The sequence below is a fragment of the Podarcis pityusensis genome, assembly GCF_964106645.2.
Source record: "Podarcis pityusensis genome assembly, chromosome: W".
In the NCBI taxonomy this organism is placed as follows: Eukaryota; Metazoa; Chordata; class Lepidosauria; order Squamata; family Lacertidae; genus Podarcis; species Podarcis pityusensis.
In genome coordinates this window covers 22862612-22934700 of record NC_138045.1, presented here as the reverse complement: position 1 = coordinate 22934700, position 72089 = coordinate 22862612, and the positions used below count along the sequence as shown (strand labels likewise).

Genomic DNA, 72089 nt, shown 5'->3' with positions numbered 1-72089 from the left:
CTCTTTGCCAATTTTTAAAAATTGCTGCCCCTTTGATCACTGGAATTGTTTGAAATAAGAATAACATCTTCGGTAGCACATTCATTTTAATTGTTGCATTCCGTCCCCAAAATGACAATTTCATTCTTCCCCACACCTCTAGGTCCCTTTTAATCTTATTCCAAGTTGGAACATAATTATTCTGAAACAAATCAATACTCCTGGGAGTTAACCATACTCCTAAGTATTTAACTTTCTTGACCACTTCTATTTCCGTTTGTTGCTGTAGTCTATTAATTACCTCTTGATCTATATTTTTGGTGATTGCTTTAGTTTCTTTCTTATTCAAAATAAATCCTGCCAGCTGACCAGACTGATCAATTTCTTTCAGCACTTCTGTTACCGTATTCAAGGGGTCTTCCAGAGTTAATACTAAATCATCTGCAAAAGCTTTAACCTTATATTCTTTTTGACCCACCGTTACCCCTTTTATTTGATCATTACTTCTAATTGCCCTTAAAAAGACTTCCAGGACCACGATAAATAACAGTGGTGATAGAGGACAACCTTGTCTTGTACCCTTAGTTATTTTTATGTTTTCTGTCAACACATTATTGACTATTAATTTAGCTTTTTGATCCATATATATTGCCTTAATACCATTTGAAAACATTTGTCCCATCTCCATCATTTCAAAATTTTTTAACATAAAATCCCAAGAAATATTATCAAAGGCCTTCTCTGCATCCACAAATATTAACATAGCTTGTTTATCATTCCTGGCAGTCAAGTATTCCATAACATTAATTACATTCCTAATATTATCTTTCATTTGTCTGCCTGGAAGAAAACTAGCCTGGTCTTTATGTAATAACTCCTTCAAAACTTTTTTCAACCTGTTTGCTAATATGTTTGCAAATAACTTATAATCATTATTCAAAAGTGAGATCGGCCTAAAGTTTTTAACTTGCGTTAAATCAGAATCCTGCTTGGGTATCAAAGTAATATATGCTTCTTTCCACGTTTCTGGTATTTCTTTCTTTGTTAAGATGTTATTCATAACTTCTTTCAACGGTACAAGTAGGATGTCCTTCATTTCTTTATAAAATCTTGTGCTAAATCCGTCCGGTCCTGGAGTCTTTCCACTTTTTAATTCTTTAATTGCAGTTCTTATTTCCTCTAATTCTATCATCTTATTTAGTTTACATTTTTCTTTTGTCGGAATCTTCTGCACCCCTTTCTCTTTTAGATACTCTTCTATTTTTTTTAATATTACCTCTTTCTTTTCTCTTGTATAGTTGTCTATAGAAGTCCACAAATCCTTTTCTTATCCCCTTCGGATCATCAATCTCTCTATCTTCTACAATTATTTTATGTATGGTATTTTGCTCTTTCCTTTTTTTTATCTGCCAAGCTAACAATTTTCCAGATTTGTTTGCAAATTCGAAGTTCCTTTGTCTCATTCTTTTAATATTCCATTCTACTTCTCTGTTTATTATCATTGCAAATTGTGCTTGTAATGCTTTGATGTTCAATTTGATTTTTTTTATCTTCAGGTCTGGTAACCAATTTCTTCTCATTTTCCATTATTTGTTTTAAGATTTCTTTTTTCCCTTTTTCTCTAAGTTTATTTTTGATTGAATTCTGTTGAATAAAGAAATCTCTCATTACCGCCTTACCAGCATCCCAAACAGTACTTATTTTAATTCCTTGATTCATATTATTTAGAAAATAGTCCTTTAAGCACTTTTGTGCTTCTTCTGTAACTTTTTGATCATCAAAGAGATTTTCATTTAGTCTCCACCGGAAAGATTTTTCTTCATATCCTTTAAAATACATTTTATTGGGTTATGATCCGAGAGTACCTTTGGTTGAATTTTGATCTTTGTAATTCTTGTTGTAAGCTCATTAGTTATCCATATTTGATCGATTCTTGACATTGATTGATTTGCCTCTGACTGATAAGTAAATTGTTTTTCTAATGGGTGTTTTAGTCTCCAAATATCAATTAAATTGCAGTTCTCTACCATTGAAAAGAATGTCTTTGGTAGTTTCCCTTCTTTAGATTTGCCTGTTACTCTTAGTCTATCCATCTCCATTGACACAACTGCATTCATATCACCCATTATTATCTTTTGGTCTATATATTCAAATAATCTTTCCTCTAATTCTTTAAAAAAGTGTATTTTGTTTTCATTTGGTGCATATACTCCGACAATTATTATTTTTTCTCCTTGCCATTTAACTTGTACTGCCACAATTCTATCCTCCTCATCTTTAAATATTTGTTGTGCTTCTAATTTATTTTTGATGTATAATACCACTCCTCTCTTTTTAGTTTTATCCGATGAAATAAATTCATTTCCCAGTTTTTTGTTTATTAAAATTTTTCTGTTTCCTCATCACATGAGTCTCTTGTAAACAAATGATATCCAAGTTTTGCTTTTTCAAATATTGTTGAATTTTATTTCTCTTTTTTTCCTCATTCATCCCATTAATATTCCATGACCAAATTTTCAACGCCGTATTGATTTCTAATTAATTTAAATTATAGTCTTAAAATCTTATTTCTCCTCTTCTTCCTCCCCTTCTTCTCCTTCCTCTTCTGAGTCTTGTGGGCCTCCTCCTCCAGCTCCTGCCTCCGCCATCACTGCCTCTTCATCTTCTCCTCCCAGTTCTTTGTATCTTCTCAAAAATGTGTCCATTTCATCCAACCTTGTTAATTTGTGTCTTTTCCCTTTGTAAGCAAACGATAATCCTTCTGGGAATTCCCATCTGAATTCAATTTTGTTTTTCCTCAGCGCTTGCACCAGCTGTTGATATTGGTTCCATTTTTTCAACCACTGAAGTGGGACGTCTTTAAAAACAATTATATAATTCCCATCATTAATTCCCATCAATGTTCAATCTTTTCTCCCTGTTCTTTTGTAAAATTAAATTTTTCATTTCTCTGTCTTTAAATATAACCAAACAATCTCCTGGGAGTTTTTTTTCTTTTGTTGATCTTACTTTAATTCTAAAAGCATTTTGTATTGTATTTGTGATGTCCTCTTGCATCTCTAACCACATAGCAATTTCTTTGATCAATTTCTCCTTTATTTCTTCTCCTTGGGCCTCCGGGACCATTCTAAATCTCAAATTGTTTTCCTTCTGCCTCAGTTCATTCATCGCAGTTGCATCCCACAGTTCCTCTTGTGTCTTATTAATCTCTACTACTTCTGCTTTTTCTCTTCTTGCTTTCTAATCTCTTTAACTTCCGTTTTAATCTTTTTCGCCCCTTCTTCCAAATTTTGTGTTCTTTTTGTCATATCCTTCATCTGCCCCTTTATTTCATTAACTGTTTCATCAATTTTTTTCACAGTCACATCTATTTTTTTATCCATCTGCTCCAATTTTGTCTCAATATTTTTTTCACTTTTTTGTATTTCTTCTTTAAGATCAGATTTGAGTTCTGTAAACATCTTTACTAAGTCTCCTTTAATATCAGATTCTTGTCTAGAACTCTTTCTTTCTGCTGGTGTCCCTCCTTCTCCTTTCTTCTGCGAATGAGTCATCTTGTATATTAAAAATTAGTGCACCAATAATATTATCCACCAGGGGGCAGTGCAAACTTAAAATCAATTTCAGTTCTGTAAATGCTATATTTATATGGTTATCCACTAGAGGGCGTTCTTTATCTATTTAGCCAGCTGTTGTCCAAAAGCAGACAAAAACAACAACAACAACAACAACAACAACAACAACAACAAAAAGTAGAAATCCAATACTTCTTCTCGCCACTTGGATGGCCAAATCCAATTCTGTTTAAAATTCTAAACCACTCTGCCAACAAACATAAAAATTCCCAATTTAAAATCTTTTAAATTTTTAAGTCCCGATTAAAAAAAAACCCAAGGAGGAAAAACAATCCTATAAAACTCTTCCACAAAAAAACCAAAAAACAAAGAAATAACCACCAGAGGAGTAAAGTCAATCCAAGTTCAGAAAGGGAGGTTAAAAAGGGGGGAAAGACATAAATCCAGACATAAATCCAAACTTCTCCAAGTATCCACCGATAAATTAAAATGGCGTTTCCTTTCTTCCTCTTAAACAAAGGGGATATTAAGGAGGGGGGTAGGCTTTCCCCCACTGTCCAAACTTTAGCAGATAATCAAACTGAATGTCCCAAAATAACTAAATCCCATCTCTTAAACAGATACCGCAGAAAAAAGAAAGCTGTAATTCTTATCTTCCCTATAAACGGTGCCACAAAAGCGAGGGTAAAAATAACCAGTTAAAAATGGGAGCTTCACAGTTCATTGCGCAGTTCGTTAAAATCAAAAGTAAAGTAATCCAGTCTTGAATCCTTTCCCGACATCTTAATCTTCCACAAAACCGAAAAAAGAAAATTGTCCCCTCTATCTCCTAAATCTTCTTCCCCCCACCGTTAGTTTCTTTTCATGTAAGTCCATTAAAAATACCCAAAATAAAAAGCAAAGAAATGAGATAGCTCTTCTTGCCAAACAGCCTCCGTTTGTTTTTTACTCACAGTTACGCTCCGCACTGATAATAGTCCCAGTGTAAAGTTGACCTCCTGTTTACCCTTTGTCTGCGTCGAATTAGGTCCAAATCAGCAATTTTAGTCAATTCCGGCGTTCCCCAATCGATTCCTTTTAATTTGGAAAGCCGATCGCTCTAGTGGGCAGGCTCGGGGCTTCGCTCCTAGAAGCAGGCAATGGCGTCCCGCTGCTAGCCCTTCTACCCTGCCGCTCTTGTCTCCTCTGTAAAAGAGGATACCTGGCGGCCGGGGGAATCGCTTCTTCTCAGCGCTGGGATCCCGACCCCTGAATATCCTTTCAGTGGGGTTGGGGGGGCTACGGCGCCCTTTTAGCACCCCCTTTTTCCTTCTAGGAGTTAGCTCCCCTGTCCCGAGGGAAAACTCGCTTTCTTCCACCTCGCGATCAGACCGGAAGTCCCAAGGCATAACTGCGTTTCTTAAAGTCAATGTGTGAGTTTTTCAATGGGACCAAACGTTTATTGTATGCCCGGGACTCTGATGGTTTATATAGACTGTATTTTCGCACCTACTCCCAATCGCCTATAAATTGCAGAGCAGCACAGTCAAGCCAGGGGTTGAGGAATGTAAGGCCACATTCTGGGTGTGTCCATGAGGCACACCGACTTCTAGGACATCTGAATTTTGCTGATGTAATTAAGACAAAGAAAATTGTTAATGGCCTCAACTTAAAACCATGTAAATTCTTTATGCAATGTCTATCCTGTTGCAAGAATAAGATTAAGGTTGCACGCAAGGGTAGGTGCTCAGATAGGAAAGTAACTGAGCCATTTGAGCGTGCACATTGTGATTTAGTTGGGCCACTCCCACCATCATTAGGAGGTTCTAAGTACTGGCTTACCCTGATAGACCAGTATAGTAGATATTGTTGGACTTATGCAATAGCTGAGAAGTCCCAAGCATTTGAGAAGTACAGGGTTTTTTGCAACTGGGTAAAAACACACTTTAACAAACCTATTAAGAACCTGTTTTCTGACCAGGGCGGGGAATTTGTTTCTGAGGATTTTGAGAATTTCCTGGAAGTGCAGGGGACTACTCTTACCCCCGAAGTCCCTGGCAAAATGGGCTTGTTGAAGTTGTGCAGTGTGACTTGCAGGCAGGGGTTAAAACATATCTGCACGATGCTAATCTGCCCAAAGATTTTTGGGCTGAAGTGCTCAATGCTTTTTGCTATGTTAAAAATCAGAGTTATCATTCTGGTTTAGATGTCACCCCCTATGAGAAGCTGTTTAAAAAACGCCCTAATCTGAAATACCTACGCATTTGGGGTTCAGATGTAATTATGCATTATCCCGCTAATCAGAAATTGGGTGAGCATAGTGTTCAGGGAAAATTAATGGGCTACCAGCAGGGGGCATACAGAATTTACATACCAGCAACTGGCAAACTTCATATTACCAGAAGCATGATACAAACTGTAAATTGGAATGTCGTTGCTGTTTTCCAAGATTGTTGTTGTTGTTGTTTAGTCGTTTAGTCGTGTCCGACTCTTCGTGACCCCATGGACCAGAGCACGCCAGGCACTCCTGTCTTCCACTGCCTCCCGCAGTTTGGTCAGACTCATGTTTGTAGCTTCGAGAACACTGTCCAACCATCTCGTCCTCTGTCGTCCCCTTCTCCTTGTGCCCTCCATCTTTCCCAGCATCAGGGTCTTTTCCAGGGAGTCTTCTCTTCTCATGAGGTGGCCAAAGTATTGGAGCCTCAGCTTTCCAAGATACTAACGGTATAAATGATACTGAGGAAGAAGAGGAAGAAGCAGCAGCAGGAAATGGTGCTTCTGAATTAATGGAAAAAGACGAAAAGCCTGTTGAATCTGATAATTTGCTTGATGATTTAAAGTCACAGGCACCCGAGTGGAGGTTAGATTCTCTTGAGTTTTCTGACCATGAGCTTAGCCTACAGGCATCTCTTCAGTCTGACAATGATGATTTACAACCTGAAACTAGTAGTTCACTTAGTCCCATTAAGTCTGAGGAGTCTGACTCTCCTTCCAGACTGAGACGTTCAGATAGAAAGAGGCAGAAGCCACGTTTTCCAGATGAACATTTTAATACTGTGTATGCCAATAAGGCGGTTTTTGAGCCAAAAAGCTACAATGATGTTCAGAATTTACCAAAGCACCAAGCTGTAAATTGGTATAAAGGTATGAACTCTGAGATAGCTTCTTTAGAAGAGCATAACACTTGGTCTCTTGTACCACAAACCCCAGATATGAGACTTACTGATTCAAAATGGGTTTATAGAATAGACTACATGGAACTGGCTGAAATGACTGGCAGAATCCGTGACCTGGGAGAAGAGAGGATTGAGGAGGACTGGAAGAAATTTAAGAACTATTTACAAAAGTATTGTAATTTGAGTGAATGCTAAATAAGATGCTAGATTAAAATAACTGAGCACCACTAAATTTAGAAGTTTTCAAGAAAATAAGTAAGACTGTGAAAATTTAGCTCCTTTTGAGAATTATAAGATTATGAAATATAGAAGGGATACAAGAATTTAAATAAATAAGATGATAAATTGCTGACAAAATGTTACAACGATGAAAGTGGGAGCGGGAGATGTGAGGAAGTCCAAAGAAAATGTGAAAATATGTTAAGATAAATGTTATATTGTTTATTATGTTTACTTTTATTGTAAAACCCAATAAATTGCTTTAAAAAAACAAAAAACAAAATGGGTTTATAGAGTTAAAATGAATGACAAAAATGAAGTTGTAAGGTACAAGGCTAGATTAGTTGCTAGGGGTTTTCAACAAATTCCAGGCGAAGATTATGATTTGTGTTATTCACCAAGTGTAAAATATGAAACAGTTAAGCTTTTGTTAAAAGATGCTTCACAACGTGGATATTCTGTTTATCATTTGGATATAAAAACTGCATATTTGTTTGCAGATTTAAAAGAACAATTTTTTATGTGTGTCCCTGAAGGCATAGACGCCGCTGAAGGTTTGGTATGCAAATTAAATAAATCCCTTTATGGTCTGCACCAAAGTGGAAGGAACTGGCACCAAACTTTAGCAAAAGAATTGCTGGATATTGGTTTTTCACAGGGAAAGGCAGACAATTGTGTATTTATAAAGGAAAGGTCAAACTGTAACAAAAATATGTGTGTATGTAGATGACGTGTTAATTTCTACAAAAACTAAACAGGAATATGAACAGGTAGTATCACAGTTACAGAAGAAATTTGATGTGGTGGAATTAGGCATAGCTAAAAATTACTTATCCATGCAAATTGAGAAAGGCAAAAATGGATCTTTTCTGGTTCATCAAACCGCAAAAACTGATGATCTAGTTGAAATGCTATGTTTAGAAAATGCAAATTGGAAGGAAACACCTATGGTGTGTGGTTTCACCTTTACAGGTGAAGATAAGCCATTTCCTAACAAAACTTTGTATCATTCTGCTATAGGCAAGCTAAATTTCATTCAAAGAATCTCAAGACCAGATATAACTTATGCTTTTCACTTTCTGCAAAATTTGTGGAAAAGCCCACTACGCAATGTTTCTCTGCTCTTAAGAGAGTGGTAATGTACCTTAAACATACCAAACATTATAGGTTGCAGTTTACAACAAGTATTGACAAAGGTTTTGAAATTTTCTGCATCTCATGCAGTGGAACAAAATAATTGCAGGGGTGTGTCTGTTATGGTGTTTGGTTATAATGGTTGTCCATTTGAATGGAAGTCCCAGACACAAACCATTATTTGTTTCTCCACAACAGAGAGTGAATTATGTGCATGCGTTCAGGCCACTCGTGATGTAGAATGGTATCTGCAAGTATTTGCAGACCTCTACAGATGCAAGTAACACTACCAGTAAAAGTTTACCTTGATTCCCAGAGTGGACTTGCTATCCTATGTTCAGAAACCAATACGCAGCGCACTAGAGTCTTAAGATTACGTTTACAGTTTGTAAAGAAACTAATTGCTGATGAAATGATTGTATTTCAATATGTTCCAGGTGACAATCAAATTGCAGACATTTTTACTAAAGCACCTCCAAAGGTTACACATGAAAGACATGTACAAAATATGCTTTATGTTTTTGTTCCACAATAATGAACCGCAGGGGAAATGTTGAATGGTCACTTTAAAATGTGAAGGTTCATTATTGTTTCACAAGTTGTGTATGTCTTTAAGGGCCAGTTTTTGTTGTTAAAACCTTGTTTAAGTTATTTTTGAGTCCCTTTTTAATGCATGGTCTCCCCAACAAGCTCTCTGCAGTGCTGCTAAACTGCAAATAGCCAACAGAAACGTGCTAAAAGGAAGGCACGCCTGGCAAATCCACACCGTGATCAACTCCCGCCCGGAAACCAATGTCCAAACTGTGGAAGGACGTGTGGATCCAGAATTGGCCTCCACAGTCACTTACAGAGTCATTGTTAAAACCATGTTTATGGAAGACAATATTACTCGGCTACAAGTGATCGCCAAAGAAAGAACAACACTGGTCATTAATAAATAAAACAAATAAAGCAACATAATCTTTTTCTCTTTTAGCCACCCAGCCAGAGACCTAATGGTGACTCATTCAGATGCTCATTTACACTAACCCAGATTTAGTTGATCACATGCCCTAATAAGGACACCTGTTGCTGGGGAAATTTTCTGTTGCCTAGCAACTTGTTCAATACCATTTTTCAAGTTTCTTCTAGAATATTCCAACACCATTATGGGGTGAAGCATGGTGCTATAGATTGGGGGGGAAACCCCTAAACCCTAGAAATCAATAAATGGTAGGATTTTGATTATTTTGAATATTGAAGGGAAGATTTGAGGTCATCTGTTTACAAAGCTATTTTCTGAGTCTTATTTACAACTTCAAGAGAAATTATATGGAAGACAAACTGGTTAAGAAAAAATTAACAGCTGCTTAAAGCTACAAATATTAGCAAAAAGTATAATTTTTGTGTTTTTTCAGAGTTTGTAAATGGGTTAAAACTTCTAGAGTGGGAGGAGGACATTGTCACTTTTTATTATTATTCACATTGTCTATGTAGCTAAAAATGCAGATTAAGAGACCCAATTATGAACCAGCCAACATGATTTCACATATTTTCAACCCAATATTACATTTCACTGGTTTTCTTGAAATATATTAAGTTGCACACTAAAACTGTCTAGCTATCAGTACTGCAGAGTCTTTTAAGAATTCACCTAAAATACTTCACTGCATGCTTTGCATCTTGGTGGACATAAGATATGGACTTCAAATGGATAACGGTACCCCATTACCATGGAACCATGATGCAACAATGCACAATTAGATGCTGCTGCCATATTTGAAACTAATCTGCTAGTCTCTAACGCATTGGCAGTACATCTAGGGCAAAATCCAAGGTAGACAAAAGCTGCTTCAACACAATACATTTCGCCTTATGGGTAAGCAATCCCCGGCCATTTTATGGGTTCTGTGTATTAATGTGGACTGAAACAAGTGAACTGGGTGGCCACAGGAAGCCAGCAGCAGATTGTCCAATCAAGCAGTATTTTGTCAGCTGCTACAATCACAGTGGGTACTGAGTTTGGGTAGAAAAAGAGCTATCTAAAGAGGCATCCCTATGTCAAATTTCCCCCCTCAGTAGTGTATATACATAGTGTGCAATGATGTGCTGTATTTTACATTGTGGCCGATGATGTGGAGGCAAATGCATAATGTGATGATGCATCAACTTATAGTAGATATTACATGGTGTGCATGTGGGTGGGCAGGATAGGGGTTTGTGTTGGGGGAGGTGCATATACCGGGGTGGGTGAGAACACCTTTTATTTGCTTGTTAAATTTGTATCTCACCTTTCCAGCAAATGGTGCTCAAGTTGGCGTGTGAACTGCCTTTAGGCATTCAAAATTCATAGAAACAGCTGGAAGATATGCAAGTTAACTCTTCCAGATTAGATCTCTACAGCTGTCTACATGTCCTATGAAGCTCTTGAACTTTACTGCTATATTATGGCTTGAGAATTCTTAACACTGGTAGGCAGTAGGAAGAGAAAATAACATACCAGCCATGTTTTCATGAAACTATAAACCATGGCTTAGCACTTTGTGCACAACATACATCAGTCCTCACGCCCTCTGGTTTGAAGTTGCCTTCTTTAGAAACTGACCAGAGCTTATTTTAAACCACCGTCTGTGATTCTGTGAACGTTAAGCTAAATGCTGCATAAGTCCACCCAGCTGAATGGGAATCAAAGAGGGAAAAGCATAGGAGCTTTTCTACTCTTGGATTTTCTTATTTTAATAGACTTGCAGCGGAGTTTCCTTTTTAATTGAGAATCTTTATTATTTACAAAAAATTATACTGGTTGAATACAAATAAAATAACATAATCCTTTCAGCTTCCAGCCATCTGGCCATATACCAAATGCTGACTCACGCTCATTTACACACTGACACTTTACATGCTCTGACCCTTGTTGGTCACATGACCTTTATAAAGTCTCCTGATGCTGGGCAGACTTTTCTGTTGCCTAGCAACCTGTTCAAGACCAATTCTCAAATTCTTTCTAGAATATTCCAACAGAGCTGAAGACTTTGTTTGCACTTGCTGCAGCTCATCTGCACAACACTAAACTGTGGCCATCAACATAGGACAGTGTATACGGAACTCTAAAATCTCTTAAAGTGAGGTTATCAGGCGACTGATAATTCCTAGGCTTTTAACAGTCTCAAAGCAACATTTTAAACCTAAAAACTGTAAAATCAATAACATGATTTTGGATAAATCAGACTTTGGATAAACCAGCTGAACCAAGTTTACAGATTTAAAAACTATATTAAAAAAAACTTTTCCCCCTGACTTTTTATTCTGTGTCAAAGTGAACTGCCTTTCCCCTCTTTCCTAAACTCACACTACTATAGTGTAAGCCCAAGTGGCTTAAAAGGCACCTGTCAAAGACATGGCACCCCAGAGTGACGATGGGGAGGATTAAGGGGATAGTGGACTAGAGATCTACAGAGACAGGAATCTTCAGAGAGGCAGCAAGATAGGAGGTGGCAGAGAGGTAGTTCTTCCTTCCTTCACAGCAGTTTGAATCCAGCCCCCCTCAATCCCCCTCTTTTTCTTCTGTCAGAGAAGAGGAGACAGTTTCTCAGGGAAGTGAGCCAGGGCTGGTGGGGAGTCCAGACACTGAGGTATCGGGTAGCAACCAGGAGAGAGGAGGATTCATCAATCAAAGAAGCGTAAGGGGGGCTCCTGAAGGATATCCTGTTGGCGGAGAGAGCGTAGTTGAGATGCCTCAATGTCTTGAAAGGAGCTGTGTAGGAATAACGGAAACGACAGGAGGTTGGATGTACTTGAGCTGTGCAGAGGCACGCTGGCAAGCATGTTCCAAGCAAGCTGCCAGCTAGTTCTTCGGAGGCTCCTTTTATTAGTAGAAGTCAACAACTGGAAACAGTAGTGAAACCACCCTGAACTTAATGTATTTCCATCTAAGCACATTTCCAGCATTAGCAAATACACGTGTCAGCAGGTGTTTCCCTCAGATGTTCCCCCCAATACTTGATTACGTCTGCGTCCCCGGTCATGCTCCAGCCAAGCAATATGTCTAACAAATAAATTGTGAAAGGACAAGGTCAGGGGGAGAACCCTGTTTTCTAGCCAAGAAGGCAAAAGGTCAGGGAAAGCAGGTGCAACGCTCCTTGACATACTGTTGCTTGTGTTAGGATATTTCCGTTCCACCTTAAAAGGGAGCAGGCTTTGTGAGTCAGAGTCTGCGTATTTCCTGTTCACAGGATGTTTATGTTTTCTGTTGCTTTCGTTTTCTCTCTGTGTCGTAGACACTAAAAGCAGGCAGTCATGTTTTTCTGTGTTCTGATCAACGCTGAATAAACTTGTAAATAATGCTCTCCTGAGTGCAACTTTTGGCTGTGCATTATCTGCTGATAGAGCGTGCATGAGCTCTGGAATGTGGCAAGATATTTTCTAGAAACTCATGTCGCTGCGTGCCTACGGGAGGTCGATGGATCGTCCGGCAGACGGCTTGGGGGCCTTGATGGACTTTATCTCCCTGGCAGTATCCCAACAACAGGTTTCGGGCCCAGATTCACAGCACTTACAGGAGAGTAAGACTGCGACAGACTGCTGAAAGGTATGTGGAGGAAAAGCGAAAGTAAGGCTTTTCTGTTTGCCGCGGCAAGAGCTTTTCATGTCCGGCAGGCCTAATTGGTCTGGGCGTCAAGCCCAGCAGGCCTCAAGATTTATGGCTGCCGAGATAAGACGTTTTTGAAGGCATAAAGGCTCACGGCTCAAGTAGAAACCTGGAATGGAGTTTTTCCAAGCTTCTGAGGCTGCTGAGTGCCCAAAGCTAAATCGGCACAATTATGGGACCTGGGCTGTGTGGTGTGAGAGTTTGCTGCATCAGTTTGGAGTGTGGCATACTGTGTGTGAAGCCCCTCCAGTTCCTCTGACGGATAGATGGAAGGCCGAAAATTCGAAGGCGATAGACATAATAGTCTTGTCCGTCTCTCTAGAGGAAATAAAAACGCTTGCTGGCAACACCACTGCACGTAAGATGTGGCATGCTTTGAAGATAGCCCATCTGCCAGTCATCCCAGCCCAGAGTTTGACTGCATCGGAGGTCCTGGCTGTTTCCCAGAATGCGAGTGAATGCAGGGATGCCGAGGGCACCGGTTGCAAGCTGCAGGGGGAGCTGACTGTCACGTCATCCCAGGCAGCATTCCAGCCTCCAGGGGGAGCCAAGGAGTCGGCAGCTGAAGGCTCTGTTTCTCATGGGAGCCAAGGTCATCGCCTTTGCAGAGGCCGGAAGGGCAAAGGTAAACAGAGGCAGACGCCTGCAGATGGCCAGAAGCAGAGGGAGGGTGAAGAGCCCACGCCAGAGGAAAACAAGGCTTTGTTTGCTGGCACAGATTCACCAAAGGCTAAAGGCAAGTCTGATGGCCAGGAGCAGGGGGGCAAGCTGCAAAAGCCCACGCCGGTGGAAAACAAGGTTTTGCTTGCTGCAAAGGCTGCTCCAAAGGCCAAAGCCAGGTTTGTTGTTGATTCAGGCTGTACCCGCCATGTCTCAAAAGACCGCCATCTCTTTATCTCCTTCAAACCTCAAGAAGGTGAGATCCACCTGGCTGATGGAAAGACATTGCGGATTGCAGGAGAAGGGACTGTGAAACTGGCAAGTCTGCACACGACCATCAAAGATGTACTGTATGTTCCAGGCGCTGCAGACAATTTGCTGTGTCCCACAGCTGACTGGGCGTGGTTTTGAGATTTCCTTCAAGAGGAGCGTCTGTGTCATCAGAAAAGGCAAAGAGGACATTTTGCATGCAAAGTTTATGGATGGCTTGTTCTGTATAACTTATGACGACAATGCTGCTGTTGTGTCTAATGTTGATTCTTGTTGTGTTGCACAAACTAACAAAGTTCTTCATGCAGGATGCATTCACGATGCACACAGATGGTTTTGTCACCTCTCTTGGAAGGCACTGGCCAAGATGCCAGAGATGGTTGAGGGTTTGAACATCAAACCCTGTAAGTTTCACATGAAATGTGTATCTTGTGCAGAGAACAAGGTGAAGGTTGCTCCAAAAGGCAAGGAGTCTAGCAGGCAGGCTTCCAAACCCTACCAGCTAGTGCACGCAGACCTGGTTGGTCCACTTGCGCCCTCTTTGGGTGGAGCAAGGTACTTCATGGTTCTAATTGATTCTTTTTCCAGGTACATTCATGTGTTTATGCTCGAGCAGAAATCGCAAGCGTTTCCGAAGTTCAAGGCATTCTGTGCTTGGTTGGAGAATGTTCACGGTAAACGTATTGGCTGTCTGTTTACTGATCGAGGCGGGGAGTTCACTTCTCAGCAGTTTGAAGCTTTCCTGACTGAGAAGGGAATCCAGCATAGCCTCTCAAGTCCTGGATCTCCATGGGAGATTTGTGAGCAAGCAAAGCAAACGTTGCTGCAAGGACTGAAAACATTGTTGCATGATGCCAATCTCCCTGAGAAGTTTTGGGGGGAGTCTTTGAACTCGTTTGTTTACACTTATAATCGCAGATTGTCATCACCTATTGGTTGTACCCCCTATGAGAAGATGTTTGCTAAGAAACCCAACATCAAGCACATGAGAATCTTTGGTTCTGACATGTGGGTACACACCCCACAGAGCAACAAGCTTGGGAAGCGTGGGGCACATGGTTTGTTCATGGGGTACGAAAAAGGTGCATACAGGGTGTGGATGACCAACTCTAAGTCCATTAAGTTCACAAAGAGTGTTGAGTACAATCCTAAGTGGGGGGAAAATGTGGGAATTTTCCAGAGTTACCCAGAGGAGGATGAAGGTGATGTGAAAAAAGCAGATGATGTTGAGGAAGCTGAGGGAGCTGAGGATGATGATGATCAGAGTTCGGATTCCAGTTCAGTGGGCGGCGCTGCTGCTGGTGTCAGTGACAGTGGTGACACAGCAGACTACAAGAGCGCAAAGGCCTCAGTCAGACCATCTGATGCGTCTGACAATGAACTGGAAGAACCACTGTTCACCATTGGTCGCTTTTCTCCTAAGAAAGAGGAGATGAGTCCAGAAGACTTGCGTCTAGTACGCAGATCTGAAAGAGCCACAAAGGGCAGACCTCCAAAGAGATTTGCTGATGAGTTTGCTAAGACGGCAACTGCTGTTCTTAGTAGCTCAGAGAAGGTGTGGGAACCTTCAAGCTTCAAAGAGGTTCAGGAGTTAACCTCTAAAGATGCTGAGCCTTGGCTAAATGCCATGAAGGCTGAAGTTGATTCCTTGAATAGGAACCAAACTTGGGAACTGGTACCGGTAGTCCCAGGGATGAGACTGGTTGGCAGCAAATGGGTCTTCAAGGCCAAGACAGACCAGAATGGCAAGGGTGTCAGACACAAAGCCAGATTGGTTGCCAGAGGTTTTTCACAGCTACCAGGACAGGATTACCACGAGACCTACTCACCCACCGTCAAATATGAGAGCATTCGGCTGATGCTCAAGATAGCTGCAGAGGAGAAACTGCATGTTTCCCATCATGACATTAATACAGCTTTTTTGTACAGGATTCTGGGGGAGGAGCTGTTTATGCTTCCACCAGACGGGATGCAGATACAGAAGGGAATGGTCTGTAAACTGCGGAAATCCTTATATGGTCTCAAGCAGAGTGCCAGGTGTTGGAACACAAAGCTCACTGAGACATTGCTTTCTCTAGGTTTTCACCAGGGCAAGGCTGATCCATGTGTGTTTGTCAAGGAGGAGGGGCAAAACAAACTGTATTGTTTATGTTTTGTTGATGATCTTCTGATGTTTTGGAAGAATCAGGCTTTGTACCAAAGCACCCTAGCTCAGCTGAAGGAGCACTTTGACATGAAGGATCTTGGTGAGGTATCCAACTATCTTTCTCTGCAGGTAGAGAGGGACCAAGCAGGTAATTTTCTGGTACACCAAACACAGAAAATTGCTGATGTATTAACCAGGTTGAATTTGGTTGATGCAAACCCAGCAGACACACCGATGGTGACAGGTTACCAGGTAGATAGTACTGCTGAAGCGTTTTCTGACACAACGCTGTACAGATGCATTCTAGGCAAGTTGAATTTCATTGCTAGATGCTCAAGACCTGACATAGCTGTAAGCTGTAACCTGCTTAGCAGACATGCTAACAATCCTACTGTTCAGGATTGGAAAGCTCTGAAGCGCATAGCCCGCTATCTGAAAGGGACTATGCACTACAGGCTGAGGTTCACCAGTCAGAAGACTGGAGGTCTTGAAATCTTTGCAGATGCCAGTTTTGGAAGTGACACCACGGATGGTACAAGCACTTCTGGAGTATGCTACATGTACAACCACTGCCTGTTTGACTGGTTGTGCAAAAAGCAGGTGACAGTGAGCCTAAGTTCCTGTGAAGCAGAACTCAATGCTCTGTCATTTTCACTCATGGATTGTGAATGGTTGATGCAACTGTTTAAGGACATCAGAGTTTCTGTGAAATGTCCTGTACAAGTGTATCAAGACAATAGATCCTGTTTGGCTTTGCTGAACTCAGAGACTTGCAAGCAAAGAACCAAGTACTTGCAGATTAAGCTACATCGTGCAAGAGAGTGTATTCAGAAAGGACTCATTCAGGTGTCCTACATGCCAGGAAATGAAATTCCTGCTGATCTGTTGTCTAAGGTTGTTAACAGAGAACAACTTGAGGTTTATGTACAAAAGTTGCAATTGGGCTGAACCACAGGTACTACAGGTTACACGGAAAGGGGGAGGATGTTAGGATATTTCCGTTCCACCTTAAAAGGGAGCAGGCTTTGTGAGTCAGAGTCTGCGTATTTCCTGTTCACAGGATGTTTATGTTTTCTGTTGCTTTCGTTTTCTCTCTGTGTCGTAGACACTAAAAGCAGGCAGTCATGTTTTTCTGTGTTCTGATCAACGCTGAATAAACTTGTAAATAATGCTCTCCTGAGTGCAACTTTTGGCTGTGCATTATCTGCTGATAGAGCATGCATGAGCTCTGGAATGTGGCAAGATATTTTCTAGAAACTCATGTCGCTGCGTGCCTACGGGAGGTCGATGGATCGTCCGGCAGACGGCTTGGGGGCCTTGATGGACTTTATCTCCCTGGCAGTATCCCAACAGCTTGTCTGGTGCAAGGTTTGCTTTCGCAAAGCGGAGCGTTACCTCCACAGAGCTGCTCGCTGGGAATGGCTCGGAGTGTAATTGCTGTACATAATAAACTGTTTGGAAAACTGAAAGCGTCTGCTTGCTGCCTAATTAAGTCGAGGAGGAAACCAGATAGTGACAGCACCACAGCACAGGTTAACTATAAAGGGGCCACATTTTAAACTCTGCATGGCATGTCTGAACTTTTTTTTTTTTTTGAGGGTTACAAATGCAATCAGAATGTCATTACTTCTGCAAAAGGTACAATAAAACTGAAATATGTCTTAATAGATAATATATTATTTAGGCACCAGGCAAAAACATTCCTCTTTACCCCAAGCCTTTGGTCATTAATCTATGGCCTGTTAATGGTGTGAAGAGGACTATTATGATTATTAGCATGCTGTCTATTTTTATGCTCTGTATTATGTTTTTATTATTTTGCTCTGTAAAGCATGTTCTTAATGTTGTACACTGTCCGAGAATCTTTTGATAAAGGGTGGTATATAAATCAAATAAATAATAATAGTTTTAATTCTATCCAAGTTTAATTGTGGTTTTAATGCTTTTTCTATGTTTTTAGCTGTTATTACTTTTATCTGTAAGCCGTCTTGAATCCCTGTCAACAAAAATTGTGGGGTCTAGATAAATATCTTTTTTAAAAAAATGATATTTATTGAGTGTTCCATTTTAACAATCCAATCAAACCACATTATATATTCCAAATTATACAAATTATTCAATAATCAAACAGTCCAAATATTGTGCCAAATTATAAATTTTTGGGCAGGCTTCCCATGCTCTGAGGTTGGGGGGGGGGTCTGTGTCAGGAATTCAGCTTACACTTGAGTAGGACCCTGGCAGAGACATATGCCCGACTGGCATGTTCTCCCCCTTCTGGTCTTTTGTTCGGGAGCTTCATAAGCTTTCTTCAGCCCGAACATCACAGCGACCAATGCCAACCGACACCAGCACACTTAGGGATCCGCAGAGTTTGCGCATCATGCGTAACAGACCTCAGCAACTCAGGATTTTGGCTAATCTACTTTATTTACATATAAACACACACGGAGCACTGCAACATGGCTCCCTCTCTCACTAGCAACAGAAAGCAAAGAGAGAAAGAACAAAAGACAACAGTCCCACTTCACGGAACACATCAACGCAAACATCCTGTCTCCATCACATCCCACTCTGTGGAGTCAAAACATACACCGTCATGTGAAAGGCAAAAATCCCATGACTGCAATCATGGAGCAGGAATTCTAACATCCTCCCCCAATTCATGATCTGTGTTGCAGTCATCAGTGTAACTGCAACAACCATCCAGATGTCATAAACAGTATACCCTGTATCACCCGTTCCACCCTTGGAACTACCTGGCATACATGGCCTCTGTTGTTGTTTTTTTAAAATAATATTTATTAGTAGTTTCAAAATTATAGGGGGAAAAAAATAAAATAAAAAACAACACTATAATATATAAAAAGGAGAGAAAAAACACAAAAACCAATACAACAATACTACAAAAAGATAAAAAGGAAAAAAACAACAACACAGATCCCAAATTACATATCTATAACTTCCATTTGCTTGTTTCATTGACTTCCTCACACCTCCCTTTTCGTATTCTAGTTTATTTTTTTTAAAAAAAAATAATATTTATTGATAATTTCAGGATTACAAGAAAAATAAAAAATAAAAAACAACAACACTACAATACAAAAAAAGAGAGAAAAAAGAGAAAAGCACAAAATATACAACAATACAGTAAAAGAAAATAAACAAGAAAAAAAAGAAAGGAAAAAAAAACACAAATCCCAAATTGCATATCCATAATTTCCATTTGCTTGTTTCATTGACCTCCTCACACCTCCCTTTTTGTATTCTAGTTTAATAATTATTTCAGCAAATTCTTTCCATCTTTCTCAATTTTTGTTATAAAATTTATCTTAACAATTTAACCTAATAATTAACTCAACAAATCCTTTCCATCTTTCCCCATATTCTGTTGTTCAAATTATCTTAATTTATTTAACCTTATCTTACCCCTAAGTACCTTAAGACTTAAATCTTAGTTTTCAAATATACATAGCTCCTGATAACATTTCTGCTAGAGTCGTATAGTTTCATTCCCACATTTTCCCTAATATTCATTAAGCTGATTCTAAAATAAAAAATTTCCATTATAAATTCTCTTTCAATCATCATCCAGTGTCTCTTCTTCCTGGTCTCGGGTCGTGTCAGTCCTTACTCTCTATTCCATCTAGTCCATCAACCTGGAAGCCTTATGTCCGAGGCCCTTAAGTCTCTTCCATGTCCCTTCTGCAATTCTTCTTCATCTTGTTTGTGCTCGCCCTTTTCCTTGTCTTTTGTTGGTCTCTGTCTTAGTTTCTTTCCTTTCTCATTGAGGAGTAGGTCTCTGGGGAATTCCAACCCAAAATTGTCTCCATCACCCTTCATCCAGCTCGCCCATTCCCCACAGTCCCACTCCCCACAGTCCTCGATATAATCCAAAATGTATTTGAAATCAAATTTCAAGATCTCTCCAAAGCTAGGAATCTCCTCATCTCCAGACTCCCCTTGGCCCACTCCAACCTCAATCTTCAATAACAGCGGCTTATGCTCCCGTAGGGCCTCGGGTCTCTCCATTTGTACTGTTTGAGGTGCAGCTGCATCCTCCTCCATTGTCATCTGCACTTGCCCAGTCAGAACAGATTCATAGGTTGGTTCCTGAATGATTTCTGTATCAATGTTCCCTGTTTGTCCACAGTTATTAACCACAACAGTCAAATCCATTTTCTCATTCATCAAGTCCATCTTCTCATGCATCTGTTCCAGCAAAGCATTTGTCTTGCATAGAGCAAGCACCCAGTCTTCCTCCCAGCTCATCTTTGTTCAAGGTCAGAAAAGACTGTTCCCACAGTCTTAATCCCACCTTCGCCGCGGCAGGAAGACCCAGTTTCCACGGAGCCCGTTCCTCCGGTCGGAGGAACTCCGCCATTCACCGATGGCGCTGACCCGGAAGTCCACATGGCCTCTGGACATAGTCCAGCTTCCTTCGCCAAGGAAACAGTGTCTACCCTTACAGCATTTCCCGTCCCTTAAGGACAAACCCTGTACCCCTTTCATGACTCCAGGTTCCAAGACCTGTGTCGAGCCACTAACCACAGCTAAATCTGCAACAGCTGTGTTAGCAAACTCCTGAGCATACCTGGTGGGCATTTCACCCATTGTAGCTCCTCCTGATCTACACATCTGGCACATTTCCCCCACTGTATCAGTGGAACTCACCTCAGTGCACCTGCTATTTATAACAGCAACAGACTTAGTATCTAAGTCTCCAGTAATGGGGTAGCCTAGGAAAATACACACATTCCTCCCCCCCCCTGCTCTGCACTCAACATCCCCAGTGAGTAAAATCAGCTTGGTATGAGGCTTTAGTATTCTGTACAAGCCTCCATACCACAGGAAGAATCTATGCTCCCTGCCTCATGACTTCTCAACCCACATGGTCAGACCTATCCATTGGCATCCTGGCTTTTTCCAGGTTTATTTTGTCACAGTTCCCATCAGAAACTCTGACTGAATCCAGGGAAAGACCTTGCAAACTATGTCTGCCTAGCGTATCGCTCTGTGACTTTGGAATCATAGAATCATAGAGTTGGAAGAGACCACAAGGGCCATCGAGTCCAACCCCCTGCCAAGCAGGAAACACCATCAGAGCACTCCTGACATATGGTTGTCAAGCCTCTGCTTAAAGACCTCCAAAGAAGGAGACTCCACCACACTCCTTGGCAGCAAATTCCACTGTCAAACAGCTCTTACTGTCAGGAAGTTCTTCCTAATGTTTAGGTGGAATCTTCTTTCTTGTAGTTTGGATCCATTGCTCCGTGTCCGCTTCTCTGGAGCAGCAGAAAACAACCTTTCTCCCTCCTCTATGTGACATCCTTTTATATATTTGAACATGGCTATCATATCACCCCTTAACCTCCTCTTCTCCAGCCTAAACATGCCCAGCTGCCTTAGCCGTTCCTCATAAGGCATCGTTTCCAGGCCTTTGACCATTTTGGTTGCCCTCCTCTGGACACGTTCCAGTTTGTCAGTGTCCTTCTTGAACTGTGGTGCCCAGAACTGGACACAGTACTCCAGGTGAGGTCTGACCAGAGTAGAATACAGTGGCACTATTACTTCCCTTGATCTAGATGCTATACTCCTATTGATGCAGCCCAGAATTGCATTGCCTTTTTTAGCTGCCGCGTCACACTGTTGGCTCATGTCAAGTTTGTGGTCAACCAAGACTCCTAGATCCTTTTCACATGTACTGCTCTCAAGCCAGGTGTCACCCATCTTGTATTTGTGCCTCTCATTTTTTTTGTCCAAGTGCAATACTTTACATTTCTCCCTGTTAAAATTCATCTTGTTTGTTTTGGCCCAGTTCTCTAATCTGTCAAGGTCGTTTTGAAGTGTGATCCTGTCCTCTGGGGTGTTAGCCACCCCTCCCAGTTTGGTGTCATCTGCAAATTTGATCAGGATGCCCTTGAGTCCATCATCCAAGTCGTTGATAAAGATGTTGAATAAGACCGGGCCCAAGACAGAACCCTGTGGCACCCCACTAGTCACTCTTCTCCAGGATGAAGAGGAACCATTGATGAGCACCCTTTGGGTTCGGTCAGTCAGCCAGTTACAAATCCACTGAGTGGTAGCATAGTCAAGACCACATTTTACCAGCTTCTTTACAAGAATATCATGGGGCACCTTGTCAAATGCCTTGCTGAAATCAAGGTAGGCTACATCCACTGCGTTCCCTTCATCTACCAGGCTTGTAATTCTGTCAACAAACGAGATCAGGTTAGTCTGACATGACTTCTTTTTCAGAAATCCATGCTGACTATTGGTGATCACAGCATTCCTTTCTAGGTGCACACCGACTGTTTGCTTAATGATCTGCTCCAGAATCTTCCCTGGTATTGATGTCAGACTGACTGGGCGGTAATTATTTGGGTCCTCTCTTTCCGCCTTTTTGAAAATAGGGACAACATTTGCCCTCCTCCAGTCTGCCGGGACTTCACCTGTTCTCCAGGAATTCTCAAAGATGACTGCCAGTGGTTCTGAGATCACATCTGCCAGTTCTTTTAATACTCTTGGATGCAGTTCATCTGGCCCTGGAGACTTGAATACATCTAGACTAGCCAAGTATTCTTGTACAATCTCCTTAGTTATTCTGGGCTGTGTTTCCTCTGCTGAATCATTTGCTCCAAATTCTTCAGGTCGGGCATTGTTTTCTTTATCGGAGAAGACTGAGGCAAAGAAGGCATTGAGGAGTTCAGCCCTTTCTGTGTCCCCTGTTTGCATTTCACCATCTTCTCCTCTGAGTGACCCCACTGTTTCTTTGTTCTTCCTTTTGCTACGAACATACCCATAAAAGCCTTTTTTGTTGCTTTTAACCTCTCTAGCAAGCCTGAGTTCATTCTGTGCTTTAGCTTTTCTGACTTTGTGTCTACACGTGCTGGCTATTTGTTTGAATTCCTCTTTGGTGGTTTCCCCCCTTTTCCATTTTTTGTACACATCCTTTTTTAATCTTAACTCAGTTAAAAGTTCTTTAGATAGCCACCCTGGCTTCTTTAGGCACCTTCCATGTTTCCGTCTCATTGGTATTGCCTGAAGTTGTGCTTTTATTATCTCCCTCTTAACAAACTCCCAGCCATCATGAACTCCCTTTCCTTTTAGTATTACTGTCCATGGGATCTCACCCAGCACTTCCCTAAGTTTTATGAAGTCGGCTTTCTTAAAGTCCAGAAATTGAGTCCTAGTATGCTTGGCTGCTCCTTTCCGCTGTATAGTAAACTTCAGAAGAGCATGATCACTCGCGCCTAATGATCCTTCCACTTCTACCCCACTAACCAGGTCATCAACATTGGTTAGGACCAGATCTAAAATGGCTGTTCCTCTTGTTGCTTCTCCCACTTTCTGGACAATGAAGTTGTCTGCAAGGCCAGTGAGGAATCTGTTTGACCTTATGCTCTTGGCTGAGTTTGACATCCAACAAATATCCGGGTAATTGAAGTCCCCCATTACTACGATCTCCCTTCCTTTTGCATGCTTGGCCATCTGTTCCAGGAAGGCATCATCTATGTCCTCCGTTTGGCTTGGGGATCTATAGTAAACTCCCACAATGAGGTCACTGTTATTCTTCTCTCCCTTAATTTTGACCCAAATGCTCTCACTTTGGCTTTGAGGTTCTAAATCTTGGATCTCTTCACAGGTATACACATCCCTGACATATAACGCCACTCCTCCTCCTTTCTTGTCTGGTCTGTTTCTCTGAAATAGATTCTATCCCTCCATTATTACATTCCAATCGTGGGACTTATCCCACCAGGTTTCAGTGATGCCTATTACGTCATATTTAGTTTGCTGTACCAAGAGCTCAAGCTCATCTTGTTTATTTCCCATGCTTTGCGCATTAGTGTACAGACATTGAAGTCCATTAATCATTCCCCCGTGTCTCTTATTTAAGGATTTTTTCCTCCCACCACTAGGTCTGCGTGCTGTTTGCTCCATTTGGTCTATGACATTTGGATGATCATCTTCATCAATTGATAGACTCCTACCTTCAGGAGCACTGTCTCCCTCCCCCACATTAGTCAGTTTAAAGCCCTCCTGATGAGGTTTCTGAGATTTTTGGCAAAAACATTCCTCCCAACCGTTGTGAGGTGCAGCCCATCGCTTGCCAGAAGTCCATCTTCAAGAAACTGCAGTCCGTGATCTAAGAATCCAAACCGTTCCTGTTTACACCATTTGCGAAGCCAGCTGTTCACTTCCACTATTTTTCTCTCTCTCCCTGGGCCACGTCGTTCAACTGGGAGGACAAATGAGATGATAATTTGTGCATTTAATTGCTTCAATTTCCTGCCCAGAGCCTCGTAGTCTCTTTTGATCTTCTGGAGGCTATTGCTTGCAGTGTCATTGGTTCCCACATGAACCAAGAGGAAGGGGTATTTGTCAGTGGGTTTTATGATTCCTTGCAGTCATTCAGTTACATCTTGGATCTTAGCCTCGGGGAGACAGCACACTTCCCGAGACATCTTGTCAGGCCCACAGATCACTGCTTCTGTTCCCCTCAGTAGGGAATCCCCTATCACCACTACACGCCTCCTCTTAGGTTTGGTCGGGGTTCTTCCGTGAGCTGTCCGTTCCAAGGTCGCCTGCACATTCCCTGAGGACTGACTTTGCTGCTCGTCTTCATATACCTGATTGACTGTAATGAGGGAGAGATCCTCAAATGGAGTCTGCTCTTCGTCTTCCATGCTAGGGGAGAGGACCTCAAAGCGATTGTGTATTTCTAAACAATCAGAGCGAACCCTGGGCCTCCTACTTCTTTGAGTCACGTTTCTCCATATATCTGGCTCCTGTGTTGGTGAAGTAGCCTCCTTCTCAGGGGAGTCCCCTGTCTCCCCCCCCAAAAAAAACACCTAGGTCTCCCCCAACAAACGTTTTAAACTAGCTCCCCTAAATCTAAAAGATGGATCAAACTGTGCATGCCACTAGGCACGCGCCGCTGCCCTGCAAGCTCTGATAAGCTCCTCCCACAGCTAATCACCTGCCTTAACAGAAACCCTGCCCCCTCTGACCTTTGCACAGGGAGAGCAGCTAATCAGCCACAAAGAAACACACACACAAGAAAACCCTTTTTGCTCCTTCTTCAGCTGCTGCCCTGCCCTGTGGAACCCACATGTCAGATCCAATCATTGGCATCTTGGCTTTTTCAGTTTTTTTTTGGTTTGCCTTGTCACTGTCATCATCACCAATAGGGTGCCTTTGCAAGATACTCATATTGTCTCCCCCTTTTGCTTTGTCCTGAGCACTGGTACACCTGACCATCTTCATGTCAGACATCAGCAATCTGGAAGACCCATGCACACATCTTTCATGAAAAGAATGGTTATCAGACATAGCATCGCATGTCTCTCCAACCTTTCCACCATCCCCTATGTTAACATCACAACACAGCAAGAACAAACCATTTATAATGTAGTTTTCGTTCTTCTGGATGGTTGCGTTCTGTTTGTTGCCATAAACAGAACAGCTGCGCTGCATCAGCTGGGCTTCTCGACCTGGAATGAAAAACACTTTAGACATCACAACGTTACAGCTTTTCAGTTCCACGGTCCAGGTGCCATGCACCTCCAAGGAATCTCCACTCAACTGGTGAATCAAATCCTTCTGTGGCATACATGTGGTGAGCAGTTCCTGTCAGAGCCTCCATACGACCAAGCTGTAATGGCTACTCCTCCGGCCGTATCTTCGGAACCCATCCAGGCCCTCCTCTGATGATTAATGACCTAAGCCTTTGAATGAGGCTTCAGGCACGCTCTCCACTGCACAGAGTACTCAGACAGCAGCAGAAGGAGCCAGCAATATGTGCTACATTGCTACTTTATTTCTAACTACGTAAGACAGAAAAGAATATGCATCTGCTCTCTGTGAGAGACAGAAAACAAATGAACAAAGAAACAGGAAACCAGTAACGTCAACATCTGTCTCCCGTGAGATTTCCAACAGTCTGGTGATGGGAAGTTCTGCTTCTGACCCTACAGCTCAAAATGAATTGATGAAAAAAATGGCTTTTGAAAATGCAAACACCGATTGCAAGAAGGCTTTGCAGTCAATCTTACACCGCCCCAAATATGACCTGGCCAATATGATTCAAACCTGTGCAGATGTTGGCAGCCAGAGCCATGCGCTGTCTTTGCTTGCCGGTGCCATCCAGGCTGGCAATAAGCCCACGGGCAATTGCTTCAATTGCAAACGCCCAGGTCATTTTGCTAAACAATGCAGAGCCCCTGGTGGCGGAGCAAGCAGGAATGGTGATGCCGATAAGGCTAAACCTTCCAAAAAATGCCCAAAATGCGGAAAAGGCTATCATTGGGCAAATCAGTGCAGGAGTTCGGGAAACTCCATAGGGGCCCAGCTCTCGGGCCAGGACAAATAGAGAGCCCTCCGCCGTTAGTCTCCACTATTGCTACTTTTTCTAAGGATACACCCTCTGATTTCACCATTGATTTAATTAATCAGGAAACCAAATACGCTGTTTTACCTGGTGAAATTGTGCACATGCCCACCCAATTGGCGGACCCATTACCACCTAAGGCCGCAGGCTTAATTTTACCCAAATTTTCTGCGGCCAAAGAAGGAATCCTGGTTATTCCAGGAGTCCTAGATCCTGACTATGTGGGCACAATCATGGTTCAACTCTGGAGCCATATGCCCATGCAGTTAAAAAAGGGTGAGTCTTGGGAGCATTTGGTAGTGCTCCCTTCTCCTCCTACTGCTTCTATTATGGATAGTAATTTGCACCAGCTCTCTCCCCTCTCTCCACAGCTGTTAGCTGTAATCCAGAGGATTGGTGAACAGAAACTTCTTCGTAAGTATAAAATCAATGGTAAAGTTCTGGAAGGCTTGATTGACACGGGCGCAGACATTTCTGTCATATCCAGCAATTGCTGGGACCCCATGTGGCCCCTTGAGTCTGCCTCTGCAGTTTGGGGTGTGGGTGGACCTCAAACCTCAACCAAAAGCGTACAGTGGTTGCCTGTTTCTCTGCCTGATAGCTCTGAAACCATTGCATACATCCAGCCTTCCGTGCTAAAAATCCACCTCAATCTGTGGGGCAGAGATCAACTACAACAATTACAAGCTACCATTCAATTTAATGAGTAAGCTTGCACTCCCCCTCAACTGGACATCCACCACCCCTGTATGGGTGGAACAATGGCCCATAACGGGGGGAAAGCTACTTGCTTTAAAACAATTGGTGAATGAACAATTATTGGCAGACCGTATTGAGTTCTCTGTTAGCCCCTATAATACCCCCATCTTCGTCATAAAAAAGAGAAGTGGGAAATGGAGATTTCTCCAGGATTTAAGGAAGATTAATGACATCCTTGAACCCATGGGGCCTTTGCAGTGTGGTCTGCCTAATCTGAATGTGATCCCCCATTCTTATCAATTGGCTATCATAGATTTGCAAGATTGCTTCTTCTCCTTCCCCTTACAGGAGAAGGATCGTAAATGCTTTGCTTTCACTGTTCCTGTGTTAAATAACAGCCAGCCCACGGAACGGTATCAATGGAAAGTCCTACCGCAAGGAATGCTGAATTCCCCTACCATGTGCCAATATTATGTGAATCAAGCCCTCCAGCCTTTCCGTCTTCAGTATCCACACCTCTTAGTCTATGATTACATGGATGATATCTTGATTACTGGCCCCCACCTTCCCCCTCAATGGAAACGTGATATGGTAGCCTGTTTGTCAGCTTATGGTTTGCAAATGGCTCCCGAAAAGGTGCAGGAATCCTCTCCTTTTCATTACCTGGGACACAAAATGATAGCTAGCTATTCCATTCCCATAGTCCCTGAGCTTCATGTTCCGAAAACAATGAAATATGTCCAGCTACAACAATTGCTGGGCAATATCAATTGGATAAGACCATATTTTAAAATCCCTCTTGAAGTTTTATGGCCGCTTTTTTAAGCCCTAAAAGGCCATCAATCTCCTGGTGAGCAAATTACCTTGACCTCTTCTCAACAGAAAACCGTTGCCCAGTTAAAGGAAATTATGCGTCTCCACTGGGTTGACCGAGCAATTCTTAACGTTTTACCAGATGTAGTCATAATGACAGATTCTGTCCAACCTTTTGCGGCCCTTATTCAGTCAGGCCCATCAAAAGTTCATATTATTGAATGGTTGTATTTACATCATACACCAAAAAACACGGTGACTCCTTCAGTGGATCTCCTTGCTCAGCTCATCAGCAAGGGTCGCCGTCGATGCAAAAGTCTCTTTGGTATCGATTGCCGCCAAATTATTGTGCCCATGCCCCTGGAGCAATGGGAGACTGTTCTTTCCACTAGCATGGATTTGCAGTGCACTTTAGCCGATTTTGTCAGCTTGGTAGACTGCCATGTCCCCGCCGATCCTCGCCTGCAAATGGGTAGACAATTTTCCCTATCTTTCTCTTCCATATTGTCTCCTGTCCCTTTGGATGCCCCTACTGTTTTCACTGATGGAGCCCCCTCCAGGGGGGTGGTTGCATGGCAACAAAATGAGGAATGGCACAGCCTCTATACTCTCCCACAAAAATCAGCTCAGCGTTCTGAGTTGGCAGCTGCCGTTAAAGCTCTGCATCATTTCTCCTCACAGCCAATTAATTTGGTAGTGGATAGCCTTTATGTTGCCAATGTTATAACTCGTTTACAGGGCATCTATGTAAGTCCCTTATTAGATGACAATCTATTGAGCCTTTTCCTGTCCTTGCAATTGCTTCTCTCCAATCGCTCCCACCCACTATTTGTGGTGCACATTCCCTCTCACCAACCCTTCCCAGGCTTTCTCACTGATGGTAATGCAAAAGCAGCAATGATTTTATTAGGTGGCAGAGGAGGAGAAAAAAACTGAGACCAAAGACGCATGAGACCAGGAATGCATTGGATGAAGCAGCATAGCAAAATTAATATACATATTATGACAATAGCATATTGGAAAAGATTACGAAGCCAATTCAGGCTTGGCAACCAGCCAGTGAGCCACTGGGTGAACGAATCCCAGAGGCCAGAAAATCCAACGTCCTGTTTAATGTGATGTGTAAGATTTTGCAAATGAGAAATTTGCTTTTGAACGGCTTTAGAATTATCAGTAATATTGAAGCAACACATGTCAGCCACTTGTTCACAGCCATAGTGATGAAGCATCAATAAATAATCAATAGCAGCGCGGTTTTGCAGAGGTCCATGCTGGAGTTCACTCTGTTCTTTATTTAAAAGGTGAAGAGCTTGAGAAGTAAAATTCAGGGCTTTTGCTGCAGAGCAAGCTAAAGAGTTTATGTTCCTACTATTGCGTACAGCCAATCCAGGGACTCCTAAGAGAGAAACAGCTAAAGAAATATATTCAGATCTACTGGGAAGAGAAACAGAATCATCACAATCATTAGTCAATTCCACAGAGCGGCGATATCTAGAGCGGGTCAAATGATGCTTTTTGGGTAAAATGATGGACAAACGGCTTAAGCAACAGGGTGTGCCATGGCTGATGTTTGCTGGAATATAATTAAATGTATAGCCTGGACACGACCAGAACCAGCCTTCTGGGAGCTCTGTGTATTTATATACATAAGAAATATTTACATAATTGGAGCAGTTGAAATTATCCTTGCCCATTTTCACACAGTTGGTTTTTGTGCAATTGACCATACGGGCGCAAGTGACATTAAAGGAAGCCACGTATGGGGTCAACAAGTCAATGGCTAGAGGTGGTCGCCGGAGCACTTGGTTACCCCACACATAGTAACCAGAATAACCAAGGGTGCGGAGAGAATCATTTTGGGGTAGGGATGAATAAAACCAGGTATCATTCTGTATGTCAGAAGGGTCATGGCAAACAGGGATAAGGCAAGAGCCAAGGATTTCACCTATCGATACCTGCTGGGTTAGACAAAAGAAAGAAACATTGAGGGTTTTTGCAAAAGATTTCCACACATTAATGGAACCACCGCTATTTTGAGCGGAAGCAGAGAGGGACAAAAACAAAACGCTGAAAATGAGCACTATCATGGAATTTATATTAAGGCAAGAAATGAGACACAGAAGCAAATTATCAGGGGTTGCTTCTAGAAGTTTTTCCTTTCTAAGCTGTTCAGCTTGCAATGAGAGTGATTTTATTTGGCCCCATGTCACTGGTCCATTACGATTTCCCCGCTTGCGAGTCCTGGGGGGGCTGGGAGCCGCATCTTGGGCGATCTGGAGTTGACGGTCGAACTGCGGTATCGGATCCGGTAGGGCCTTTCGCCATGCCATGGTAGAGGCGGACGCAGCGTGCGGGAACCCAGCGAGCACCCTGTGGAGTAGAAACTGCAGCATAACCCTTTCCCCAGGTGATCAGTTTTACTGGTGCACTCCATTCGTTGGAGGGTAATATTTTATAGCGGACCAGCGGGGCTGGAAGTATCTCTTTTTGCTGGAAATGTTTCTGGAGGCGAGTATAGGGTTGATGATCCTGTATGGAGATATTCAAATGATTGAGAGTAAAGAGAACACTAGCCAACCAGCCTTCCTTTTCTGAAAGTGAGGCTGGGACTCCGGCCCTCTTTTCCTGCCGAATTAAGGCAGTTTTTTAGGGTGCGGTTAGCACGTTCAACAATAGCTTGGCCTTGAGAATTGTAAGGGATGCCAAATAAATGCTGAATATTCCAAGTTTCACAGAACTGAGCAAAGGTTTTTGCACAGTATGCTGGGGCATTGTCAGTTTTTAAGGAATGAGGCTTGCCCATGACTGACATGGTACGAATAAGATGATTGCAAACGTGTGTGACTTGTTCTCCCCTTTGAGGGGTGGCCAAAATAAAGCCAGAAAACGTATCAATGCAGACATGTATAAATTTCCAAGGTGAGAAAGGGGAAAAGTGAGTCACATCCATTTGCCACAATTGGTTGGCCTCCAGTCCACGGGGATTAACACCAGGGCTGGGGTGGCCAATCTGATTAGAGCATTGAGGGCATTGTTGGATAATTGCACGAGCCGCTTCCAACGGAATTTGGAATTGGCGGCTAAGAGCTTTCGCATTCTGATGATGGAAAGCATTACTTGCAATGGGGGAGACAGGCAGAGCCCTAAGCAAAGAGCCTGCTTTTGCATTACCATCAGTGAGAAAGCCTGGGAAAGGTTGGTGAGAGCGAATGTGTACCACAAATAGTGGGTGGGAGCGATTGGAGAGAAGCAATTGTAAGGACAGGAGAAGGCTAAATAAATTGTCATCTAATAAGGGACTGACATAGCTGCCCTGTAAACGAGTTATAACATTCGCAACATAAAGACTGTCCGCTACCAAATTAATTGGCTGTGAGGAAAAATGATGCAGGGCTTTGACTGCAGCTGCTAGCTCAGAACGCTGAGCTGATTTTTGTGGGAGAGTATAGAGGCTGTGCCATTCCTCATTTTGTTGCCATGCAACCACCCCCCTGGAGGGGGCTCCATCAGTAAAAACAGTAGGGGCATCCAAAGGGACAGGAGACAATATGGAAGAGAAGGATAGGGGAAATTGTTTACCCATTTGCAGTCGAGGATCGGCGGGGATATGGCAATCCACCAAGCCGACAAAATCTGCTAACGCGCACTGCAGATCCATGCTAGTGGAAAGAACAGTCTCCCATTGTTCCAGGGGCATAGGCACAATAATTTGACGGCAGTCGGTGCCAAAAAGGCTTTTACATCGACGGCGCCCTTTGCTGATGAGCTGAGCAAGGAGGTCCACTAAAGGAGTCACTGTGTTTTTTGGTGTATGATGTAAATACAACCATTCAATTATATGGACTTTTGATGGGCCTGACTGAATAAGGGCCGCAAAAGGTTGGAAAGAATCTGTCATTATGACTACATCTGGCAAAACATTGAGAATTTCTCAGTCCACCCAGTGGAGACGCATAATTTCCTTTAACTGGGCAACGGTTTTCTGTTGAGGGGAGGTTAAGGTAATTTGCTCACCAGGAGATTGATGGCCTTTTAGGGCTTAAAAAAGCGGCCGTAAAACTTCAAGAGGGATTTTAAAATATGGTCTTATCCAATTGATATTGCCCAGCAATTGTTGTAGCTGGACATATTTCATTGTTTTCGGAACATGAAGTTCAGGGACTATAGGAATAGAATAGCTAGCTATCAGTTTATGTCCCAGATAATGAAAAGGAGAAGATTCCTGTACCTTTTCTGGTGCAATTTTCAAACCATAAACTGACAAACAGGCTACCATATCATGTTTCCATTGAGGGGGAAGGTGGGGGCCAGCAATTAACACGTCATCCATGTAATGTTAGACTAAGAGGTGTGGATACTGAAGACGGAAAGGCTGGAGGGCTTGATTCACATAATATTGGCACATGGTAGGGGAATTCAGCATTCCTTGCGGTAGGACTTTCCATTGATACCGTTCCGTGGGCTGGCTGTTATTTAACACAGGAACAGTGAAAGCAAAAAATTTACGATCCTTCTCCTGTAGGGGGATCGAGAAGAAACAATCTTGCAAATCTATGATAGCCAATTGATAAGAATGGGGGATCACATTCGGATTAGGCAGACCACACTGCAAAGGCCCCATGGGTTCAAGGATGTCATTAATTTTCCTTAAATCCTGGAGAAATCTCCATTTCCCACTTTTCTTTTTTATGACCTAGATGGGAGTGTTATAGGGGCTAACTGAGGACTCGATATGGTCCGCCGATAATTGTTGATTCACCAAGTCTTTTAAAGCAAGTAGCTTTTCCCCCCTTATGGGCCATTGTTCTACCCATACCGGGGTGGTTGACTTCCAGTTGAGGGGGAGTGCAAGCTTACTCATTAAATTGAATGGTAGCTTGTAATTGTTGTAGTAAGTCTCTGCCCCACAGATTGAGGTGGATTTTTAGCACGGAAGGCTGGATGTATGCAATGGTTTCAGAGCTATCAGGCAGAGAAACAGGCAACCACTGTACGCTTTTGGTTGAGGTTTGAGGTCCACCCACACCCCAAACCGCAGAGGCAGACTCAAGGGGCCACGTGGGGTCCCAGCAACTACTGGATATGACAGAAATGTCTGCGCCCGTGTCAATCAAGCTTTCCAGAACCTTGCCATTGATTTTATACTTACGAAGACGTTTCTGTTGACCAATCCTCTGGATTACAGCTAACAGCTGTGGAGAAAGGGGAAGGGGAGAGAGCTGGTGCAAATTACTATCCACAATAGAAGCAGTAGGATGAGAAGGGAGCACTACCAAATGCGCCCAAGAATCACCCTTTTTAAACTGCATGGGCATATGGCTCCAGAGTTGAATCATGACTGTGCCCACATAGTCAGGATCCAGGACTCCCGGAATAACCAGGATTCCTTCTTTGGCCGCAGAGAATTTGGGTAAAATTAAGCCTGCGACCTTAGGTGGTAGTGGGCCCGCCAATTGAGTGGGCATGAGCACAATATCACCAGGTAAAACAGCGTCTTTGGTTTCCTGATTAATTAAATCAATGGTGAAATCAGAGGGTGTATCATTAGAAAAGGTCTTAATAGTGGAGACTAACGGCGGAGGGCTCTCTATTTGTCCTGGCCCGAGAGCTGGGCCCCCATGGAGTTTCCCGAACTCCTGCACTGATTTGCCCAATGATAGCCTTTCCCGCATTTTGGGCATTTTTTTGGAAGGCTTAGCCTTATTGGCATCACCATTCCTGCTTGCTTTCCCACCAGGGGTTCTGCATTGTTTAGCAAAATGACCTGGGCGTTTGCAATTGAAGCAATTGCCCGTGGGCTTATTGCCAGCCTGGATGGCACCGGCAAGCAAAGACATCGCGTGGCTCTGGCTGCCAACATCTGCACAGGTTTGAATCATATTGGCCAGGTCATATTTAGGGCGATGTACTATTGACTGCAAAGCCTTCTTTGCATTTTCAAAAGCCAATTTTTTTATCAATTCATTTTGAGCTGTAGTGTTATCAATCTGCCTAGTGCTTGATTCTTTCAATCTATAAATTGATGGTAAGGCTCCGAATGTTGTTGCTTAATATTAACAAAGGAGCTCAGCGGTTGCCCTGAAACAGGGACTTTGCGAAAGGCGCGTTGTACACAGGTCGCGGTGTGACTAAAATGTAAAGGTGTCAATTGTGCCTGGGCTGGTATATTATCATACGGACCAGCACCAAAGAGTTGGTTGGCTGAATGCTGTGGATCAGCCAGGGCTACTGCGCTATGCTTAAATTCACTCTCAAAAACCACATACTGAGCCGGGGATAAAAGCATGCGCATCAGATCTTTCCAATCTTGAGGTAGCATTGTATAACCAGTTGCGATCCCCTCCAGCATCCCTAGCACATAAGAAGATTTTAGGCCAGAATCAGTAATGGCTTTCCTTAATTCTCTCAGAATAGAATAAGGAAGCGTCTCATACATAACTTGTTGTTGTGATGTGCCAGGGTTTGCATAGGAGATAGGGAAAGCAGATGGCATTTCCCCAGCCCACCCAGCCTCTTCCTCTAAGGAGAGGATTCCTTTCTGTCTAGCTTGAAAAAGCGCAGCGCGCACAGCTCCTGTGGGAGAGCACGCAGGGGCTGAGGCAGGCGAAGGGGGGAGGGAAGGGGGATGGGGGGGTGGATGTGGGCTGAGGCGTAGGGGGGGTAGGGAAGGTTGCGATGGAGGCAAAAGCTTTGGGTATGGTGGGGGATTGTCTGCTGCGGGTGCCGACGGAGATGCCTGGGGTCCTAACCTAGCGACGGCATCCGCACACTTCTGCCAAGTGAGCAGACAATGAATCGGAGCCCTCGGTTCTGAGAAGAGGGTTGTTCCGATCTTTTGCCAAGCTTCTGTTCCCAGAGACCCAGATTCAGGGTACCAGGGGCACTGGCAAGCAATCTCACACAACAATTGTTCAATTTCTTTCAAAGAAATATGCGCACCCGCCACTCGCTGTCTGACTAAATGGAGCAGATCCTTGGCATGCTCTTTTTGGAACCTTGTAAGTCCCCCCCATACTCACGAAGTAGCACGCTGAGATTTTTCCAGTCGAGTGAAGTATCGAGGCTGCGTAAAGGGATCTGGCACGTCGGGGTCACCAGATGTTGGGTTGAAATAAGCGACAGATGAATGGCAAGGTGTCATACAGGAGGCATCTCTCGAGCATGTCTCGGAGAGTCCCTTTTATTGAATATTACAGCATTCCCACATATGTGCTTGTTGCTGATTGGTTAACATGAATACAATGCAAAGGTTGAATATAGGTATTAATCATCAATAGATTAAAGGTTGGGAAAGGGAACACAGAATTGGACAGGCGTGAAACCTCCTTATTAAACTATTAACTAGTGATTGAGTATCAAGACTTAAACTATTACTAATGACTGATTTTGCATGACATGAAAGAACATAACAATCGCGTTCCATAGATGTGGTCAACAATGCGTTAAGAACAGGTCAGGGTACTGAACTCAATGTGAACTGATCAGAACATTCTCAGACTCATGTGCAGAGGCAAAAACTTCCCAGCATGTGGGCAGACTTACTTCGGGCATGCGCTGGCAAACCACGTATCCCGAAATGTTTTTGTCCCATTCACCCTGAAATCACATAGCAACATCTCGCAAAAAAAAAAAAAAAAAAGGAAGGGGGAGATGATGGGAAGTTCTGCTTCTGCACATGAGTCTGGCAAACCACTCTAAACTGAAGCATTCCTTCTTCACCCACCCTAGAATGTTTAGTTCACATTGAGTTCATGAAACATCGTATCCTGACCTGTTCTTAATGCATGGTTGACCACATCTACGGAATGCGATGGTTATGCCCTTTTAAGTTTTGCAATATCAATCACTAGTAATAGTTTAATAAGGAGGTTTTCATACCTGTCCAGCAATATCAATCACTAGTAATAGTTTAATAAGGAGGTTTTCATACCTGTCCAACCATGCGTTCCCTTTCCCAACCTCCCATATGACACTTGTCATTCGTCTGTCGTTTATTTCAACCCAACAGTCTGGAATGTCAGTAGAGTCTTGTGACTCCAAGAACTGCACAGTGGCATAACAGAAACCTAACAGTTCCATCTTCCACAAAGGTATGCCTTCCTTTCAGAATCTCGCACAAAAGATTCTTGCACCTCTGTCCTGGAACAGCTGGTGACCAGCTCTGCGCTGAAGCTCTGCGTCTCTGGCCTTGCTTCATGTCGCCTGTCAGAAATGCTGCAAACCTTCCTTGCTTTCGTAATCTGTCCAAACTTCTCACAGGACAAACTTCCCACTGCTTCGACCTTAGCAGCACCACCTGCTGGTTGCAGTGATGGTTGGGATGATGTCAGTCAGTTCCCCTTCTTCTCCTTCCATTCTGGAGAGTCCTCCCCTCGAACAGGAAAAAATGCAATTTTCCTCCAAAACGCCTCCAAACACGACTGGAGCTTTTGGCCTCAGGAACGATTGCCTCCCACATCATGTGGGTGTCAGAGAGAGCAAAGTCCAGTCCTCCGAACTTCTCTGGCATCCTTGATAGCTCGTCGCCATCTTGGAATGTCCAAGTGTGTCGCAGGTGAAATTCCTGCCGATCACACACTCTGGCTGTTGACATCAGACACAGCATCAAACTGCTTTTGCAGCTTCTGGAAAAAAATCACTGCTCCCCCACATTCCCAAACACACATGGAATGCATCAGAAAAATTCTATCTTCTCAAAGTTCATGCTTGCTACTTCAATGCAGCATCGGGGGAAATTGCTCCCTCTCCCATAGCTGATGTTTCACATACAGCTATTGTTTTGGCAAAGCTTACCGCTGCACAAATCCAGCTTCATAAGCATTGGGGTATGTCCTCCCTTTGTAGCACATAAATCTTTCTCTTGGCAAAGACCTGCCGCATCAGGCATTCCCTCTATGTAACTCAGGGACTTGGGATCCAACCCCTTCCAAAAGGTCCATTCTGCAGCTTAGTCCAAGCTGAAACATTTACTGTCCTTATCAGACGGCTATAAATCAAGCCTTCTTCCACCGGCGTGAGCCACTGGCTTTGGCACAAAACAGTCCAGCCTGCCTAAATTTACTTTCACTTTTAGGCAGCTTCTTACTCACAGTATCTCCACACAGCTTTTTTCTCTGCCGTCTCTGAAGAGACTTGCCTCACGCTGCCGCTTCCAGGAGACTCCAAATGGGACAAAAACAGCCCCCGGTTCTTCCTCTGCTGGCACTGCGTCTGTGGCCCCGATCCCTGGGCCCATAACCATTGTCAGGAGTTCATCCTACACTTGAGTAGGACCCTGGCAAAGACACATGCCCGACTGGCATGTTCCCTCCCTCCTGGTTGATCTTTCGGGAGCTTCAAAAGCTTTCTTCAGCCCGAACATCACAGTGACCAATGCCAACCGACACCGGCACACTTAGGGATCCGCAGAGTTTGCGCATCATGCATAACAGACCTCAGCAACTCAGCATTTTGGCTAATCTACTTTATTTACATATAAACACACACGGAGCACTGCAACATGGCTCCCTCTCTCACTAGCATCAGAAAGCAAAGAGAGAAAGAACAAAAGACAACAGTCCCACTTCACGGAACACAGCAACGCAAACATCCTGTCTCCATCACATCCCACTCTGTGGAGTCAAAACATACACCGTCATGTGAAAGACAAAAATCCCATGACTGCAATCATGGAGCAGGAATTCTAACATCCTGATCATCTCATACGTCTACTGTTTTTCATAGTCATTTCTGATAATTCCCATAAGTCATTCTGATGTTAATCCTTCATTATTTTCGACAGCCACTGAATTTGTCCAGCAAGCGAGTTAAATTAAAACAGTATGTTTCTGTGTGGATTTTATGTCCTTTTCCCTTTCTTTATGCTTCAAATCCGGCTATGGCATTCCAATTTCACTTTCCAATATTATATTTATCTATAACCAAGGATTCCCCTCTGTAGGTTCACAGCATCTCTTCACAAATTGATGTTTCTGCCAAGTCAATCCAAGAATCTTCCCACTGCAGGCAGCTGCCAAACCCACTCAGTCCAGATAAGATCAAATCAAGGTGTCTGCCCAGTACTATCGCCAGACCAGCTGTCATTCAAACATTAGCCTTTCCAGGGAAGGTTTTACAAGTAAAATTGGAAATACAAATATCAAGAAATAGAATATTAAAGGCTTACCTCTCCCTATGGCTATATAATTTGATTCAATAAGCTTGTCAGACCCAACAAAATTTGTTTCACTTTTGCTCATGGCCATTTGCTGATTTTAGAACTGTGCCACGCCTCTCCACCATAAATCCCTGGCAAACATCCAGAGTTCTTTGGCGTCTCTCCAGTTGTTAATGAGATGTCGTTTCTGCACTGATATAATAAATCAAACCGGGGAATCTTCTCATCCTCTTCCAAGCTTGCTTAGATAAATATCTAATAATAATGTGTTGTAAGAATGAATGCATAGACACGTACGCTCCCCCCTGATGCAAGCTGGAAATCCAAAGAGGCCTATGGAAAGCATTTCCCTGAGTGCATGGAGTAGGTCTGTCACCAATTTCATTCTACCTGCATTTCACATCACTCTAGAGCAATGTTTCTCAACCTTGGGTCCCCAGATGTTTTTGGACTACAACTCCCATCATCCCTGAGCTCTGGTCGTGCTAGCTAGGGATCATGGGTGTTGTAGTTCAACAACATCTGGGGACGCAAGGTTGAGAAAGGCTGCTCTAGAGAGTCTTCTGATCCTCAGAATTGGAAGGGGGGTGGAGGCTGTAGTAGGAAGGCAGAAAACAGGAAAGCCCCCAGTGTACATGTGGAACACGGAAATTAGCCCTTTTGAGACTCCAGACATTGTTTCTAATAGTAGAAAGCAAAAACTAAAAAAAAGTTAGTGTTGCTCTGGGGAGGAGTGGGAAGGAATCTCTTAGGCAGCTATAGAAGGAAAAAGATGATTACTCAGTCTAACTAAAACCACATCTACAGAACATACCTGATTTACTGTGACTTGTAGTAACTTTTATCCTTATTACTAGCTTTGATAAATGGCAATGAAAAGCTGTTTTTTCAGTGTTTAAAAACCACAGAATATATGTGAAAAAATAGAAGTAGCATCCACAGAATGAGAATTTTGGTGGAGGATTATGAATTCCCGTAAAGAAAACCCACACATTTTATACAGCAATTCAGAACAGAGGCTCAGATTCAAAAGTCAACTCATTAAATGACACAATTCTTGTTCGCTATCCTTGAAGACAGCAAAACATTCATGCATCCCCAATATCTGGATCTGGGAGAGGTGTAAATATATTCTTATGTAGCACTCACTATTTCACTCAGTTTTGTTTTTGTTTTTTTAAAGCCCAAAACTACACACATTTAATTTGTGTAAGTGGGAACAGAATGCTATGAGTGAAGTTGCGTTTTAAACTTTTGCAAAGAGAAAACGGGTTCCAAGAACTCTGTATATCTGCAGAAAGATCCTTTTTGATGGCCACCAGCCAAGCAAGCATCTCCCTGTGCCTCTCTGCCCAGGCTTGTTTCAGAATCATTTTAATGCCAAACTTCTGTACTGCTCCGCTCACCCAGAATATGTATTTACTTATAAATGTATTTGTATAATATGGTAAGAGTTTTCATACAGTAATTGTTTGCTCACACTTTTTGAGGTCCGTTTTCAGGCAGAAAAAGTTTAAGTGGAAAAATGTGTGATTTTATTATAGTAAGGTTTCACATTTTTTATGTCTATCACAGACGTAAGAGAAAAAAGTTAACACCAATTTAGTTTATCAGATGTCTGAAGGAGAGAAAACAAGATTTTAAAAAGTTTTGTAAATGTCTTTGTTATTGACTCTTTATGAAAAATAAAATACTGAGCAGCCATTAAAATTGTGAAGCCCAAATAACCACTCTAATACAATAGGACATATTGCTCATAAATCCTGCATGGCATCATCACAAAAAGTAAAAATGCAAGTACTTTAATTTCACTTGAAAATGTTCAGTCAGAAATTATGGTGCACTTGAACACAGCTCTCTGTCTCACTAGAACACTGTTCAGAAATATTGCAGATTTGATTACAACAGCCTGCTAAACCAACTTTAAACCAACTACCGGTATATAACCAGAGTGATTAACATAAGATTAATTTACCTTGTATGCTTTAAACAGTATGAAATGAAGGTAGATTCTGAGGAGAAAACATTTAAAACCACAAGGCTACTTTTGGGTTGACTACTATAATACCACACTTCTTTATTTAAAAAGGGTCAGCACCACAGGTTTTTGAGTTTATATTCTAGACAACCCCCCCCCCCCAACAATCCCCATTGTAAAGTTAATATGATTATAGCATTTGGGTTATGTATATGTTACGGAGCAAAGTTATTTCAAAGTAAGCTTTGCTCAATTTTGAACACAAAATTTGAACAGGGGGGCAGGGAGGAATCAAACCTTCATTAAAAAGCCCTGAAGAAGAAAAATCCTGGAGAGGGGATTAAAAGCTGAAAGCCTTGTAAAGAGGTCTTTTTTCCTTTCCATTTGATATACTTCTACATTCTCCCCCAACCAAAAAAGAAAAAGTGAACAATATATATTAAATAACATTCAAAGCTATCAAAATAGTTATTAAAAAACAACAACAAATAAGCCCCCGCCCAAGCCCACAACTGAGTATGACACATGGATGGGACTCACGTAGGAATGGAAGGTTTGGTTAAGGCTGCCATCCTAGCACACTACTTGGGAGTAAGTCCTATTGAACTCAACAGGGCTTGCATCCCAGTATACCTATATAGGATTAGGCTGCACAAAGCACAATAGGAAACAATATATTATTGAGCAATATCTGCCTTGTTTTTAGTGTATTTCACTGTTTAGTATATTTCACTATGTTCACCTCCTGCCAAGTACAACATTTCCAAAATATTCTGCCCTTCATAAACATTTTTAGGAGTAAAGCTAACCCTGCCTCCTTCAAAACAAAATAGGAACAGGGCCCAGAAGACATGCAAAAATCAAGGAAATGACAATGCTCTTGCAAATCTTATTAAAGAAACACGAAGGAAATGCATTTATCAATGTGCTTTGTTTGGGTTGCACTGAGGGATGCAGTAATTATTAATCAGTTGTGTGCACTTCCATGCTGTAATCTAGTGTTTCAGAGGCCGAAGCATCAATTTTCTCTCTGTTCCATATAGTCTTCAGTTCTTTCTGGCGACTCAACTCTACTTCTTGCTTCTGCAACGCCGGGATGATTCTTTCACAAGTGCTGATTTAGAGTTCCCTGGAAAGGGAAACATTTCCCACAGACCTCACAATGGAAAGGTTTGTCATCTGTGTGGCCACGGATATGGTACTCAAGTTCATCCTTGCGCGTGTACTTCTTCCCACAATATTTGCACACAAAGGGGGTTATTCCCATGTGCAACCTCATGTGCTGGTCAAGACTCCCTTTCTGGTTGAAAGACTTCCCACAGTATATACAGATTAACCTATCACTGTACATGCACCAGTGACCTCTCAAATTCCTTTTCTGTGGACTTTTTTCATAGCCTCGGTGATCCGCTGCGGATTCCCTGTTGGCTCCTTGTGATAGGCCCAAAACTTCACTATGCAAGTAGCTAGTGGAGATCCGTTTTTGACGGCCTTGGCCTCTAAGACAGCTTAGCATGCATCTTGAAGAGCTTGCGTTTCTCAGGCTTCCAAAAGTGTTGGGTACATTAGCGGACTGGGATGAGCCATGGGAATATGAGTAGGCACTTTGCAATACAGAACCACAGGAGCCAACGTTAAATGCCACTACTTGCTCCCCGTCCATCATTTCAGTGTGGTACCCGTCATCACCAAGCGAAGAACTATCTGAGCAACTTGGCCGTTCAGACTTTTCCATTTTAACTTTCACCTCGGCAGCCTGGCTGTCTCTGACTAGCAAGTCCCCTTGGTCATGACCACCTTCAATCTGAATCTCATATTCTGAAACACTCCCGCTACTGCCATGGTCGGAGTGCCCTTCTTCTTGCAGATAGTTATGGAGAGCTTTGGTGTGAGTTGTTTCCATTCTTAAATCACTGCCTGAAGCAGACAGCCGCACCTGAGAGCAATAGGGAGGAGAGATTTCCACCAGACTGGCAAAATAACTCTTTAACACTGTTGTGGTTTTCCAGAGCATCTTCAGTACCAACAGTGACAGTCAGCTTCACCATCACTGATATTTGAATGGATGCTTTCGAGTATCTGTGTGCACTTATCAATGACACACTGCATTTGTAGAAAACTAGCTGCATTTAGAAAGCTAACATTCTTCAGTTGCAAGGACATCCTTCCAGCGTAACAAAGCAAAATCAACTGTTCAAAGACATCAGGGTTTTTAATAACTGATATTGAGAGGCCACTCATGGTACTTAACAAAGAATGTTCACAGAAATATGGAGAACTGGCAGCTAGGACAGTTTTGTGAGCCCTGAACGGCTGACCCTGAATATGCACAATGATATCACAAAGCTTTCCCTGCAGGCGGAGCTCATTCACCTGGTTCAGTACAGTGCTGCTGTACTCAGGAACATCAAACTGGATGAAACTGCTGTTGTCCATATCTTCTGGTTTACAGTGTAACTTACCTATAAAGGACAGCTTTGTGAATAGCTAGTTTGTTAGCAAAGGTTTCCTCTGCATAATGCTGCAGTTACAGTTGCAATTGAAATTATTCAGCCCCATTGCAAATCAGGTTTATTATGAAAATTTACAGACTTTCAGCGTTTTGCAATGAGAATATCAAATAAAAGCAATTGAAATAGCTCAACACAACAGATGCTTTGAGTGGCTTTGCCAAATTCAGCTTAAATTGCAACTTACACTGGCTTTTCCAGTCTCACTATTATTCAACCACCTGAACAGACTTCCTCACAACAGCACAAATACAACAGGTGTTGATTAATTAATTTCCCCAATTATTACAAATCAAACCAATTTGGCAGGTAGAAATGGGCCTTACAGCAGGGAGCAGTTAAGTTAAGTTAAGTTAAGTTAAGTTAAGTTAAGTTAAGTTAAGTTAAGTTAAGTTAAGTTAAGAGTTAAGTTAAGTTAAGAGTTAAGTTAAGTTAAGAGTTAAGTTAAGTTAAGAGTTAAGTTAAGTTAAGAGTTAAGTTAAGTTAAGTTAAGTTAAGAGTTAAGAGTTAAGTTAAGAGTTAAGAGTTAAGTTAAGTTAAGAGTTAAGTTAAGTTAAGTTAAGTTAAGAGTTAAGTTAAGTTAAGAGTTAAGTTAAGTTAAGAGTTAAGTTAAGTTAAGAGTTAAGTTAAGTTAAGAGTTAAGTTAAGTTAAGTTAAGAGTTAAGTTAAGTTAAGAGTTAAGTTAAGTTAAGAGTTAAGTTAAGTTAAGAGTTAAGTTAAGTTAAGTTAAGTTAAGTTAAGAGTTAAGTTAAGTTAAGAGTTAAGTTAAGTTAAGAGTTAAGTTAAGTTAAGAGTTAAGTTAAGTTAAGAGTTAAGTTAAGTTAAGAGTTAAGTTAAGAGTTAAGTTAAGTTAAGTTAAGTTAAGAGTTAAGTTAAGTTAAGAGTTAAGTTAAGTTAAGAGTTAAGTTAAGTTAAGTTAAGTTAAGTTAAGAGTTAAGTTAAGAGTTAAGTTAAGTTAAGTTAAGTTAAGAGTTAAGTTAAGTTAAGAGTTAAGTTAAGTTAAGAGTTAAGTTAAGAGTTAAGTTAAGAGTTAAGTTAAGTTAAGTTAAGTTAAGTTAAGCTAAGCTAAGCTAAAAGCTAAGCTAAGCTAAAAGCTAAGCTAAGCTAAAAGCTAAGCTAAGCTAAGCTAAAAGCTAAGCTAAAAGCTAAGCTAAAAGCTAAGCTAAGCTAAGCTAAACTAAGCTAAGCTAAGCTAAAAGCTAAGCTAAGCTAAACTAAGCTAAGCTAAGCTAAGCTAAAAGCTAAGCTAAGCTAAAAGCTAAGCTAAAAGCTAAGCTAAGCTAAGCTAAAAGCTAAGCTAAGCTAAGCTAAAAGCTAAGCTAAGCTAAGCTAAACTAAGCTAAGCTAAGCTAAGCTAAGCTAAGCTAAGCTAAGCTAAGCTAAAAGCTAAGCTAAACTAAGCTAAACTAAGCTAAAAGCTAAGCTAAGCTAAGCTAAGCTAAGCTAAGATAAGCTAAGCTAAGCTAAGCTAAGCTAAAAGCTAAGGAAAGCTAAGCTAAAAGCTAAGCTAAACTAAGCTAAGCTAAGCTAAGCTAAGCTAAGCTAAAAGCTAAGCTAAGCTAAGCTAAAAGCTAAGCTAAGCTAAACTAAGCTAAGCTAAAAGCTAAGCGCTAAACTAAGCTAAGCTAAGCTAAAAGCTAAACTAAGCTAAGCTAAGCTAAACTAAGCTAAGCTAAGCTAAGCTAAAAGCTAAAAGCTAAGCTAAGCTAAGCTAAGCTAAACTAAGCTAAAAACTAAGCTAAGCTAAGCTAAGCTAAGCTAAGCCTTAAGCTAAGCTAAGCTAAGCTAAGCTAAGCTAAGCTAAAAGCTAAGCTAAGCTAAGCTAAGCTAAGCTAAGCTAAGCTAAGCTAAAAGCTAAGCTAAGCTAAGCTAAACTAAGCTAAGCTAAGCTAAGCTAAGCTAAACTAAAAGCTAAGATAAACTAAGCTAAAAGCTAAGCTAAGCTAAGCTAAGATAAGCTAAAAGCTAAGCTAAGCTAAGCTAAGCTAAGCTAAGCTAAGCTAAAAGCTAAGCTAAGCTAAAAGCTAAGCTAAGCTAAGCTAAGCTAAGCTAAAAGCTAAGCTAAAAGCTAAGCTAAAAGCTAAGCTAAGCTAAAAGCTAAGCTAAGCTAAGCTAAAAGCTAAGCTAAAAGCTAAGCTAAAAGCTAAGCTAAAAGCTAAGCTAAAAGCTAAGCTAAGCTAAAAGCTAAGCTAAAAGCTAAGCTAAGCTAAGCTAAGCTAAGCTAAGCTAAGCTAAGCTAAAAGCTAAGCTAAAAGCTAAGCTAAAAGCTAAGCTAAGCTAAAAGCTAAGCTAAAAGCTAAGCTAAGCTAAAAGCTAAGCTAAAAGCTAAGCTAAAAGCTAAGCTAAGCTAAAAGCTAAGCTAAAAGCTAAGCTAAGCTAAGCTAAGCTAAAAGCTAAGCTAAAAGCTAAGCTAAAAGCTAAGCTAAGCTAAGCTAAAATGACGTCTTGTGCAGAAGCGGCGAATCGCGACCCGCGCACGCGCGGGTTGTGTTCTGCTCTGGATGCGAATGGGGCCCCAGAACGTATCCCGTTCACATCCATAGGTACCACTGTATTTGAAAAACTGCCAAAATAATAGAAAGGAAATTGAAAGGAAATCCAAATCAAATAAATTATAAGGAAAATAATCAAAGGTAAAAGGAAATAAAAATAGAACAGCAAACCCAAAGCCAAATGGGTTCAAAGAAGATACAGACAACAATTAGCCTAACCTCTGCTGCAACATCAAGTTCACAAGCAGGGCAGATAGATGGAGATGCCAACATAGACATTAGGGAATTAATTTTAACAATGAAGAAAGATCTGTGTGACAACATAAAAACATTAGATGACAACGTAAGAGCCCTTGACGATAAAGTAGAAGTAATGGGCAACAAGATTGAAAATAATGCAACTTTATTAATAGACTTAACACATCAAGTAAATGAGTTGATGACAAAGAATAAAGAACTAGATAAAACAATACAAGAGATAAAAGTTAAAACAATTAAACCAGAAGAAGCTGTGGGAAAAAAACCTGAAGTGAACAGAAAAAAAGAAAAATCAAGACAAGATTAAAGAAGAAATTATTGAACTAAGGAAGATACAGGATACATGGGATGCAGTTGCTACACTTGAATTGCAACAAAAAGAAATGACCCTAAGATTTTGTGGAAAAACAGAGAACCAGGATGAGGATATTGTATCAAAACTACTCAAAGAACTAGCAGACTGGCTAGGTGTTCAAGAAGAACTGTCTCTAGACATAAACAAAATATTTAGAATAAAATCGAACAAATCCAAAAATAAAAAACGGCCAGGTGATTGCTTGGTCTTCATAAACTCTGGACTGCTGAGACAAAATACTACAAAAAAGCAGAATTGGAAGATTATGTATCAAGGACAAAACCATTGAAATCTTGAAAGAAATACCAACTTGCTTACTTAAAAAGAGACAATTATAAAGTACTTGCTGCAACACTTAGAAAAAATGGCATTTCGTATAGGTGGGATTTCCCCAAGGGGATAACTTCACATACATAGAAAGAAGGAAGACCTTTAGAACTGTGGGTAAAGCAGGTATTTTCTGGAGAAAATACTGGAAAGACTTGGGAGGGGAACGGGTCCAGGAACTGGAGGAAGAAGGATCGGAGTAAGGAACGGGGAAAATATAAAGTAAGTCTAAGAAAATTAGATGGGAAGATTGAATTAAAATTGTTTTTATTGGTAAAGTGATTTATCTATAATAAAAATTACATGACATTAAATTGTATTTCATGGAATGTAAATGGGCTAAATAACAAACTCAAAAGAAACAAAATAGAACAATTATTAAAGAAAAAAATGGGACATTATCTGCCTACAGGAGACACATGTTGTGAGGTTTGGTGTTTATAGGGTTAACCTCTATGTGTCCTGCATCTGTGGAGGAGCTTCCTACACCCGGGAGCTGAGTTTTTTGTCTCAAAGGAGAAGAAGCAGAGACACACGCGATGGCTGCTGTTTCTGATGAATTGCCGTTTGTTGTTTTATCTGTCTGATGTGTTAGGTAAGATTTATTGCTTTACTCTTGGTGTCCGGCACGCTCCCCTGCACTCCTCTGCAGGTTGTAAAGCAATTAGCAGAATTGCACAGCAGTTCGTGTAGAAAGGGCAGTAAAACAGTCCCACACGTTTCTTCTTTCCTAGTAGCACTTTATTTGCTCAAAAGTAGCATATTTACAATCCAGAAACACCATCTGATTGTAGCTGCATTTTGCTCCCTGTTTGCATCCTTCTCTCTCAGTTGCAGCTGCGTAACAAAGCTGCTTTCACTTTTCACTCAGCTCACAGCATTCCAAGCTGCTTTCGTCACGTCCTGGCTTACTTCCCTTGTAAGCGCCTCCTCTCAGCCTCGAGACACAGAAGGTTAACCCTTCACTACACCCAACACCCCCTCTTGTCTCGCGCCTGAGGGGAGAATCGACCCTTGGTCGTCCCAAACCCAGACCTTCACAAAACTTCCCATGTCTTTGGAAGGTGAGTGGTTTTGTGAACCCATCAGCTAGGTTCTTGGCAGAGGGACAGTATTTCAGCGCAACTAATCCCTCCTGAACACTCTGGCACACATTCCGAAAGCGAATGTCTAGGTGTTTAGTTCTGGCCTTGAACTGACCTGACTCTGCCAAACGCAGGCATGGTTGATTGTCCTCGAAAACACGTATCGGCAGACAATCCACTTCGCAGAGTTCCTGCACCAAACAAGCATAGAACTCTACTTCTCTGCACATCTCTGAAAGAGCACTGAACTCAGCCTCAGTGGATGAGAGCGCTATAAGACTTTGCTTCTTGGACCTCCATCCAACTACTGAGTTCCCAAACTTCACCACTAGGCCAGACACAGACTTGCGATCCTCAAGATTCGCCCAATCCGAGTCCACAAAGCAAGTCAGTTTGACTTCTCCTTGTGCTGGCAACCTAAGACAAAAGTCTTTGGTCTCCTGCAAATACCTCAGAACTCTCTTGATGCCATTCCAGGCTTGCACACTAGGATTTGATGCCTCCCTGCTGAGCAGATTGACAGCGAACGCTATATCAGGTCTGCTCCACTGGGACAAGTACAACAAGCTCCCTAGAGCTGACTGAAACACTTCAGTATTTTCGAACGCAGCGCGTTCTACTTGCTGGCTGTCCTTCACAAAACTAGTCTCCATAGGACTTCTCACTCCTGCACAATCACTCATCCTGAACTTCTGAAGCAGTTGCTCAATTTTACCTCTCTGGCTGAGCAAAAAACTTCCATCCTGTGCACGCTCAACATTGACACCTAGATAGGTTTTGACAGCACCAAGCTGTTTAAGCTTGAATCGTTTACCTAGCTCTTTGGCAAACTTCTCCGCCTGTTCATCTGTTTCTGAGAAGAAAAGCACGTCATCAACCCAAATCAACACCAGTTCCTGTGAGTCTCCTGATCCTCTAAGGAACAGGCAACTGTCAGCAAGACTCTTCCTGAAACCTAGCTTCTCCAAAGCTTCATTCAGGCACATGTTCCAGTTTCTAGCAGATTGACGTAATCCATAGATGGATTTGTGCAATCTCCACACAACATCCTGCCTTGAGTTCTCAAACCCCGGAGGAGGAATCATGTACAGCTCCTCCTGGAGATCTGAGTTAAGGTAGGCAACATCCACATCAAAGTGGTTTACCTTCCAGCCTCTCTGTGCTGCACAAGCTAAAAGCGTTCTCAGAGTCTCCGCTCGTGACGTTGGCGAATACACCTCCGTGAAGTGTATTCCCTTCCTCTGAGTAAACCCTCGAGCAACTAACCTGGCTTTATACTGCGGCTCTCCAGCGTCAGTGGGTTTCAAGCGGTAAACCCATCTGGAACTCACAGCCTGCTTCCCCGGTGGCAACTCTGTGAGTGAGAACACACCTAGATCTTTCATGGACTTCATCTCTTTGTCCATTGCCCTGTGCCACTTGCCTGCTTCTTCCTCAGGTAAACTCTGAATATCCTCGAAGGATTCAGGTTCACATCTTGCAGAACCGACCCAGACGCCTGAAGCGTCGTACCGATCAGGAGGCCTCCTTGTCCTCGCTGATCTCCTCAGTGTGACTCCTGGTGACCCTGCCGCTTCATTGGGTCCAGCTAAATCATCCTCAACTTCAGTGTCTTCCCCCTCTGACCTGCTGCGCCTCTTGGGCCTTACAGCTGGTCTAGCAGGTGAAGAAGGCTCACTCTTTGGCTCAAACTTGACACTTGCCTGAGGAGGTGTTCTAGGTTCCCCCCTCTGAGGGATCCTGAGCTGTCCCTGCCTTGGACTCTGTCCCTCTGGACCGTGGTCCCCAGCTCCAAGTTCCTCCTCCTCCTCGTCTGAGTCATAGAACTGCTGTGGAAGCACGTCTGGATTAGCGTGCAGACGTTTCCAACCAGCTTGCTCACAGAACTCAGCGCTATTGCTGATAACCAACCTAGACTGGTCTCCACTTGGGTACGCAAACCGATAGGCCTTTGAGCCAGGCTCATACCCTACAAAGATCATTCTTTTAGATCTTGGCTCACCTTTCTTGCGTAGAGCCTTTGGAATAAGCACCCAAGCCTCACAACCAAACACACGAAGGTAGTGTACGTTAGGCTTCTTTCCATGAAGTAAGAAATACGGTGTATTTCCTACACTAGAGTTGTACACTCTGTTCTCGGTATGGACCACATATCGCCAAGCCTCTGACCAAAACTTCTGGGGTAGCCCTGCGTCCCACAGGATCGCAGACACAGCTTCCTGTACCGTCCTGTTCTTTCTCTCTGCGACCCCATTCTGTTGCGGAGAGTAAGGAGCGGTCAGTCTGTGGCTAATCCCCTTCTCCCTAAAGAAATCCTGTAAAGCAGAACCAGTGAATTCAGCACCTCTGTCACTTTGAAAACCACGAACTTTGGTGGAAAAGGTTACCTCCACTGCGGTGATCCAATCCCTGATCATTTTAGCCGTCTCCCCTTTCGTTTTCAGAGAGAAGGTCCAAGCAGACCTTGAAAAATCATCAATCAAAAGCAGAGAATACTTCGAACCTCCCAGTGACTCAACAGACATGGGTCCACACAAATCTGCATGAATTAATTCAAAGGGTTGCGTGGTCTGCCTCTCTGACTTTGGATATGAGCATGTCACAACTTTCGCCTGTTTACATGCATTGCAATCTAGAAATTTGTCACAAACATTAAATTTGCACCCTTGTGTCAGTTCTGGTGCTTTCTGGAGAAATCTCCAATTTAAATGAGCCAAGCGTCTGTGCCAAATATGTAAACAACCATTGTGGGGTGCTACATTCACACATTGGCCCTTCGCATCTTCGGTGTCATCTTCCCCTGTGGAAAAAGGCACATTTACAGCAAACAAATTATCTTTAGACTGCACTGTGTACACGTGTTTCCCATCCTTGGAAAATTCACATTTGTCACCTGCAAAAGAAATTTGAAAATTATCGATCAATAGATCATGCACACTTGACAAACAGCTAGTTAAACCGGGCACTGCATAGGCTTTGACTTCATGCTTAAGGAAAGGACAGAAGAACAGTCCTGCTTCTGTCAGCTTTTTTCTGCTTCCACCTGCAAACGTAACATACTTCTCAGTTTTTACTGTCCTGCAATTCCTCAAAAGATCAGCAGATGGCACCAACGAATTTGAGGCACCACTGTCTATTATTACAGTGAGAAAGTCTTGTTGTTTACATTCCTGGGTCGCCAGGGCAACAATCTCCTCACTACCCCCCTCCTTGGGGCTTCTGCAGATGTCCTCTCTGGTTGTCACGGCAACAGACTCCCCCCGGCAGGAAGACTTGTCCACGACCTTGACAGCTTCCGTAGATGCAACTCTCTCAGTTGCCATGGAGACTGGACTTGTCTCGGCGTTCCCACACAACTCTGAAGCTCTTATCTCTACTTGCTGCAGGTGGCTGACCTTGAAGCCTTTAGCTCTTTTCAGCTTCCCAGGCTCCGACTCACGACGTAAACAACTCTTGGCAGCTTTTGGAGAAAGAGGCGTCTCTGAGCTTTCACTGCTCACTGCCCCCCCACTGCCCATGGGGTCTTGGGGACGTTTTTCTGCACCCCCTCTGAAGGGTAAAGGGCTCCCAACACTTGGCCCCACTTCAGGTTTCTCACACAGACACGTTGCAGCATCCACACAGCTCCCAGGCTCAGCAAAAGCACAAGCAGCATTGCTAGCAACAACAACAGCAACAGCAACAGTCCCTTCGCCCCCCTGTGGGGGCTCACAGCTCCGCCCAGCTGTGTATCGGCACTCAAGAATGTGGCCAGCGCCATCTTGCCTCTCCCTTTCGGATGCAGCCACTTCTCGGCCCTTGCTTCCCACTCCAGCTCCACAAGCTTCTTGGAGTGCTAGCCAAGCGGCCTCTGGCCTTCTTGCACCCAGGACAACAGGCACCAGATGAGCATCCACACTTTCTGCCAAAAAAGCAAGCACACGCTTCTCCACTTCACTTTGCTCTGCAGCCCTATCAGCCTCTGCTTTCCCAGCTGCATTCTGTGTGGGGTGAATTACATTCCACAGCTGCTCCCCCACCAGCAAAAGCTCCACTTGAAAGCTCCACTGCAGCCAATTTTGGCTAGTCAGTTTCTGACATGGCAATTTAAACTCAAAGCCATGTTCACAGGGCTGAGCCATTGCCCCCTTCTGTTGGCTTTTCCCAAAGGTACTCACTCAGCCAAACTGGGACCTCCGGACGTCATGGCTCTCACTCCGTCAGCCTCCTCCGATCTGCCTCTTTGAAGTCTCCGGCAGTCGATCAAGCTGACGACCAGCAGATAAAGCTTCAAAGCCCTTCCTCACACGCTTCACGTTGACCCATAACCATGTTAGGTAAGATTTATTGCTTTACTCTTGGTGTCCGGCACGCTCCCCTGCACTCCTCTGCAGGTTGTAAAGCAATTAGCAGAACTGCACAGCAGTTCGTGTAGAAAGGGCAGTAAAACAGTCCCACACGTTTCTTCTTTCCTAGTAGCACTTTATTTGCTCAAAAGTAGCATATTTACAATCCAGAAACACCATCTGATTGTAGCTGCATTTTGCTCCCTGTTTGCATCCTTCTCTCTCAGTTGCAGCTGCGTAACAAAGCTGCTTTCACTTTTCACTCAGCTCACAGCATTCCAAGCTGCTTTTGTCACGTCCTGGCTTACTTCCCTTGTAAGCGCCTCCTCTCAGCCTCGAGACACAGAAGGTTAACCCTTCACTACACCCAACATGATGTAAATAAAGCTGTTTAGATTAGAAACAGCGTCTGGACTATCTCTCTCTTACTCACACATCAAGCACGCGATGCCGTTCTGCTACTGACTGGGAATTCTGGGGCAGTGGAAGTGTACCGGACCCAGTCAGCTTATCAAATACATGTAGCCAGAAAACACAAAAGGGTCCTGGAAAAATAACAAGGCTAGGTATAGAATTTATAGCCTCGGGAAGGAAGAAAAAGAGAATTGGTAATATATGTTAAACCAAATCTGGATCCCAAAATGCTGTTTAGATGATGAAGGACAAATAATAGGGGTGGAAATAATGCACAAAAAGAAAAAAATTATTATAGGGATATATGTACCTATAAAAAACTAGAGGAAAAAATGTGGGACTATAGCAATGACAATTTACTACTTATGGGAGACCTGAATGGGGTAACATCAATCGAAATGGAGAGAACCACCAGAGATAATATATCGAATAAAGGTAGATTACCACTCTCCTTTTTCCAAATGGTAGAAAACTTTAATTTGTATGATGCACAGAGAGTCAAACACCCAAATGTAAAGAATATTACCCACTTTTCAGAAGCCAAAAAATCTGGAGGTAGAATTGACGGGATTCGGATATTGAAAAAATTAATACTAAAATTTTAAAAAGCAGAAATTTTAAGCAAAATAATATCAGACCATAACCCAGTAACAATACATATAATACAAAAAAAGGAAGATGGGTGAACACCTGGAGGGTGGAGCCAAAATGGCGACGGAGGTAGCAGACTAGCCAGAACCTCCCGTCTTCAATTAAGCTTTTAATTAGGTTTTAGCCATCCTCTGACCCTATGTTTATATTTTTAGTTGTCTTTTTGTTTCCTTTGCTTTTAGCCTAATGGTTTATTGTTTTACTGTTTTATTATCTACTGTTTTATGGCTCAACTCGATTTAGCGTGACAAGGAACGCTAAAGAAGATAGACTGCAGTCTTTGCAACTAACGCACAGCTCTCATCCATTGAAGGGAGGCACGAACCCGCTGTATCGTCAAGGCCGAGTAAGACGCGCTTGCCGGAGCTCCCCTTTCCAGTTCATGCTGTAAGTTACTCCGCTCCTATTTTTCTCTGGAAGTTGGCGCGATAACGTTTTGATGATAACGCCAGGAGCTTACCCTGTGGAAGGTTGCAAAGCCAGCGACATAAATCTCCTTAATGAGCTTCACTAACAACTTGATTAGCTGTAACTTGGGCAGCCACCGGTCGCGCTTCCCTGGCCTTCCACCAGCTCTTGCTTGGCCTTTGAAGGACTCTTAGATAACCGAGCCGCTCAAGGGGTTTAGCATGACGAATCTAAAAAGTGGCCGTACCTCTTCTGTGGAAGACTGTTCCTTTAATGCCTCAGAACCTAGGTCGAAGGTTTCAAAGCCTACTGGGCTGGATTCACCACCTAAGATCTTAGAGCCTTCTATCTCATCATTGGAGGAGTTTTTCTGCAATCTTGTGCCTCCTTCACCTGTTACTTCCAAGCAGTTAGATTGCCTACATGATCCTGCAATGACTCCAAACAACCCTTTAAACACCTCCAAGCAGATAGACTGCCCACATGATCCCGCAACGACTTCAAATACTCCCTTGCCAGGAGACAAATCGCTGTTGGATATGACCTCCAGCCCAGATGGCCTCTCTCCTTACCCCGACCCTCATCGTAAATCTTTGTGTGATATAGTACAATCAGCGGAGCTGAGGACTTTGCAGAAATATTGCCTTCACTTGGCTGACGAAATAAAGGTGCCATCAGCCTCCATCAATATGTTAGAGAGAAAACTAAATGCCTTCACCAAAACCCCTGTCTCGATTTTGAACCCACCATTAAATCAACAGGGACCTGATAATTATGAGGCACAGAGCCTAAGTAGGGGGCAGCAGCTAGTAAACCTCCAACTCACCCCTAACAATATATGCTTGAACATTGCTCACTCCTGCTTCCCCTATTATGCCTGGAGAAATCGTAAAGCTGCTGTGACCTCATTGCGAATGTTGACCAGGTCTTACTTGGCCCAGGGTGGTCTCCTATCATTAGAATGGCTGCCAGAGACACCAAAATTTAAGCGCTTGTTGCTCAAGTTCGACTCTTCCAGGCTTCCTGCACTTTTGAGCAAACTTCAAAATCGTCTCAACTGGTTTGGAATCTTTCCACAAAGATGCTTCTTTAACAATTGTAGGGGCATTATTGGGAAAATCCCAAACTCAGCAAATTTGGTTAGCCGGCCTACAAGGAGGACTGAGGACCGGAATTCGCAGCAACGGACCCTTCCTATGAACCCCTCCCCATGATTTACTAGCCGACCATCCCACCGGCAAGAAGGGACTGCCTTAAGGGGTAGAGCTTTGACGGGTCCAGCTTCGGCCACTATAGATGCTTCTAAAGATTGGCAGACACAAGCCCATGTGGACCCACCCCCCTGCAGCGAAAACGATCTCCAATCCTCAAAATGGCTACATTCCTTGTGCTGATACCATGACGACGCAAGAGACACTGGGGGATCCAGTAGCCCTTTGGACAAACACTGAGGCAGTGGCAAGGCTAAACAAGCTACTGGAAGCTAACCGAAAAGGATGTCTTTCTTCTGTCTTACATAGTGCTTTCCCATCAACAAGCCTCGATCCTCAAGGCACGACTCCTGCAACTACAGAGCATACGGTAAACGACGAGTCTATAGACTTGTCAGTTAGTAACACCCCCTCGTATCAAGATTTTCTCTCACAGCGATCTGTATATTTGCCCCAGCCACTGGCTGCTCCTGTGACATGTGACAACTTGAACCCAAAGTGCAAACAATTAAAAATCACTACCTTTTTTCACCCTACTGCCCCTTCACGCTGCGTGCACCCCCATTTGGATTTTCCAGGATTAACCACGCAAGAGAAATCATGACTTGAGGGAAACACAAAGCGGCCTCTTACACTACTATCATGGAATGTGGCTGGTGTTAAATCCAAACTGACAGATCCATCATTTGTTGCTTATATAAATGGCAGCCACATCCTCCTATTCCAAGAGTCATGGGCCTGTGAGGACTTCTATCTAACAGGATACAAGGGCTTCTACCTGAATGCCACGCAGAATTCGTTATCACATGGTAGACCGCAAGGAGGCTTGGCTACTTTTGTTTCCTTAGCCATAAATCTTCAGGCTGAAAAAATCGACATCCAGTCGTCACTCATGTTGATTATAAAGTTGCAAACAGCAGAGGAAACGATAGTAGTGATCAATATCTACTTATGTCCAATTTATAAGAGAAATTTGGTTGATCTGAGATGGCAGGAAATTCAAGTGACATTGGAAACGCTTTTTGATAAATACCCCGAAGCCACTTTTCTGTTGGCGGGAGATTTTAACGGACGCCTGTCACACACTGACCAAATCTTATTCTCTAAATTTAGCAAGTACCCTTCTTCACCTCTTATGACTACAGATCTTTTACCAAGGAAATTCAAAGATAACATAGCCACGTACGCAGGTTTCAAATGCAGGCAAACCTTGCTGGCCCTCAATTTCCTTCTGCTAAATGGGGCAATCAGCTCGGACTACCCTGCCGAATTCACCTATTGGTCAGGTTCACGTGCATCCACTATTGATTTTGTATGGATCTCTCCTGACCTTACCCCAAAAATATCCAGCTTTAAGGTGGCTTCAAGATTGGAGAGTGACCACTTCCCTCTAGAAATTTCCTTGACTTTGGCTGACAATCTTGATAGGCACTCCTTTGTGCACCTATCAAATGACCATCTGGAGATAAGACCTAGAGCCCTTAAATGGACCTCCAATTCGGCCCAGCAGCTGAACGAACTTCTCTGGTCTGATCAGCTCCAAATAAAAAGAGCTTCCCTTATGCAGGCGGATGAGCCTCTACCAATATATGACGATTTAGTAGAACTTCTAAAACCAACACTAGCTCGGTCCCCCACAAAGCATGGTAAACAGTTTTTCCACAAAAAATGGTTCGATGAGGAATGCAAAAACTTCAAGAATCATCTGTATAATGAATGGTTGGCATACAGAGCATCAAATGACCCCATGCCAAATAACCGTCTTATCACCCTCAGGAGAAGTTATAAAGCCCTACTAAAGGAAAAGAAGCTCGAGGCAGAAAGAAACAATTGGAACAACCTCTTGATAGCTGCAGAGAATAGAAATCCAGCCTCTTTTGGGCAGTTAATTTCCAGATACCTGGGTAGGCCGCTTGCAAGAATAGAACCCCACATCTCAGCGGACACTTGGGAAAGATACTTCGCCGATCTGTATGCAGCTCATGATGCCTGCGGAGATACGGTGGAGCTGGAAGCACTGCCCGATTGGGACCCAGTTACATGCCCTGAAGTTGAAACTCTCATAGATCGATTTAAAGCAGGCAAGGCCCCCGGTGATGACCTTATATCCATTGATGTCATCAAAGCAAATAAAGATTGGTGGATCCCACTTTTAGCAGCACTTTACACGCATATAAACAAAACAGCAAAATTCCCCTCAAGCTGGAGCTCTGCGTTGATTGTATTAATACATAAGAAAGGACCACGTACAGAGCCAAGCAACTTTAGGCCAATCAGCTTGCTAAATGTCATTGGGAAGATTTACTCGGGGTACCTGCTAAACAAACTATCGAAATGGATGGAGGACGACAATATCATTGCCGATGAACAGGCGGGTTTTCGCCCTGGAAGATCTACCACAGACCAAATACTAACCTTGAATCACCTGGTGGAAAAGTATGCCGGCAAAGCCCCAAAGGTTCTTCATGTGGCTTTTATTGACCTTAAGCAGGCATTTGATCAAATCTCTAGAAAGCAGCTATGGACAAAACTGGCTGCTACAAAGATTGATCGTCGTCTCCTTCATCTGATTATCAGCCTCCATACAAACACCTTTCTGAGAATCAGGCTAGACAATAAAGGCCTAGTCTCCAACCCTGTTACCACCACCAGAGGGGTAAGACAGGGTTGTCTATTGGCCCCAGCATTGTTTAATTTTTACATTAACTCACTGGTGACTCACATGGCTAATGATGCTTTCCACCCCCCCAAATTAGCAGGCCGATCTCTGAACGTTCTTCTGTATGCGGATGACGCCGCACTTCTTGCCAGATCCCCTATTGGACTGAGGAGAATGTTGCAAGCTCTACATGAATACTGTGATCAGCATGAGCTCCAACCCAACTATGCTAAGACCAAGATCATGGTCTTCTCTGCCCGACCGAGACTCCATCGATGGTCGATGAACGGGACCCCCCTAGAGCAGGTTAACTGCTTTAAATATCTGTATCCATAGAGACTATATAACAACTAACGCATCTAAAGCAGCCATCCAGATTAGATCTCTATATGCTAAGAATCAGGCTCAATCAGTGAAGATAGCTTTGAGACTCTTTCAAATGAAAGTCCTCCCCCTTCTTTTGGTGGGCATCTCTTTAGGCTCCCGTAGGGATTTTTTGAAACTGGATTCTATCCAAACGAGATTCCTTAGAGCCATCCTCAGGATTCCCCCCTCGGTAGCGGGTGCGGTTATGAGATTAGAGGTCGGCTGGCAAGCTCTACGGTATGTGGCCTTGAAGACGAAGCTCTGGCTATGGCTCAAGCTTTGTTTTAAACCAGTGGGTATTGCCCCCTTGATATTGAGGGACGATTTCCAATCATCGTGGGAAAGGGAGGTCATTAATGAGGTTCAATCCTGCGGATTGTCTCACCTCTACTTTGAGTCTATGACGTACAATCAAGCTAGAGCTGTGATCTCCCGGAGACTGAGTGACGTTGCCAGACAAGAGGACATAGCCCAGGTAAAACCAGGGACGTTCCTAGGGGACCAGATTTATCGGACCATACCAGCCCCCTACCTTGCAGAAATCCATTATGTGGAATACCGTAGACTTCTTACAGCGGCTAGATTAAATGTCCTTGACTCTGCGATATTGTGGGGAAGGTACAGGGGGGTACCATACGCCCAGAGAACCTGTCATTGTGCCATGGGTGTGGTTGAGTCCACTGAACATATTCTCTTGACTTGCCCTTCTTATGCAGAGCTTAGACAAAATTTTATAGACCCTCTCCTATGTCAATTCAGCTTCCTACCCGGAGAAAACCAGGTTTTACACTTGCTGAATAACGCCACTAGAGCTATACCTTCCTTGGTGGCCAAATTTCTCTTTTTAGCTTTTAAGCGTCGCAAGACTATAATTGACTGTATTGATATGGGGCTATCTGTTTAGCCCATTTTAGTGTTGGCTAAGTTTTAAAATCTTCCTGGATGTTTTTAACTGTGTATTGATAAAATGTACTTTTTTCTGACTGACGGTCGAATAAAAAGGAAAAAAGGAAGATGGAGAATGAATGATGAGATATGGAATGATGAAAAGACAGTCAAAAAAGCCAAAGAAATGTAAAAAAATTTTTTTTGAAATAAATATGAAACAAGGAGTAGACATAAATATAATTTGGGACACAAGTAAAGCGTATATGAGGGGTTTTGGGGTTCAACAGATGGCAAGAAAGAACAAAAAAATGGAAAATAACATTCAACAAATAGATCAGATTAGACAGAGTGAAAAGGAAGTGATAAAGAACCCCAAAAAAGAAAAGGCTAGATACAACATTAAGATTTTACAAACATATATCTCAAATTTATTAAGTAAAGAAGTAGAAAATAAAATTAAACAGATGAGACAAAGTAGCTTTGAATCAGCCAACAAACCTGGTAGGATGTTAGCCTGGTTAATAAAGAAAAGGCAAAAAGATAAAATCATTGGGAAAATAATCGATCAAGGGGAAGATATAGAAGATCCAGATAAAATAAAACAGAGTTTTGTAAACTATTACAAAAAACTGTACAAAGCAGAAGACAAAGAGATAAATAGAATACAACAAAATAAAGTACCAAAAATAACAGAAGGGGAATACAGTTATCTAAATTTGACCATTGAAATAGAAGAGATACAAGAAGTAATAAAAAACAAACAAACAAACAGGGAAATCACTGGGCCCTGATGGAATCTCAATTAGTTATTATAAAAATTTAGTCGAGGCTATATTACCAACCCTTAAAAAGATTATGAACAATATATTAGAGAATGGAAAAACTCCGACATTATGGAAAGAAGCCTTAATAACCTTGAATCCGAAACAGGGAGCAGATTTGATGAATACTAAAAATTATAGACCAATAATAATAATAATAATTTATTTATAGCCCGCCCATCTGGCTGGGTTTCCCCAGCCACTCTGGGCAGCTCCCAACTGAATAATAAAAACAGAATACAGCAATCTCATTGCAGTGGTACCTCAGGTTAAGAACTTAATTCGTTCTGGAGGTCTGTTCTTAACCTGAAACTGTTCTTAACTTGAGATACCACTTTAGCTAATGGGGCCTCCCGCTGCTGCTGTGCCGCCGCCATGCGATTTCTGTTCTCATCCTGAAGCAAAGTTCTTAACCCGAGGTACTATTTCTGGGTTAGTGGAGTCTGTAACCTGAAGCATCTGTAACCTGAAGCATCTGTAACCCAAGGTACCACTGTACTAAATTCGGACTACAAAATATTTGCAGGAATACTTGCAAACAGATTAACAAAAAAATATTGAATAGAATAATTAATGATGACCAGGCTGGCTTCCTACCAGGAAGACAAATATTTAACAATACAAGAATGATTGCTCTAATAGAATATTTGGAAATGAAACCAGATAAGAGAGCAGCAATAATGTATGTTAGTGGACGCCGAGAAGGCTTTTGATAACGTATCATAGGATTTCTTGCTGAAAAACATTGAGGCAATGAAATTAGGAAGTAAAATAAATTGTGGAATTAATGCAATTTGTAATGACCAGAAAACCAAATTAATCATAAACAATGAACTAATGGAAACGGTCAATATTGAAAAAAGCACTAGACAAGGCTGTCAACTGTCGCCACTTCTACTCATTATGATCCTAGAAACATTACTAACAGCAATAAGGAATGAACCAAAAATAAAAGGTATTAATTTGAGCAACAGATATTACAAACTCAAGGCCTTTGTGGATGACCTCGCTATAACCACAGAGAATCCTATGGAATGCATATTAGAAACACTGACAAAAATAAACAAATTCAGGAAAGTCACAGGCTTTTAATTAAACAAAGACAAAACAAAACTATTAGTGAAAAACATGAATGAGGAAGAAAAAAGAGAATTGGAAATTAAAACAGGAGTAAAGATAACAAACAAAGTGAAATACTTAGGTATCTGGGTCACGACAAAAAATATAAATCTCTATAATGACAACTATGTAAAAATATGGAAAGAAATTTTTTAAAAATTGGAAATTTGGGGAAGGTTGAATCTGTCACTTTGGGGCAGGATGTCCATAATTAAAATGCTACTAAAGAAATTGTTTCTATTCCAAACACTATCAATAAATAGCAGAGGAAAATGTTTCAAAGACTGGCAAAAAGATCTGGCAAAATTTATTTGGCAAGGTAAAAAACCTAGAATAAAATTCAAATGATTAACGGAAATTAGAGACAGAGGTGGATTCGCAGGTCCAGACCTTAAATTGTACCACGAAGCAATGTACTTCTTTTGGTTTAAAGAGTGGATGATGTTAAAAAATATGAATATGCTTGACATCAAGGGGTGGGACAATGTATTTGGATGGCACGGCTACCTGGGACACAACAAAGTGAAAAACCACAGAGGATTTCTCAACCATATAATCAGGAAAGCACTACACACAGTGTGGGAACGATACAAAACATTGTTGGAGCATAAAACCCCATGGTGGCTCTCACCAGTGGAGGCAATCGTCGTCAAAAAGAAAAACATGGCAAACAACTGGCCAACATATAAGGATCTATTAGAGGAACAAAATAAACAATTAATTTTTTTAAAAAATTAGGAACTTAAAGAGACAGGTATAACCTGGCTACAGTACCATCAGTTAAATGCAATCTTTGAGAAGGACAAAAAAAGATCAGATTTGAGATTAAAATTTCAGAGTTAGAGAAAGAATTAATACAAAATAATAGGAAGATGCTATCAAAAATGTATAGGTTACTACTAGATTGGAACTTAAAAGACGAAGAAGTAAAAGAAGTTATGATAAAGTGGGAGCAAGATCTGGGTTACCCTATAGAATTAAAAAAATGGGAAGAGTTGTGGGACAGAAATCTAAAATTTATGGTGTGTTACCTAATTAAAGAAAATTTCATGAAAATGATTTTTCTTTTTCTTTTTTTTAAATGCTTTTTATTAAGTTTTTCACAAACAGAAATAAAACAGTCTTTTACAGTCATCATTTTAGGTTATCTTATTTACACTGTGTATATTCACGCCCAGACTTCCTTCCTTCCCTGCTTCGGTTTTCTTAATATATATCTTCTCTTGTAGATTCTGGGACGATGGCTGGGACAAGTTCCACAGGGGGGGAAGCACTGGGACATCTGATCTCGGTGATCATGGGCAGGAGGCGGAGTTACGCTAAGACCAGACCATGTCATTACCGAGGAGGCAGGTTTAGTCGTTGTTTGAAGACTATCCCTGCCTCCGGGTCTGGCCTTGACCGGATGGATACTGGAATCAACAGGGGAAACCCACATGACCTGAAGCTGTTGCTGTGTAATGCCAGGTCAATGATGAATAAAACCACTGCCATCCACGACCTGATTGTGGATGGAGGATTTGACCTGGCATGTGTGACAGAGACCTGGTTGGAGGAAGCAGATGGGCCTGTGCTTGCCACTGCTTGCCCACCAGGTTTCTCTTACGCACAGCAACCCAGGTCATGTGGGCAGGGAGGGGGGGTTGCAGTGATTTTTAGGAAGTCACTAGCTTGCACCGGGTGTCCTACTGGGAAGATCCAGTTTTCTGAGTGCATGTTCTGCAAGTTGGGCAATAGGGGCAGTACAGGATTCCTTTTGGTGTACGGACCTCCCCGCTGCACCAAGGATTCCCTGTCCGAGCTGCTTCAGGTCGTGGCGGATTTTCTCCTGGAGACACCTAGTTTGGTTGTCCTAGGAGATTTTAACATCCATGCCGACACAACCTTACAAGGGGCTGCTCGGGACTTCGTGGAAAGCATGGCCTCCATGGGGCTGTCCCTGAATAAGTTTGGCCCAACTCATAGTCATGGACATGCCTTAGACCTGGTGTTCACCTCTAGTGACGTGGGTGATCTGACATTAACTAAAAGTGAAACAAAAGAAGTGCCATGGTCAGATCACTTCCTGGTGCAACTGGACTTCTCCGCGACCCTTCCCCTCTGCAGGGAGGTGGGACCAATTCGGATGGTCCGCCCCCGCCACTTAATGGATCCAAATGGTTTCCAGAGAGCGGTAGGGGATGCTTTATCCCATGTTCATGGCCTTTCAGCTGATTCCCTGGTGACCCGCTGGAATGCGGAGTTAACCAGGGCTATCGACTGTCTGGCTCCGAAGCGCCCTCTCCGATTGCATGGAGCCCGGACAGCCCCGTGGTTTTCTTCGGAGCTGAGGGCGATGAAACAATCGCTGAGATGGCTAGAGCGTCGGTGGCAGAAAATTCACTCCGAATCTGACCGGACACAGGTTAGAGCTCAACGTCGAGCCTACCAAGTGGCGATAGTGATGGCGAAGAAGACTTTCTTCACCGCCTCTATTGCATCTGCAGAAAATAGTAGCAGGAGACTCTTTCAGGTGGTTCGCAATTTAACGGAACCACCTTTACCACCGGGGCCTTGTAAAGACCCCAAGATCTCCTGCAACGATTTTGCAAAGTTTTTTACAGATAAAATCACTCATATTTGGAAGGAGCTAGACACCACCGTGGGAGCAGGGCTGGGGCGGGAGAGTGCTAGAGCTCTGTCTGGTCAAGTTGCATGGAATCAATTTCAATCCGTTACCCCCGAGGATGTGGACAGGCTGCTTGGACGCGTGAAACCAACCACCTGTCTCTTTGATCCTTGCCCATCCTGGCTAGTAAAAGCAAGCCGGGAAGGGCTGGGCGATGGGCTCTGCGGGGTGGTGAATGCTTCCCTCTGTGAGGGAACATTCCCAGATCCGCTGAAAGAGGCGGTCATTAAACCGCTTCTTAAAAAACATCTTTAGACCCGGCCAGTATGGCCAACTATCGCCCAGTCTCAAATCTTCCATTCTTGGGCAAGGTGATTGAGCACGTGATTGCTGAACAACTCCAGGCATGCCTGGAGGATACGGTCCATTTGGATCCCTTCCAATCGGGATTCAGGCCTCATCATGGGACTGAAACTGCCTTGGTCGCGCTGGTTGGTGATCTCCGGCGAGCTAGGGACAAAGGTGAGAGTTGTTTCCTAGTTCTGCTGGATCTCTCAGTGGCCTTTGATACAATTGACCATAACATCCTTCTGGACCGTCTAGAGGGGCTGGGAGCTGGGGGCACTGTCATACAGTGGTTTCGCTCCTTCCTCCTGGGCCGTGTTCAGAAAGTGGTGGTGGGGGATGAGTGTTCAGACCCCTGGGCCCTCACTTGTGGGGTGCCTCAGGGTTCCGTCCTCTCCCCCATGCTTTTTAACATCTATATGAAGCCGCTGGGAGAGATCATCAGGGGGTTTGGACTGGGTGTCCATCAATATGCAGATGATACCCAGCTCTACCTCTCTTTCAAATCAGAACCAGTGAAGGCGGTGAAGGTCCTGTGTGAGTGCCTGGAGGCGGTTGGAGGATGGATGGCGGCTAATGGATTGAAGTTGAATCCTGACAAGACAGAAGTACTGTTTTTGGGGAAAAGGGGGCGGGCTGGTGTGGAGGACTCCCTGGTCCTGAATAGGGTAACTGTGCCCCTGAAGGACCAGGTGCGCAGCCTGGGAGTCATTTTGGACTCACAGCTGTCCATGGAGGCGTAGGTCAATTCTGTATCCAGGGCAGCTGTCTACCAACTCCACCTGGTACGCAGGCTGAGACCCTACCTGTCCGCGGACTGTCTCGCCAGAGTGGTGCATGCTCTAGTTATCTCCCACTTGGACTACTGCAATGCGCTCTACGTGGGGCTACCTTTGAAGGTGACCCGGAAACTACAACTAATACAGAATGCGGCAGCTAGACTGGTGACTGGGGGCGGCCACCGAGACCACATAACACCGGTCTTGAAAGACCTACATTGGCTCCCAGTACGTTTCCGAGCACAATTCAAAGTGCTGGTGTTGACCTTTAAAGCCCTAAACGGCCTCGGCCCAGTATATCTGAAGGAGCGTCTCCACCCCCATCGTTCTGCCTGGACGCTGAGGTGCCGAGGGCCTTCTGGCGGTTCCCTCATTGCGAGAAGCAAAGCTACAGGGAACCAGGCAGTGGCGCCCGCCCTGTGGAACGCCCTCCCATCAGATGTCAAAGCGATAAATAACTACCTGACATTCAGAAGACATCTTAAGGCAGCCCTGTTCAGGGAAGTTTTTAATGTGTGATATTTTAGTGTATTTTTGGTTTCTATGGAAGCCGCCCAGAGTGGCTGGGGAAACCCAGCCAGATGGGCGGGGTACAAATAATAAATTATTATTATTATTATTATTATTATTATTATTATTATTATTGTCAGGGGTTCAGGGACAGAGGCACAGGGTAGGCAGGAGATGGAGAGCGATGGGGATGAATCCCAGGACAGCGAGGAAGAGGATGACAATGACTCTAGAGATTCCATGAGTCTTTCCAGCGAATCAGAGGATTCCCAGAAGGGGGCGCCGGTGGTCAAGGCCAGGGGAGCCCCAGGGGGAACTTGTCAGGAGCAGGGGGCCAGCGGGGGATCCCAAAGTGGCAGCTGGGCGTCAGGACCAGCCTCCCCGCCAGAGTGCAGCGAAGGAGGGAGGTCGGAGCAAGCCACCCTCCCGGAAGGGGAGGGGAGTAGTGAAGGGAGTAGCGTAGCTGTCAAAAGGAAAGTTAGAGGTTGGGGGGGCGCGCCAAGTTCAAATGTAGAGGCGCGCGAAAGTACAGGGAGCCCGGAGGAGGGGCCAGGTCCCAAAGCCCGCAGGAGGGGGCAAGAGCAGTCTGATTCCGCGTCGGAGGAATCCAGGAGGGGCGAAACCCCAGCGGGCAGAAAGACCCTGCGGAAAAGGAAAGAGAGAAAGAGGTGGAGCAGCGCAAGCCTCTTAAACTGGTGCAGGGCAGGGACAGATTCAGAAGGGACTTCAACGGTCTAAGCCTAGCAGACGTAGGGCTGCACGCCTCGGATCTGAAGCAAACAATGAACTGCAATAAACACTTTTGTATATAAGAAAAGAAAGGCGTTGGTCTTTTGTGAGCTGAGACTTGAGGCAGCCCTGACAATTATTATTATTATTATTCACCTTCTATACGCATCACAGGATTTATGTTAAACCTGCTATAGTTTTTAAACTTCTACAGTTAATTCTTGTGTATGCAACAAATTTACCCCACTCTTCTTCAAACTTTGTCCCTTTTTGGTCTCAAATTTTATAAGTCATTTTAGCTAATTCTGTATACTCAAAAAATTTGGCCTGCCATTCCATTACCGTTGGGGTCTCCTGTAGTTTCCACTTTTGAGCCACAAGGATCCTAGCTGCTACTGTAGCATATTGGAATAATTTATGATCCTCCTTTTTTACTTCCTCCCCTATTATCCCTAATAAAAAGGCCTCCAGTTTTTTCGGGAATGTATACTTTAAAAGTTTCTTCAGTTCATTATATATTAAATCCCAAAACTTTTTCATCCTTTCACACTCCCACCACATGTGGTAGAGATCCCCATCTTTTAATTTACATTTCCATCAGGCTTTATTGCTCAATTTATACATTTTTGCCAATTTAACCGGGGTGATATACCACCGGTATATCATTTTTCCTAAATTTTCTCTTAAGGTGGAGCACGCTGTAAATTTCATACCTTCGTTCCATAATTTTACCTATTTATCATATTCAATGTTGTAGCCAAAGTCAACCGCCCACTTTATCATTACTTCTTTTATTAACTCATCCTTAGTGTCCCATTCCAGCAGGTAATCGTACATTTTACACAGGAGTTTTGTTCTGCCCTCCAAAATTTCTATTTGGTATTTGGACTTTTTCTCACTAAATCCCATTTTTTTGTCCTCCTTTAATAAACCATTCACCTGGTGATATTGTAGCCATCCTGTAAGCCCATCTTTTATATCCTCATATGGTTTAATTTTCCACCCATTCTCTGTTTTCACTAATATATCTTCGTAGGTTACTCTCTTTCCCTCCATATTTTTTGTTGTTGTTGTTAACACATCTATCAGGGATAGCCACCAAGGTGTAGTTCTTTCTAATAAATTTTTGTTCTTGTCCCATACATCATATAGGGCACCCCTAAAAATATGATTTTTAAAACCTTTATGTATTTTCACCTTGTTATGCCACAGATAGGAGTGCCATCCGTATTTATTATTGAACCCTTCAAGATCCAACAAGTTGGTGTTTTCCAGAATTATCCATTCTTTTATCCAGCATAAGCAGGATGCCTCATAATATAATTTCAAGTTTGGTACTGAAAACCCTCCTCTCTCCTTCCTGTCAGTTAATAATTGAAATTTAATCCTCTGTCTCTTTCCTTGCCAAATAAATCTTGATAGAGTTTTTTGCCAATCCTTAAACTGAGATGACCCTTTAATCACAGGGATCGTTTGAAAGAGAAATAGCATCTTATGTAAGATATTCATTTTAATCGCTGCCATTCCTCCGCTCCAGGATAGCTTTAATCTGTTTGCCACGACACATTGTCAAATGCTTTTTCTGCGTCAATGAATATTAACGCTGCAGGTATATCATCCTAATTTCCAAATATTCTATAACATTTACAATGTGTCTTACGTTATCTTTAAGTTGTCGATCGGGTAGAAAACCGGCTTGGTCCTTATGAATCAAATCCTTCAAACTTTTTTTCAATCTATTTGCCAGTATTTCTGTAAAGATCTTATAATCGTTATTTAACAGTGAAATCGGCCTATAATTCTTAATATTTAACCTATCAGTTTCTTGTTTAGGAATTAGAGTTATGTATGCTTCTTTCCATGTGTTTGAAATATTCCCTCCTTGTAGAATATTATTCATAACTTCACAAAGTACTGGCGGTTCCCTTTTTATAGTATTTGGTAGAAAGTCCATCCGGACCTGGAGCTTTACCTATTTTCATCTTTTTTTATCGCAGTTTGAATCTCTTCTGTTGTTATTGGTTTATTTAATTGCTCTTTTTCTTCAACTGTTATTTGTTTCCCTTTATGATCTTCTAAATACTTTCCTATTTTGCTTGCTTCTTCATTCTCTTTCTTATACAAATCTTTGTAAAATTCCTGGAAGGTCTTCTTTATTTCCCTCGGATCTTCTATTTGGTGTTCTCCTGCTTTTATTTTATTTATCACATTCTGGTTTTGTCTTTTTCTTAGTTGCCATGCGAGGAATTTCCCTGCTTTAATAGCCGATTCAAAAAATTTCTGCCTCATAAATTTAATTTTCCATTCGACTTCTTGATTTACCAATATTGAAAATTGAGTTTGTAACATTTTAATTACTTGCTTAGTCTGTTCATCTTTAGGTTTTGTTGTTAATTTCCTTTCATACTCTTCCAGTTGAGCCAAAATTTCTTCTTTTTTCTTTTCTCTCAACTTTTTCCTATAATTATTTTGCTGAATCAAGAAACCTCTCATGACAGCTTTACTCGCATCCCAAACAATGTCCAAACTTGTTTCTTTATTTAAATTCCATTAAAAATATTCTTTTAAAGTATCTTTAGCTTTTTCAATCACTTCTTGATTCTCAAAAAGATTTTCATTCATCCTCCATCTACCGTATTTTTCGCACCATAGAACGCACCGGCCCATAGGACGCATCAAGTTTTTTTGGGGGGAAATAAAGAAAAAAAAATTATTTCCCCCCCAGGCGCTTGTGGGGCCGGCAGCGGGGAGAAGCGCTCTTCTCCCCGCAGTCCGCCTTCAGATCAGGTCCGGGGACAGCGGGAAGACGCGCTGCGTCTCCCAGCTGTCCCCGGAGCTTGGGGGCAGGCAGCGGGGAGAAGGCTCTTCTCCCTGCCGCCCACCTTGACATCAAGTCCGGGGACAGCGGGAAGATGCGCTGCGTCTCCCAGCTGTCCCGGAGCTTGGGGGCAGGCAGCGGGGAGAAGCGCTCTTCTCCCTGTCGCCCGCCTTGCGATCAGGTCCGGGGACAGCGGGAAGATGTGCTGCGTCTCCCAGCTGTCCCCGGAGCTTGGGGGCAGGCAGCGGGGAGAAGGCTCTTCTCCCTGCCGCCCACCTTGACATCAAGTCCGGGGACAGCGGGAAGACGCGCTGCGTCTCCCAGCTGTCCCGGAGCTTGGGGGCAGGCAGCGGGGAGAAGCGCTCTTCTCCCTGTCGCCCGCCTTGTGATCAGGTCCGGGGACAGCGGGGAGACCCGCTGCGTCTCCCAGCTGTCCCCGGAGCTTGGGGGCAGGCAGCGGGGAGAAGGCTCTTCTCCCTGCCGCCCACCTTGACATCAAGTCCGGGGACAGCGGGAAGACGCGCTGCGTCTCCCAGCTGTCCCGGAGCTTGGGGGCAGGCAGCGGGGAGAAGCGCTCTTCTCCCTGCCGCCCGCCTTGCGATCAGGTCCGGGGACAGCGGGGAGACGCGCTGCGTCTCCCAGCTGTCCCCGGAGCTTGGGGGCAGGCAGCGGGGAGAAGCGCTCTTCTCCCTGCTGCCCGCCTTGCGATCAGGTCCGGGGACAGCGGGGAGACGCGCTGCTCCCCGCTGTCCCCGGAGCTTGCGGGGCCGGCGGCGGGGTCTCCCGCCGTCAGCCTCCAAACCACTTCGGGAGACAGCGGGATGGCGGCGTTCCGCCTCCCTCTGTCCCCCGACCTTGTGGGGCTGGCGCTGGGGCTCTCCTGAAGCCTGGAGAGCGAGAGGGGTCGTTGCGCACCGACCCCTCTCGCTCTCCAGGCTTCAGTGAAAGCCTGCATTCTCACCATAGGACGCACACACATTTCCCCTTCATTTTTGGAGGGGAAAAAGTGCGTCCTATAGTGCGAAAAATACGGTAAATGAATTCTGTTCTTTACTTCTTAACTCTAAGATTATAGGGTTATGGTCTGATAATGTTCGTGGTAGTATCTCGCATTTCGCTATTCTTGGAGTCAAATCCCTTGAGATCCAGATATAATCTATTCTTCCCCAACTTTGATGTGGCTAAGAGAAGAAAGTAAATTGTTTTGTGGTTGGGTGCTTAAGTCTCCAAATGTCTATCAGGTCAAAATTATCAGCAAGATCAAAGAAAGTTCTTGGTAGCTTGTTTTTCAGAATATGTTTATGTTTTTTAGCTATGTGGGTTTCTTGTAAACAAATTACATCAAGGTTTTTTTTCTTCAAAACATTTTCAACTTTATTTCTCTTAGATTTCTCATTCAAACCATTCACATTCCATGTTAACAATTTCAAAATCATTTTTACGTATTTAGTTCTCAGCTATAAATTAAATTCAAATCCGGGTGGTTTTGTCCCCAAGGTTCACTTCCTCCTCCTCTTCCTCTTCCTCTTTGTCCTCTACTTCCTCCTCTTCTCCTACCTCTTCTCCCTCCTCTTCCTCTTTCTCTCTTTCTTTTTTCTTCTTCCTTCTTTCTTCCTCTGAGTCAATCTCCTTTCCCCCAGATCTGTGGACAGCTCTATCTCCTTCCAACTTCCCCAACTCTCTCTCATATCTCCTTGAGAATTTCTTTACCTCTTGAATATCAGTAAGCCTGAATCTTTTATCTTTATAATAAAAAGAAATCCCCTCGGGGAATTCCCACCTATGTTGTAATCCATTTCTCTTCAACAGACTCACTAATTGTTTGTATCCATCCCTCTTTCGTAAAAATCTGGTGGGAATTTCTTTAAAGATGATAATTGGCCTACCATCGATTACCAATTTATTTGGATAGCTCATTCTCAAGATTGCGTTTCTCATATCTAATGAATTAAAAATCATTAGACAGTCGCCTGGTAATTTTTTTTTATTTAGCCTTTAAAGATCTTACTTTTATTCTAAGTACATTCTCCACTGTGTATTCAATTTCTTCTTCTTTCATATCCATCCATCTTGCCAATTCCTTGATCATTTTTATCTTTATATTTTCATTCATTTCCTCACTTACACTTCTAAATTTCAAATTAAGCTGTTTCTGACGCCTCTCCAATAAAGCTAAATTGTCCCAGACCTGCTCCTGTGTTTTATTTAAATCTACTACTTCATCTTTGATTTTCTCCATCTCTTTCTTATTTTCTTTGACTTCTTTTTGAATCCTTTTCGTTGATTCCTCAATTGTCTTGGATCTAACTGTCAAGTCTTTAATTTTATTTGAGAGTTCTCTCACCACTCCCTCTATTTTTTTATCCAACATTTCCTGTACTTCTCCTAATTTTTTCTTCATATGTTGTTCGTTTTGATTAAATTCTTCCTTTATTTTTAACCACAGAATGTCCAAATCCTTAATCTCTTCTTGTCTGGAAATTTTCCTCTCTCCTGGTGTCCCCCCAATTCCCCCCTCCCCCATTTTTCCCTGACATTTTAAATCTATTGTTGTAATAACCAATTTTGTCCACTAGGGGGCAAGGGTAACCTCGACAGAACGCAACCCTGAAAGTATAGAGGCCAGAGTTAAATTTAACAATGTGAGAAAAGAAAAAACAAAACAAAAACAAAAATAAAAATAAAAAATAAACCTTACTTGCACTTTCACACTGTGCCTCTAGATGTCCCCCTTTCACTTCCCCTCCCCCACAGTGACTTTCACTTTGTCTCTTTGTTCCCAACTCCAATTAACACAATATCTTTAACAATTTCCCTTCAGTAATTCGTCACAAAAAAGAAATAAAGAGAAAGATAGAAATAAAAAACGGGGGGGGGGGGGATAAAGCATAGGAAAAATACACAAAAACTCAAATTGTTAATCCAATTAAAGGTCCTCTTCTGCGGTCCTCTTCTGTTCTTCTGTTCTTCCATAAAATCTTAACTCAGTCTTTCAATAAAGTCTTCAGCTCCTTAATCGACCTAATCCACCGCAATGGAAATACAAAAGGAGAAAGAAGGAAGACCCTTAACTCAGTCTTTCAGTGAAGTCTTCAGCCCCTTAATAGGCCTAATCCACCACGATGGAAGTATAAGAGAAGAAGAAGAAGAAGAAGAAGAAGAAGAAGAAGAAGAAGAAGAAGAAGAAGAAAACCTTTAATTTTTTATGTCTCAGTACTTATCTCTATCCTCTTGCTGACTTAAGCCAATAGAGTACTAAAGATTATAACGAAGTCCAATATTTTTCTTCTTAGCCTCTTGTTGGCTTAATCCACAGGAGGAGATAAATAAAAATGCATAAAGTTTTAAAGTTGTCCATCAAGCCTTTCTTTTGCATAACTCAGTTCTTACTCAGCTGGCTGATTTGCTCAGTTCTTACTCAGCTGGCTGATTTTTGTCCATTTTATTCCTCTTGCACTCCCTTTCTTTTTCTTCTTTCTCTTCCAATTTCAGTCTTATCCTCCACAAAAATATAATCCAAATAATCCAGATGATAATGATTGATACTCTAATACAGGAGAAGGTATATAAGCTTATATTTATGCAGTCTCATGAAGCAAGTTTAGTACAGTCTCAGAAGACGTTTCTATTTCAAGCCCTTTCTTGCCGCATTTTACTCTTTAAACTGGATTGTTATTTCTTTACTTCCCCTCCACCTCAAAAGTACCCAAAAAGAACTACAAAGTCTCTAATATTTAACTCTTTTTTCAGTTGTTTGCTTTTAAGTATCCCTTGCCTCAGAGCACTGTTCTGAGGACTTTCACTTTGTACTCACTCAGCAGGAACTTTCACTTCCTTCTTTGTTCCTGTGACTTTGATCTCCACGCCATTTTCTCACCGCCGCTGGGATGGACTCCCTTTTTACATCCCACAGCATCCGAAACTTCTCCAATTATTTTCCAAATTTTCCTGGATATAAATATATATACACACAGCAGATTCTTATATTTTCCCTTTTGGAAGCTTGCCGCTTTCATGTGAAGCTTGAGACAGCGCAGCTCGGGGGGTGGGGTGGTGCCTTCCCTTTCACGTCTGCTGCTCTATCCCTTTCTCAGGTCTTAATAAAAAAAAAACAGAGAAGCAGGAGAGCTGCTCTGACGCCGCTGGGTGCCCCTGTCCCTCAAGGATGACCCCCTTGAGGTTTGGGGGTGTTCAGTGTCCTTGCGCCCCCCCAAGCCCTCACGCCACTCAGAAAACCCCCGGAGAGGTTTTTCCGTGCTTCAGCGATATCCACGGCTAAACCGGAAGTCCATGAAAATGATTTTTCGATGGTATTTAACCCCTTCAAAATTAGCCAAAATGAATAAAAATAACAATAATGTTGGACATGCAAATTACACGAGGGAACCTTTTTCCACATGTGGTGGACGTGTCCTAGAATCAAAAAATTCTGGGACACGATCTACGAGGAGTTTAAAAAAAAGTTAAAGCTTACATTTCCCAAAAAACCAAAAGCATTTTTATTAGGGATCCTAACAAATAACATCCCAAATGAAAACAAAAGAATATTCCTCTATGCAAGGACAGCAGCTAGAGTTCTAGTAGCAAAGTAATAGAAGAGTGAACTTATT

General features: G+C 42.7%; 1 pseudogene across 1 annotated transcript; it reads right to left on the bottom strand.

The window, feature by feature from the left end:
* Positions 1 to 40764: 40764 nt before the first annotated feature.
* Positions 40765 to 42240, bottom strand: LOC308467588 (zinc finger and BTB domain-containing protein 34 pseudogene; annotated as a pseudogene). Its single transcript has one exon. The product of its transcript is annotated as a zinc finger and BTB domain-containing protein 34 pseudogene (transcript).
* Positions 42241 to 72089: the final 29849 nt, after the last annotated feature.